The sequence below is a fragment of the Leucopleurus acutus genome (genome assembly GCF_964270905.1).
Source record: "Leucopleurus acutus genome assembly, chromosome: 1".
NCBI classification, from domain to species: Eukaryota; Metazoa; Chordata; class Mammalia; order Artiodactyla; family Delphinidae; genus Leucopleurus; species Leucopleurus acutus.
In genome coordinates this window covers 72,184,834-72,256,922 of record NC_139142.1, presented here as the reverse complement: position 1 = coordinate 72,256,922, position 72,089 = coordinate 72,184,834, and positions in this window count along the sequence as shown.

Sequence of the window (72,089 nt, the reverse complement as noted above, 5' to 3'; positions counted from 1 at the left end):
TGTCACCTAGTTTTCTCTTAATCTTTTTGTGAGAATTTATATATACAGTGCTTGTACTAAAGATGCTCAATAAAGTATTTTACAAAATATTTTATACTTCACATTTGGTAGATGCTTAGTTGCTGTTTGGCAAATGAAAATGAGTTGAGCTGAATATTTTCTGGTAGAATGTATGTCATGCATAGTATTGATTTTCATTGTTAGAACACATATGCTTGACTTAAACTCATTTTTATAAAATCAAATATAGTACCAAGCTGTTAAACTATTAAGATGTTTTACTTGGGGGTTTTAATTATCTACACCTTGCAAACTCGGAAATGTTTCCTTTAGATTGATTCAAAAGAAATCAAGTTTTCTCTTCAAAATCAATGAAGGGAACACAGTCAATAGATGCCTTTCTCAGGTTACAAAATCTCAAGTCTTTTTTCAATTAAGGAGGAGGGAGAGGGCACTGTAATGAAGGTTAGATTTTTTTACTCTAGCCTAAGTTTCTTCCCCTAACTAAGAACCCTAATATGGAGCATTGCTTTTCCATTCATCTCCCTTGGTTGGCTAAGGCTTCTGTCTTGGTTATGATAGACTGACATTCCCCTCCTGTGTTCCCTCTGAATTACAGTGTAACTTTGAACATGTTCCTCTAATGGTCTTTTCTGTGACTTTCTTTTCTCACTCCTAAAATTCTCAAATCCTTCAAATACTTATTCTAATGTTGACCCAAATAGACTTTTATAAAAATTTTGATCAATAAGTTTAGCAACCATATAATGAATACCCATTGCGTGTGTACTTAGTACAAGTCTGTCACTTTAGGATATAATGTTACTATTAAACATTATAACTTGGAGGAAATTAAAACACTCTATAAGCTACATTGATATCTCAGGCATTTCTTGCAAATTCTAATAATAATTTCCTCTTATGTTAGAGAAATATGAGGGATGTTTTCAGTGTGTGATTTATAGTTCAATGAGTCCCAAAATCAAGGGGGAGGGGAAATTTGGCATTCATTGGTAAATTTTATTGATGTCAACAATTTGTATCATTTGGAACTCAAAAAACTGTGTCCTCGGTTGGACTGATTTAGCTGACCGATCACTAGAAAAAACATAATCATTACTAATTAGAGAACCCAGCCAAGCTAATCTCTAATAAAGGATTTTGTGGTCCTGAAATTTAATCAGTTGTTTAATGTCACTGGCCTAACTGGTGAGAGCAGTTTCCTCCTCACCTAATCCATCTTCAGAAGCATTCTTGGAAAAGCTAAGGGGCCTATGATCTTGCTGGTAAGAGCTTTGATGCTGTCTTTTTCTCTTTCCCCTCCTGTTTTGGGAATATGTGTGGTCCCATTTCTAGAAAGAAGAGGTGTAAGATGGGTTTTTTTCTTATATGAGTATTTCTTTTTGTGTATGTATTGTACAGCTACATGTGGCTTAATAGAGAGATACAGAATTTGAGTACTTACAAGAGATACTTTTTGTGTGTGCTTGTGTATTTATAAACTAGATACTATTTCAAATGCTCTGTGTGTGTGTTCTATTATTTCCTCCCTACCAGCGATATAAGGTAGATGCTATTATATGTTTTGTAAAGATAAGGAAACTGAGGGATAGACAGATTAAATAGCTTACCTGGGATCACATATCTCAGTTTGGCAGGGTGGCTTCAGTGCCTGTGTTCTGAATTTTAGATGCTTTTCTGGACTCTAATATTTGTTGTTTTAAACACTCATTAGACTGCTTGTATGCAGATTGAGTTCTAGCTGAACTCCATGTCTTTAGAAAGGTTAAGGTTCACCTTTATGGCAGTCATTCACCTGTTCATATAGTTTTGGTGTAAACTTGACCTTAATGTTGTTCTAAGATCAGAGACTGAATTGGAATGACTGCTTTCCCATAAGGAAATCTAAGCAAGAAAGTTAGTGCATTTCAGACACAGCCATTGTTTTATCTGTCCTAGGGCAATGTGTATGAAGCTGGAGTTTCTTTCTTTTGCAAAGGAATTTATTTGTATAGTATCTGCTCATCACTGAGATACAGTGACATACCCAGCTACGGTGACAAACTCAAAATCACTACATGCACCTGACAAATGTCCGCGGACTTCACTGTCTCTTCTAGGTTTTGGAAAACAAAATAAAATTTTAAGAATCTTTATTCCAACTGCAAGAATTCTGAGCCACAACAGTAGAACTGGGTAACTGCCAGTGAAAGCTTCTCTGTTTTAGCAAAATTCTTCATTTGTCTGAAACTTACCAGCATATTGCTATATCAGGTTCAGGCTAGGATCAGAGTTTATAATTGGAATCAATATGCCTAACATTTCTGAAATTGCAATTCCTTATAAGACAACCTGATTTATCAATAGTCTATTATTTAGTAAGACAACCCCACCATCAATGTCATCTAAGAGTTTATGGAACCAATTACTCTTCAGAGATTGTCACTTGTTTTTTTTTTTTACTGTGTGCCTTGCAGTAAAGTTTGGGTGAGAATAATTTGTAAGTCAATGTAAATGTGGTAGTATGGGTACTTCAGCTCCCTTGAGAGCTTTAAAAAGTACTAATTAATCTGAGAGGAGATCTGAACAGTCTTTGAAATCTCCCAGGTGATTCAAATGTTCATCTAGGGTCAAAAAACAATGCCTTGAACGCTATTTATAGGTATCTTACTTTTGAAAGATCAAAGATGTGGGCTATAGAGACTTATATTGAATTTTATCTTAGTAACATTTCAAAATCTTTGTTTATTGTGGAAGTCCTTAAGAAGAAATCTAACATTATAACAATAAGAAACCTCAAGGCTTTATATTTGGCTAATTTTTTCAGATCCTTTCATATTTTTATGGGGGTGATATATTCTGTAAAATTCTTGATGACCCTTGCTTACTCATCATAGCTGTGAAAGAGAGTAAAGAAAATTATCACTCTTATTTTAGAGAGAACTCTTTAAAGGTTGTAGCTCCATTTCTTCATGTTAATTTAATTATTTTCCTTTCTAAAAAAGTAAAAGTCCTCTTCAGTATTTACATGCTGTGAAAACATCTCTTTTGTGTAGATAAAAATAACTTTCTTCAGTTTTCTTCCTCAGGAATATTTTAGTCTGCCACAAATGCCAGGTAGAAAAAAAAATCAACCTTAGGAAAGTTTACTTTAAATGTGTCTGAGTTCAGGACACACTAGTATCCTTCCCTGATCCCTGGAGCTTTGGTGGCATCTGTAACTCATCTCTCCTCATCCCCTGTCTGAGCTCATCTCACTCTTCACATGGAACTCTCAATGTGTCCTCTCATGTACGCTTACAGCTCCCTAGGGAAACGTTATATTTCATACACGCTTATCCTCCACTGTGTTCCTAGGCACATTGTAGTTATGGAATAAATATTTGTTGCATTAATTAACCTCCCCATCCTGCCCTTTTTAAAGGTAAAGGCAGGTGTTCCTGTGTTCACACCTCCTGTAATTGTGATAGCCAATGTACTAAGGAAGGTCCAAGACTTTAAGAAAAAGAATATTTCTTTTTAGAGTAGCAGCTGATAAAATTTAATGCAAATTCTAAGAAGCCAGCCAGTAACAGGAGCTGCCGCTTGGCCAGTTTGGGTCAGTTCATTGCTTCTATAATGTAACCAATGCAATTAATCAAAATGAGGTTGACTCTCAACAGAAGTCTTACAAGAACTAAATAAACAGAAGCAATGGCCATTGAGCTTCAAGCTGCTAAAGCGTGATCTGGAAAAGTATGAACCCAAGGAAATTAGGCGACTTTAAAAAGGCTTAGGGGCTTTCCTGGTGGCGCAGTGGTTGGGAGTCCGCCTGCCGGTGCAGGGGGCGCGGGTTCGTGCCCCGGTACGGGGGGATCCCGCGTGCCGCGGAGTGGCTGGTCCCGTGAGCCATGGTCGCTGGGCCTGTGCGTCCGGGGCCTGTGCTCCGCGTTGGGAGAGGCCGCAGCGGTGAGAGGCCCGCGTACCGCACAAAAAAAAAAAAAAAAAAAAAAAAAAAAAGGCTTAGGACTTTTTTTGCAGCGTCAGTTAAGAGTCTGACCCTTGGTTTCAGAAGATACTATTTCCAGTACATCAGAGACGTGTGGGTGGACTGAGTCATTCTCATTTCCTTCCAGTGCACTCCCCAGTCTCCAACCTCCCCCAACACCCATGAGCAATCTGCTACTTTCTGCCCTGCAGAGTGCTTCTGAAGACAAATTGGAAAATCTAACCAGGTGTGTGAATCCATAGCAAATGAGAATTTATTAATTTGCCTTAAGTTTGCATCTGTTAGCTCTGCTTTCTTTTACTAATTTAAGCTGGAATATTAAGGAAGGTTTAGACACAGTAACAGCAATAATGCCAGGCCATTTTTAGGGTTAAATTCTGCTATAGGTTAAGGAGAATGAATAATGAAACAGATCAAACCTGGTGCTGGATGCTCCCTTTTTTATTGGCACTGATGGTGTTCCTTTCTGTGTTTTCCGGAATGGGAGTAATTCTGAGAGAAAATCTGAAAGTGTTTGTATCTGCAAATCATGCTGCCTCAGCAACACAGAAAGCCCCAGGGTCCTTTCAGAAATACTTGTAGCATGCCTCTAGGAAATTCTCTAGACTGATAAGGCCATGGTCAGGGTCTACACTCTGCTGTCACTATTCTGCTTTCTCTGCATCTAGAAGTTATGCTCCTTGGGTAGTCTTTGTGTCAATTAATTAGATATTAATAGCAGAACATATGTGCCACTCTCCCCTACTGCCTCTTGACTTTTAACCGAGGTGCTGAGGAACGGGGAAGAAATGAGCTGATGATATATATGTGTGAATACTTCAGAGGGCTGTGAGAGGGGAAGCACATCACACTTCCAGTCTGGGGTCTGACTGCTTGTTCCCAATTCCTGCTGCTCTGCTGTGCCAGATGAAGGCCTCCTCCTGGCCCTGCCTTTTATCATTTTTCTCCTTGAAACTCTCCCAGAAATAGCTCATTGAATCAGAGTGTGGCTTCCCAGAGGCCAGCCTCTTATGCCCTCCTTGAGGATAAATGTTTAGGGAAAAACAGAAAGAAGGCCATTAAGACCTTGTTTTCAGGGGTCGCATTGAGGAAGCTACAGTGTGCCTTAATAGGTGGCAGACAGTGGATTCATACTCCATTCCCGAGTTTCTCTTATACTTGCATGCCTGGTATGGTCCCTTGAATGCGGCTTCCTGGGCAAAGTTTTGAAGTGCAGGGCCGTTTAGGAAAAGACCTAAATGCCACTTTTTCACTTGTTCCCTCAGCGATCCCAGACCTGCTTATCTAGAAGTCCAGTTATAGTCAGACCACTCACTGTTCGCTTCCTATGCTTTACCTTGCCTCTTCCAATGAATGACAAATCCTCAGGATCAGAGACTGTTGGAAAAAGAGCTTCTTTGTCCAAATATCAAGATATTAAGTCAGCTACTCATGGAGATTGGGAATTCTCCCTTTCAGCACAAAAATACACGTACTTGCAGTATCTTTGTCCTGAATGAAAACTGCCCCAGTCTGTTCTGGGTGGTACAGAGACCAGAGTCCAGGTCAGGAGCAGTGTTGTCTGCTTCCGTTTCTGCACCATCTTCATATTGGGCAAGTCAGTTTGGAGCTCAGTCTTATGATCTAGTATATAATTGGGTTGGATCAGATGATGGCTCAGGTCCCTTTTAGCTTGACTATCTATGTGAACCTCCCATAGTTAGGAGAGCAAATTGCACTCAAAGCCTCATTGTCCGGGAAAGAAGCCTTTGTTTAAAGAACTAAAGTGAATTACAAGGCTTCAGCTTCTTGAGTTACTTGGTACATTCTCAATAAGTCTTCACTATTTTTGTTATATGGCAGGTTCTTTTTTCTATTAAATGGAAGATTCTTTAAATTCTATAATGCTTTACAATTTTCAAAAGTTTCACACAGATGATTTCATATAATCCCATAATGACCCTTTTTTCCCTACCCCTATATTGCCCCTTCACCATTCCCTCTCCCCACTGGTAACCACTAGTTTGTTCTCTACATCTGTGAGTCTGCTTCTTTTGTTTTATTCACTAGTTTGTTATATAGTTTTAGATTCCACATATAAGTGATATCATACTCTATTTGTCTTTCTCTGTCTGACATTTCACTTAGCACGACCTAGCAATTCCAATCTGGTATGTGTCCAAAAAAAAACCCAAAAAACACTAATTTGAAAAGATTACATGCACCCTGACGTTCATAGCAACACTATTTACCATAGCCAAAACCTGGAAGCAACCTAAGTATCCATCGACAGATGTATGGATAAAGAAGATGTGCTATATATATATACACACACAATGGAATACTACTCAGCCATAAAAAGGAATGAAATTTTGCCATTTGCAGCAACATGGATGGACTTGGAGGGTGTTTTGCTATGGTAGGTTCTAGGAAAGATCTAGTCCTGTCTCTATTCTAAAAGACCTGATATGTTCCTAAAATGACAGTGAACAACATGGTCATGGCCCATGATCAATCCTACATTTACACAGAGATAGTTTTGTAAAGTGTCTTCACATTTATTATCTCAAGTAGCCTGCTCAGGATACTTTATAGAAGAGGAGGCTGAGGCTCAGAAAATTAAGATGCTTGTTCAAGGCCTTGAGGCTAGTAAATGCTTGAGCTGGGACTAGAACCCACGTTTTTCTCACTTGAAATCTGGTGCCCTTTCCATCTTACCATAGTGAAACGGTACAAGCCAGAATGCATTATCCAAATGGTGTAGGCTATGCTCCATGTGTGCCTTCTGTAAAGGAGGTAGCTGGTAAGTAGGGAAAGGTCATATTTTATTTTCTCTTAAAAGATATGAGAAAAGTCAGTACTATTGCCATGGTGAGGATTTCTCCGAGTTACATCTATTTTTAAAGTACCACAGCGAATAAAACATTTGTTTTCATGAACTAGACTTCAGAGTAGGGTTGTTTCCCCATTTTGAGTCCCACCCACCCTGACTCCCTCCCCACCATGGACCTCATCTGTATATACCATTTCCTTCTTTGGTGCTTGAAATAAATGACTAATAACCTTGATGGGGAGTGTTGCTTTTGGAAAAGCCGCAAATTGACTTCTCTTCCACTAATTTTGGGTTTATCCCTGTAAGAAATCTTATCTACAGCACTCTTTCTTGTACCAGAAAATGAACCCTAGATAAGATGGGATCAGATTGGCTAGATTACTTTTTAAGTTCCATCAAAGACCAAAGGTAGAGTCTCTCTTAAATTGGCATGACTAAGATTACAAGCTACTAGAGGGCAGGGATCAATGAGAAATTTACAGTTTTATTGTTTTTCTTATTAGAATTGATTCCTGATATGATCTATTCTGTTTCGTAAATTTTAATTTGAATTAAATTTCACCAAATGAAGGGCAGTAGCACTTGAGGTCTATAGAATTGTTTAACACATTGGGGGTGGGAAAGGAGAGAAAAGAACAATAGAAAGTCCAATGAATTTCTTCCTGGTGAACTCCCTGTGAACCTTGTATAGTTAGGAGAGCAAATTGCACTCAAAACTTCATTGTCCAGGAAAGAAGCCTTTGTTTAAAGAACTAAAGTAAATTTCAGGGCTTCAGCTTCTTGAATTTAGTTCAATGGCTTGTGGCCAAAAATTTAATGAGGGCTGAAAGGACTGATATCTCCCACCATTCAACTCTACCACTGGGACTGCAGTTGATGAGAGAAAGAGTTGTCTTAAAGTTCAGAAGAGTTAATATATTCTATTTGCAACTTTCATCAACATGAAGTCACCCTCATAATAAATGACTTATAGCAGGATTTTATCCTCATTTGCCATTTTTAGCTGGAATCTGAGGGAAAATAAATCACTCTGTCCTCTTTTTCCTTTTACCTCACAGAGTCGGAGAGCCCGTCTAAACTTCAGAGTAAGGATGAGAGCAAAGGAGAGATCTTTTTAGGAGTTTGTAAAGTTAGAGTGGTTTGCTTTGTGGATGCTGTAAGGGTGAACTCTTAGTATCACTGAATATTAATGAATAATTCTGAGTGAGCCAAACCAAGGAAAAGGATGAAAAATGAGAAGGCAAGGGCCACACAGTTCTTCCTTAGATGTCTCACTTTCTCTCTCCTGTAGACAATAGACTGCTTTCAGTTTTTTCAGTATCTTTACAATTTATTGACTATCAGAAGATAAAGACATTACTATGGTATGCTTAGAGTCTCTGAAAGACAAATATGTGACTGTACTTTCCATGTGAAAGAGATATATCTATATTAGAAGAATTAGGCTATAGCCACTGTGTGAGTGTGTGCATCTGTATGCGCCTCTGTGTGTGTTTGTGTATGTATACATATATGTATTTTCCTTCTGGGATCTTGAGAGAAAGCTTGGAGGTTACAAATTCTCACACTTCTCTCAGGATCAAAAATGAGTAGAACTATCAGCAATCAACATCAAACTCATTGTTTTTTTTTTTTAGCATAGGAAAAAGCAGGAAACTGCTTTCCTTGCTCAATGTCTTAGAGTCTGGATAGAATAAAACACTGGGCACCAGGAAAAATGTATGAGATAAACCTGGACCAGAATGTTGTTTGGAATCCCCTAGCTTTTTGCCTAGAGATGCATTTTTCATGCCTAGCATATAACACGAACTCTAGGCAAACAAATACCAGTTTTTTGGTTTTTTTTTTTGCGGTTCGCGGGCCTCCCACTGTTGTGGCCTCTCCCATTGTGGAGCACAGGCTCCGGACGTGCAGGCTCAGCGGCCATGGCTCACGGGCCCAGCCGCTCCGCGGCATGTGGGATCTTCCCGGACCGGGGCGCGAACCCGTGCCCCTGCATCGGCAGGCTGACTCTCAACCACTGCACCACCAGGGAAGCCCACAAATACCAGCTTTTAATCTGAGTTGAAACTCTGGAGATGATGGCTCTATTATTCATGTCTTGTACCTGAACCTCAGGCCCTGCTGCTTTACAAACAACACAGTTCAGCTGAAATAGACTTTTACTGTATATTATTAGGCAGGTGAATTTAATGTGAAACTCATTTCCATAATTAGGGCTATTGAGAGTGTCACTGTAATTATGGTTACTTAAAAAAAATTTCCTCCCTGATTATCATCTGAGGGGTGTGCTCTCAGTGGATTAATGATAGCATTACCTGCTGCTGAGCCAGACTCAGAATTAAATAGACCAAACATCTGCTGTTGTGACACCTACCCAACGCACTTTCTGGTGATATATTAGGTCACCATATACTGAGTTATCTTTAAAAGCTATGCTTGACTCAGTTAGTTAAAAAGTTTTAGTAAAAGTGGACTTAAGGCCTGAGTTAGTGGGAAAAGTCAATTTCCCTCTTTATTTTGCAAGTCGAAATGGAATTCCTACGTGTGGCACAAGGTAAATGCTAACTTCATATGGATTTTATTTTAACTTCAGACATTTTTTTCTTTGACAGTTTAAAGTGAAATTGGCTGGGATGGAGAATAGAGTTTTAAGCTTCTGAATTTCCATTGTGGAAAAACATGAGCTGATCTAGGGGAAATAGGAATTCCTTGGGGGAAAGAAGTGGCTTTTTTTGTCTTTAAATCATAGACTGAGGTTGTGAAGAAGTGAGGTGGATTATCTCCGTGCCCATAGATACTATGGGTCACATTGATCAGAATAGTATATTTTTAGGGGTGGGTTTGAGTTCAACAGCATCCTTAGAATCATTATCTGTTAGTATACAAATCTATTTTAATTAGGTAGTAAAAAGCCATAAAATATTCACTATTTATTTTTAAATTATTTATTTCATAAATTATTATGCTTTTTCCAGAAAGGCAAGCTTAGACTAGAAAGAGCTGAACTTAATAAAGAAGCTCGTCAATTGTCATGAGAATTTCTATTGTGTGTGTGTATGGATATGGTAGAAATATATATACATATATCCAATATGTTTTATATAAAATACATATATTATATATTTAATATGTGTAAATATATATTTTTTAATGTGACTGGCTCTAATATTCTACTGAGATAGGTTTTACAAGGGATGTTCCTGTTTATGGCAAGGTAATGAGCTAGTGGAACCCTTATGGGATTTTATGTGTTGGTAAAGTTGTTTAGCAGTTTTCAGTCCAACACGTAAGAAGCTTAGAAGTTGTTATTCCATTCTAAAAACAAATAAAAGCTAAACTGAAAAACCTACAACTTGTTTTTTACTTTTTAAAATTGAGATATAGTTGGTGTACAATATTATATAAGTTACAGGTGGACTACATAGTAACTTACAATTTTTAAAGGTTATACTACTTTTATAGTTATTATAAAATATTGGCTATATTCCCTGTGTTGTACAATATATCCTTGTAGCTTATTTATTTTATACATAATAGTTTATACCTCTTAATCTCCTACCCCTATATTGCCCCGCTCCCCTTCCCTCTCCCCACAGGTAACCACTAGTTTGCTCTCTATATCTGTGAGTCTGCTTATTTTTTGTTATATTCACTAGTTTGTTTTAGATTCCACATATAAATGAAAATATACAGTATTTGTCTTTCTTTGTTTGACTTATTTCACTTAGCGCAATACTCTCCAAGTCCATCCATGTCGTTGCAAATGGCAAACTTTCCTTTTTTATGGCTGAGTAGTATTCCATTGCATATACATGCACCACATCTTCTTTATTCATTCATCTGTTGATGAACAATTAAGTTGCTTCCATGTCTTACCTATTGTAAATAATGCTGCTATGAATGCTGCTATGAATATTGGGGTGCATGCATCTTTTTGAATTAGTGTTTTGTTTTTTTCAGATATATACCCAGTAGTGGAATTGCTATGGTAGTTCTATTTTGAGTTTTTTGAGAAAACTCCATACTGTTTTCCATACTGGCTGTACCAATTTACATTCTCACCAACGGTGTAGGAGGGTTCCCTTTTCTCTACATCCTCGCCAACATGTGTTATTTGTAGACTTTTTGATGATAGCCATTCTAACAGCTGTGAGGTGATATCTCATTGTGGTTTTGATTTGCATTTCCCTGATGCCTAGTGATGTTGAGCATCTTTTCATGTACTTGTTGGCCATCTGCATTTCCTCTTTGGAAAAATGTCTATTCAGTTCTTCTGCCCATTTTTAAAATCAGGTTTTTTATTTTTTGATGTTAAGTTGTATGAGCTGTTTATATACGTTAGATATTAATCCTTTATTGGTCATATCATTTGCAAACATTTTTTCCCATTCAGTAGGTTGTCTTTTTGTTTCATTGATGGTTTTCTTTGCTGTGCAAAAGCTTTTAAGTTAAATTAGGTCTCATTCATTTATTTTTGCTTTTATTTCCTTTACTTTAGGAGACATATCCAAAAAAATATTGCTTTGATTTATGTCAAAGAGTGTTCTGCCTATGTTTTCCTCTAGGAGTTTTATAATATCTGGTTTTACATTTGGGTCTTTAATCCATTTTGAATTTGTTTTTGTATATGCTGTTAGAGAATGTTTTAACTTCATTCTTTGACATGTAGCTGTCCCGTTTTCCCAGCACCACTTGTTGAAGAGACTGTCTTTTCTTCATTATATATTCTCGCCTCCTTTGTCATAGATTAGGTGACCATAAGTGTGTGGATTTATCTCTGGGCCTTCTATCCTGTTCCATTGATCTGTGTGTCTGCCTTTGTGCCAGTACCACACTGTTTTGATTGCTGTAGCTTTGTAGTATAGTCTGAAGTCAGGGTTCATGATTCCTCCAGCTCCATTCTTTTTTCTCAAGTTTGTTTTGGCTATTTGAGGTCTTCTGTGTTTCCATACAAATTTTAAAATTATTTGTTCTAGTTCTGTGAAAAATGCCATTAGTATTTTGATAGGGATTGCATTGAATCTGTAGATTGCCTTGGGTAGTATGGTCATTTTAACAATATTAATTCTTTCAATCCAAGAACACAGCATATCTTTCTGTTTGTGTTGTCTTCAATTTCTTTCATCATTGTCTTATAGTTTTTGGAGTACAGATCTTTTGTCTCCTTAGGTAGGTGTATTCCTAGGTATTTTATTTTATTTTTAATGTGATGGTAAATGGGATTGTTTCCCTAATTTCTCTTTCTGACATTTTGTTGTCAGTGTATAGAAATGCAACAGATTTCTGTATATTAATTTTGTATCCTGCAACTTTACCGAATTCATTAATGAGCTCTAGTAGTTTTCTGGTGACATCTTTAGGATTTTTTAAATATAGTATTCCAGTATACAAACATTTCTTAACATATGCATGTAAGTCACCCTCAGCTTTGGCTTCATATTGGCATCATTTGGGGAGTTTTTAAAATATTGATATGTATCTCACCACAGATTCTGTTTAATTAGACTAAGGTATAGCCTTAGCATGAGGAGTGATTTTAAATCACTCCAGTTGGTTTTAATATGTAACTAACGTTGAGAAGTACTGATCTATTACATATTTTTTTGAAAGATGACTGGTATGATTGGATTCTTTACTGCCCTTAAACAGATGCTAAAGTTCACAAAGTGATATAAGCTCACAAGAAGAAGAATTTGAAAAAGCTCACCCTAGCAGGAGACAGTGTGATTTTCCCCCATATTTGTGACATTTCTTTGCATATATTCTTCTTCTATACCATATAGCTAATCATATGTGCTATTGTCACCTTGTTCCAAACTCATTCTCCTATATTTCACTTCAGCAAAGAGTAGCTCTTTCCTTTCTCTAGTAACAATATTTTTAGGTCTTCACCTTGAAAACATACTTCCCTGTCAGTTGTCTTGATAATCTGTCTTTGTCTGGTTTGTGTCCACTAAATGGGTATCCATCTCTCCTTTAAAGATTTTTGTACATGGATTCTGAGGTAGTGATCTGGGGCTCTCTGAAAACCTGTCCAGTAACTGGTTTGATTTACTCACCCTTTTGCCACTCAGCTAAATCATCTACCAACTTTGCTGATTAGGACCTCAATACTGGAGAAGAGAATGCCCTTTACTGAGTATAGAGCCATACAACCAGTGAGAAGAGATACCTCCCATTAAAATTTGTTAAATTAGGATTCTGATTCCCTGGTTATGATGAAATACAATAAGACATGCTGAGTCTGAACTATTCTGGAACAATGAATAGGGTGTACCTCCATATCTGAAAACCTAAGTAATGCAAAACCGCTTGGAATTTGCCAAGATAATTGTGATGGTTAATTTTGTGTCAACTTGACCACGGTGCCCAGATATTTGGTCAAACATTATATTGGATGTTTCTATGAAGGTGGCTTCCCCCCCCCCCCCCCCCCCCGCTGCTGAGATTAACCCTTAAATCAGTGGTCTTTGAGTAAAGCAGACTATCCTTCACATGTGGGTCATCACTTTTTTACTATAGTAAGAAAACAATAAGTGGTGATACTATTAAAAAAAAATCTTCATCCAATCCGTTAAAGACCTTGACAGGACAAAGAGTCACTTCCCCTGAGCAAGAAGGAATTCTGTCAACAGATGGCCTTTGGACTCAAGCTGCAACTCTTCCCTGGGTTTCTAGACTGCTGGCCTAGTGTGGAATTACCACGCCTCTACGATTGTGTGAGACAGTTCCTGAAAATAAATCTCTCTTTCTCTAAAAAACCAAAACCAAAACAAATGAAAACAAGAAAAGTCTTTTGGGGGAGGCTTCACAAGACGAAATAAAGAACTATTAAAAACAAGGCTTTTGGGGCTTTTCCCTGGTGGTGCAGTGGTTGGGAGTCCGCCTGCTGATGCAGGGGGCGTGGGTTCGTGCCCCGGCCCGGGAAGATCCCACGTGCCGCGGAGCGGCTGGGCCCGTGAGCCATGGCCGCTGAGCCTGCGCGTCTGGAGCCTGTGCTCCGCAACGGGAGAGGCCACAGCAGTGAGAGGCCTGCGTGCCGCAAAAAAAAAAAAACAAAAAAACAAGGCTTTTGGAAGAAAAAATGAATACCCAACTCCTGATGAAATCTGTAATTTCATCTCTATGAAATGTAAAGTACAACCCTTGTGAAACAAAACTAACCCATTTGCACTGTCTCCCTGTGAATGAAGGTGCACCATCACACTCAACAACCCCACAAACCAGGGTTGCCTCTTTGGCCCTGGTCCCCAAAACAAGTAAAACCTTAAAGCATTTTCTGTAAGTTACTGACTTTCCAATGAAGTCAACTTCATCCCTGCCTTTTACAATATCTCTACATGACAACCCTTACTGATACGACTGATAATCAGGTGAGGAAACTTTCTCATTATGAAGAGTGTCTGTGATCTTGTAAACTTGATAACCTTATAAATTTTTCTCCTTTAAATGCCCGTTTACTTACTAGAATCTGCTCAGCTAGTTTATCTAAAGCTTGGACTTCACTGTAAACCATTTTGCAAGTAAGCTTATTTTCTTTTCTAAAAAAGAAAGTTGATTCCAAGAGAGGAGTCCTAGTGACCTGGGAGCTGATCTTCAGAAGTTTGTTTGAAAAGCGTCAAGCAGAACCTGTGAAGGGGATTCTGGTACAAATGATTTTAATGAGGGAGAGCTCGCAGGTGAAGCCTGTAAGGAAGTGAGGGAAGCAGACTAGGACAGACTGTTTGCCCTGCTGGTCCACCAACAGGCAATAGTCTGTCCCATAAGAGTACGTGCAGTTCTCGTCACATTGCCCAGTGTGGATACCTCTATACTTAATGTTTAAGAAAAATGGGCAATTGATAACTGGTAGTGAGGTAATAAGTATACTCCTTGAGCTTGTAACTGGGGGAGGGGGTGCTGAATTAAAGCAGCTCAGATGACCTTGACATTGGAGAATGATTGACATCCCCCTTAGGTTATTAACAGCTGCTAATGCAGCTCACCTGGAAATGCAATGCCTCTGGTAAACAGAGTTGGAGAACATGGCTTAGGCTGGAGGCCACAGGAGGCCTCTTTTTCTCACATTTAATTTAAATCATAGAGCCCACACACTGGGACCTATTGCTTAGAATGTCAGATAGTTAAAACTAGGTTGAAGAAGAGATGCCAATAAATTTGCCAAGCAGTTTCAGGCTGCTAACAGCAGGCCTGTCTCACCACTTCTCACAGATGGAATAGGGGAAGATATCTATCTTCTTCCACCACTGCTGAGTAGGGAGACGGGCTTGGATGAAGCTTTTTCTTCGCAGCAGACCAACACAGAAACCGGAGGAGAGAGAAAGAGAGTTGTTTCCTACACCGGCCATCAGGTAATGTAACAGAAATTCAGCTCAATGACATACTGTACTGATGGTAATCGGATTTCTCTTTCTCTGTGATCTAAGTAAAGATGGCAGCATAACCTTGGAAACAGAGCTCATTCAACTGATTGGTAGGAAACCTATTTTCTATTCTTGATTTTGTCCTCATGTGACCTTAAGGAAGTCATTGAACTTCTTCATGCTTCTGCTTCTCCACTGTAACTATGTGACCATTTTCTCTTATCTTCCTAAAAGAGGTATCACATGTGACTGTTTTATAGCCCGATTGTTTTATCAATGATAAATGAGTTTGGGGTAAGCTCAGAACAAACCATTCCGGTGGCCCTGGTCAAGGTGTTGTCATAATGCAGGGCTCTTACTAGAAGCAGTGAGATGGAGACAGTAGCAAGTCATGCAACTGGTCAGTCTTGTAAAATAATTCAGTTTATTGAATGGGGAAAGGAAAACAGTCACTTAAGTTACTCTCATATAGATAAATATGTCTCAAAATTGTTTAACTAGCTTTTCAATTTTTGACTAATTTTGTTTGCATCAAGTAAACTTTTTGGAAAATATTTCAAAATGCATTTTTATAATTTTTCAATTTTTACCTCATCACTTTCTAAATAATCAAATATCTAGAGAAATTATATATTTGCTTTACATACTTGACCATAGCAATTACAAAACTATCAATTTTCAAATTGCATCTTTCATTTAATTTGACCTCAGAATTTTACTTTTAAAAAGATCATATAGATGGGTAGGTGTGTGCTTTCAGAGACATGACATTATAAAGCCCTAGGAAAAGGTACTAGTATTTGCTCTCATTGTCTCAATGCTTAATAGAGAGTGCATAGACTGTACTTTGCCCTTGTTTTGGTTCTTTTCGTCAATCTACCACATTTCTATAAATATCAAGTGAAGGTGAACACGAGAGAAAAAAAGCAAAGGCTCCAGATCAGTTACCAGTTGTTCTGGATTTAGTTATTTTCTTAAAAAACTTTTTTCTTAGACTCTTGTCATTTTTCTTCTTAACATTCTTGAGAGTTTTCCTTTTGGTTTTGTCTTCTGTCCTCAAACCTTCTTGTGAGGTAGTATTGGGAAGATGATCACAATGCCACGTATAACTGTGAAACATTTCTCAGTTTACCAATTTGTATTTATCTTCCAGGAAATCTGTGAATTCCGTAGCATAAGAATTTATTGTTCTATATTTAAATGTGGAGGAACTGAAGTACGATATTGACTGTTCCGTAGGGGTCAACCTGTAGTGATAAATTCAGAGAGTAGCACATGAATGAATGCCTACTAATGCCTACAGTTTACTCAAGAAGGGAGTCCATTTTGCCAGTTTGCTCTGCTTTTTTTCCATTTTTGAGTCACATTCCCATTTATTCATATTATTTATTTAAAATTCATTTCTTAGGTAATACTTGATACTTAGGAAACAGCAGTATGAAATATACATGATTATGATGCATAATAAAGTGAACACCCATGAACTCAGCACCTGTATAAGACCTAGAACAACACAGATGGAGTTTTTCTACCTATGTGCTGCTTCTAGCTTCTGCACCCCCCTGCACCCCACCACCTCCCATCTAGAGATAATGATTATTTTAGATTTTCTTGTTATTATTTTTTTCCTTAGTTTTAAAAAATCACATGTGTAAGTATTCCTCAATAATACATTGTTTAGTTTTACCTTTACAAAAATGGTAACAGCCTATAGTCTTTTATGATTTGCCCTTTTCATTAAGCTTTATGTTTAAAGATCCATTTCTGATGTTTCATTTGATATGGTTTATTAATTTTCTTTTTTATCATAACGAGACTACTGAACACAGAATAACAAATAGGAATGTGGGCGCATAGCAAACCAAAACAACAGAAAGGGTGGGAGTTGGGGTGTCAGAAGGATTGAAGAGGGGGAGTGAGAGCGAGGAAAGGGGAGGAGAAAGTTTTTTTTTTCTTCTTCCTATTTCTTTAAAAAATCAACACAAGAAGACACACAAAACCAATGTCTGTTCCCAAGAAGAAACATAAATAGGGCAGAACCGAACCCTCTGTTCTCTCTTCCAAAGGCACTTTAGACATTCCTGTGAATTTTCTTATTCAATTGTTTGTTTATCCATATCCTTGTCAGTGAACATCTGGACATGGCATTGTTCCCCATTTTTCTTGTATGTGAATAATGCTGCTATGAACTTATGCTTGTATGCAAGGGCTTCTCTGTAATTTTCTAAGAGCACAGTCATATAATACACATATATTCACTTTAGCAGGTCCTGGCATAGTGTTTTCTAAAGTGATTGTAACAATTTACACTCCTACCGAAAGTGTAAAAGAGTTGATCAACATCATTACCCATTACCACCTTTTGATATCATCATACTTTAACCCTTTCTTTTGTTTTCAGCCTTGTGGGTGTATATGGTGCTTCGTCTTGAGGTTTAAATCTTCCTTTAAACAGAAATAGGCGTCTTTTTTTTTTTTTTTCCTGCTACGCGGGCTTCTCACTGTTGTGGCCTCTCCCGTTGCGGAGCACAGGCTCCGGACGCGCAGGCTCAGTGGCCATGGCTCATGGGCCCAGCCGCTCCGCGGCATGTGGGATCCTCCCGGACCGGGACACGAACCCGCGTCCCCTGCATCGGCAGGCGGACTCTCAACCACTGCGCCACCAGGGAAGCCCTAGGCTTCATTTCTTATGAAGTCCTTGCTCCTAGCCGGAAGTTGCCAACCCTCCCAATCTATTGAATATTTGTTAAGTAATTGGAGGCTGCTGCCTTACAGAGGAAACTCGGAGCTGTCCCAAGTGCCTCATTCATACATTGTGCCTACCTCTGAGCACAGGGTGAGGACACGACGCCTCAGCCTCAGGACTCTCCTTTCTCCCCCTTTGGGTTCTCTGAACGCAGAGGGCCCTACCTAGTCAGATTGTACAAATAAGAGGATAAGTGATGTCGATCCAGTTTTTCTCCTTTTTGATCCACTGCAAGCATGCCTGCTCTGCTGAGGATATTACAGCTGGAAGCTGCATGATTGGTGATATATTGAGGGAAGGAGTCAGGAATTTAGGGGAGTGGAGGTGGGACATGAATGATGGATTTTCTATAGCAGCAGGCTTAAATCTGCTGCTCATCAAAGCAGGTCTCCTTAGGAGGTGGAGACAAGAAAACTGAGCTTGGAGTGAGGAAGCATGTGATAGAAATGTGGGTATCTTCAAAGAAATGTGAAAGTTAAGGATTATTAAAGGTGTTTGTGAACTCCATTCTGAGGTCTGCCTTTCCAGTAGCGATATTTTCATAGACACGCACAAGCCCTAGACATTTCTGGTAGGTATTCTTCAGACCTAGAGAATATCAGTAGATATTCTGAAGCCTAGATAGATGAGTGACTTGTTCAGGATCACCCAGCTAGTTATTAGCAGACATGGCCTAGAGTCCCGGGATGTCCCAGCACTCATCCCATGAGCACAGTTTCCATGAAAACACAAACCATATTGCTTCTACTCTGCTCTCCAATTTTCCTTCTGCTGATGAAATTGAAACCTATAGTATGCAAATTCCCTAGAAAAAAAATATCTATTGTTTTCTGTTAGAAAAAATTGTCAGTGAATTTAGATTTAAACTCTCACAACCAAGGGGAAAAAAAGTTGACTTCTGTCTTTCTCAGAGGAAAACTGTAACATAGAGTTCTCTGTGAATGTGATTTATTAGGATAGGCTCCAAGAAGAAGACTGGTTAAAGGCATGGGGAAGCTGCCAGGGGAAGAAAGGAGGCCACTCAAACAAGGTCCAGTCCCCCCGGGGTTTTTGGAAGACAGAGTAGGTCACACCTTAAAGTTGTCTCCAGGTGGGAGCAAGGATGCTGCAGCATTTATCTACACTTACGTGTCAGTCTTTGGTTTAGAGCTATCCCTGGGGTGAGGGGAGTGAATCCCCAAGCGCTTTTAGCTTCCCTTACACACAAAGCAAAGCAAATTTCAGAAGCCTGAAGGAATCCCAGTGAAGACTCAGACGGCTGCTGGGATTGAAAAGTACATCAGTAGCTGGTTGTGCATGAACTTAGTGAAAGGATCTAAGGAGAGATGGCAGAACACTGACTGCTTTTCCTGCTGCTTTTAAGCTAGATCTCCCCTCTAACGAAATTCTCTGAAGCAGGGATGGGGTAATGAAACTCTGCTAAAGAATGTATTTCTTTGGGCTCTCTCACACATGGCAGATAAAAAACTAATTCATACGATTCTTTGGAGGATGATTTGGCAATATCTATCAAAAGTCTTAAACATAACACTTTTCTAATAGAAATATTAAGTATTAGTTATTAAGTGCTTAATTTATGGCAGACATCTTGCTGTGTACTTGACTTGAACTATCTCATCTAAAGCCTCCCGACAATCTAGTACGATAGATACCATGACTACACCCATTTTATAGATGAGGAAACTGACAGTGAGTTGTCCACGTCACACAGCTGTAAGTTGTGTAACTAGAATTGGAACCAGGTCTGCTTGACTCCAGATACTGCCCTTGATCCCAGTGCCATTAACATGAAAGGATTAAGGACAGGTGCAAATTTTCATCCATAGCAATGTCTTTACAATGTTGTTTTTAGTTTTTAAAATTGGAAACAATGTACATGTCCAACAATTGAGATCTGGTTGAAGCTTCTGTGTTAAGATTCTATGATGGGATAATTTTTAACACATAAAAGTAATGCTGAAAATCCGTATTTTGTTTGACATGGAAAGATGTTCAGTACGTAACATTAAAATTTAAAAATCAGGTTCAAAACACCTATAGAGTATGTTTCCATTTTTGTGAAAGCCAAAATCAAAAGAACAAAACCCCCACACCCAACAAACAAAAAAACGAAAACTATACACGAGCAGTCAGTAAGCCAGACCCAGCCCTGGACGATATTGCTAACTGTCCTTCTAAAGGCCTATGAAACCCACTCACCTCTCTTATTCATCTTGGAGGTTTCCCCTCAATGTAGGGGGAGACTGCATTTGTTTTGTAATTTGTTGAAGTTGATACTGTAAATGGAAGAGGAGGGCCTTCCTAAAATCTTGTCTGTAAGGCAATTTAACTTTCTTTCATACTTCCTTCCATCATGGGGCTCTGTGCCCTGTGATCCTGGTACCCTCTGCTTGGAATGTTCTTTTTCCCCCAACCACGTGGTTAATTCCTATCCCAGCCTCAGCATCACTTCTCTACGGAAGCCGTGCTTTGCTGACTTAGTCCAGTTCTCATTTTGTTTTCTTCTAGAACCACGTCTTACTCTTCACAGATCTAAACACAGTGACAAATTTACACTACTTGTGTGGCTATCTTATTAATGCCAGTCTCTCCCACTAGATGGTAACTTCTATGATTGTGAAGATCATACTCTTCATTGTAGCTTCAAAGGGAAAGTGTGGTGAAGCACAGTAGTTGTACAGTAAATAATTTAGGTTAAGTGATTGGCTATGAGAAGAAATGAACTTTGGGGGTGTTTGCTCCTTAGTCCAGTGAGGGGTGGTGAGAGAGGAGGAGCAATCACTTTTCCGACCACCCTGATTAAAGCAACTGTACAGCGCTAGAAGTTCAGGGGAACCTAACATTTTCTCTCAGTCTACTCATCTGCATCTGTAGCTCTGATCCATTAAATCCTTTTCACAAAATCCACTTGACATAAAGTTAGGTAATGCTGAGTGACCATCATTTTTTCTCTTCCCATGTTTTTTCCTCATATTTTTTTCTATTAACCACCTTCTCTCTTTAAAAAACAATTTTACTTGAGGTGTGTTTGATATACAATATTATATGTTTCAGGTGTGCAACATAGTGATTCACAATTTTAAAAGGTTATATTCCATTTATAGTTATTATAAAATATTGACTATATTCCCTGGTTTGTACAATATATCCTTGTAGCTTGTTTATTGTATACATAGTAATTTGTATCTCTTAATCCCCTTCCCCTCTCTTGCCCCTCCCTCCTTCCCTCTCTTCACTGGTAACCAATAGTTTGTTCTCTATATCTGTGAGTCTGTTTCTTTTATGTTCTATTCACTAATTAGTTTTATTTTTTAGATTCCACATATAAATGATATCATACAGTGTTTGTCTTTCTCTGTCTGACTTATTTCACTAAGCATAATACCCTCCAAGTCCATCCATGTTTTTGCGGATGGCAAAATTTCATTCTTTTTTTCAAGGCTGAGTAATATTCTCTTCTGTGTGCGTGTGTGTCTGCACACATCTTCTTTATCTATTCGTCTGTTGCTGAACACTTCGGTTGTTTGCATATCTTGCCTATTGTAAATAGTGCTGCTATGAACATTGGGGTGCATGTTATCAATCACCTCCTCTCTTTATTTCATTACTCATCTATGTCTCCTTTCTTCTTTATCCTCCCTTTTCCCCAATTTTTGAAAATTCATTCACTCAACAAACTTTACTGAGTGCCTACTATATACTAGATATTCTTCTGGGTGTGGGGGACATGGACATGAAGCCAACAGAGTTTTTATCTGTCTACTAGAGGGAGACAGAAGTGTGAACAGAGAATTGAGATATGATTTCCACTGTATCAGAAACATATAGAGGGGAGATTGCTGCCTCCACAGAAAGGAGTGGTCAGTTCTATTGACCAATACCTCCTTGGGGAGAAAAGGTTTTTAAAAAGTTTTCACAAAGGAGATGATTGATTTTTCTATTCTTTCCCAACATTTCTTCTCCCATTTAATAAAACATGTGGACACTAGATACTATGCTGGGCACCAGACAGGATGCTACATAAGAAATTAGTTTATGGACTTATGTTCATGGTGTGTTCTGAAACATTTGGACAAGAGATATGTGGCTGAATGGAAAGATTCAAAATGAGATTTTCCCAAAGATTATTACCAGATGTAAGGGGAGCGTCATGCATGTCCTGTGTTGTCATGTGCGTCCATTTTAAAGTGACTTTTAAGCTACCATAATAACAATAATAACAACTAAGATCTATAAAATCTATGAAGGGCCTTATATGGTTTACAACCCTTGACAAATATAACTTCAGAAATAACAGGATATCTGGGGGAAGATATCCAAAAGATAAAGATGTTTGTTTTCATCACTCTTATCTCCACTACTAAAACATACGGCTATTGAGCAGAAGGTGCTGTCTACGAGTGTTTTTCTTGAGCATGTTGTTTAATGAGGGAGGACCTGATTACTGTGCTGGGTTGAGGAAGTCACTCTGGGTAGCATTACTTACCTTTACTATACTTGGCAGGTGAACAGTGACATCATACATCACTTCCGGTGCAACTCACACACCCATCCTGAGGTCCTATACAGGACAACAGAGGGATAAATGGAACTTTTACAGAGTACTTGGTGTTACTCCAATAAGTTATAGATGTGAGTGAGTAGGAGTCTCTGAAGGCTGGTGTTCAGAAGGATATCATAAATCAAAATGTCTTCATCTTTGAGAAGTTGTCTGGAGGAAATATATAATGCAATTCATCTTTATTCATTTTTTAAAGGACAGACAGGGCAGGAGCAATTTATAGAAGCCATGGCTATCATTTTGTCTACCATATTGGGATCTATTCAGATTCTGCTGGTGTCATAGTTTGGTAATTCTTGGAGAAGAGCCAGGAGAGCCTGGAAGAATGACAACAACACATTTGTTTTGAAGATGAAAATGGAAATGGTACCATCAAAATTCAGCTGCAGGAATAAAATTCATCATGAGAGAGTTATGCACAGGTACCAGGCCCATTAATAGGATGCTCTTAGGGATAAAAATGATTTTAGTAAGCATTTAATGATTTAATTAAAAATTGATTTTGACTTGGTCAGACAAAAACGGTGGTGTGTATGTAGTGTACCCACGCCATTCGAAGACAGGTTTGTAGACTTAAGCTTCTGTTTTCTAGTGAATTATTATCTGTTTACCCTGTTTTTTCTTCCAACCTTATATTGTCCACCTTGGCATATCCAAAGTCAATTAAAATGCATGCATACTGGCAATATCTACACTGATACTTGTGACCTTTCCATGATCAAGAACTAAGGGAAGAGTGATAACATTTCCGGGCATGTTAGGAATCCTAAATTCTAGGTCCAGCTCCATCCCTAATAAGCTCTGTGACCTTGGGTAAGTCACATAATTTTATTAACCTTCAGTTTTCTCATCTGTGAAATGAAGTGGGACCATATGATTTTGAAAGTCCCTTCCATCTCTAAAATTATACTGTACTGTCAGCTGTCATTTCTACCAATTTGGAGGAGTAATGAGCTGCTGCTATGACACAGTAGATTAATCCTCGCTGTTTCTACCTAATTGGCATGGGAAATGACAGAAACTAGGGTAAGAAGCAAGGATGTAACTGAGGGAGATGCCAGTGGGCACAGGCTGACAGCTCTCTGTACTCTGGTTGCCTTCCTATTATACATTAGCCCCATTGCCCAGATGCTCTTGACCACTTGTAGAGATGGCATCTGACCTTGGACTCTAGTGACCTCCAGTGATGCCTTTGGGCTAATGCTTGTTACCTGAAGACCCTTCTCAAATATATGTAGATTCCAGAATTTAATTCTGGGAATATCTTTGCTACTGTGGACAAGGAGTGAGTTGTTTAAGGGTGCCTTATCTATTACACATTGCAGAGTTATGGATTCAAAGTCTGTGCTATGAACATTTTTGTCAGTCTAGGGAAGCCTCTGGGACCACATATGAGGGTAATGTTTTTAAATACATAAAATATACAAGATTACAAATAAGCCAACTGAACTGAAACATAGTTCCATCCATAAACCCTAGGTTCAGACCACTATAAGTATCCTTTTCCACCGAGACTGTAAACTTCCTGAGACTGGGGACTGTGTCACTGGTTCACTGATGTGCCCTAGGTGCCTAATGCAGTGAATGGCTTAGAACACTCTCTAGATGCATGCCTATGCATTTAACCACACTATTTTGATACTCTCCCTTCTTTTAAAGTAAGTTCCTTGGAGATAAGAGCTGAGGTGTGTCTACTGTTGCCTCTTCAGGTTCTTGCACGGTGCTTCACACATAGTTGGTGCTCAGATAATATTTATTGAGTGGGTGCATGTATGAGCTGGCCCTGCACGTTTTTCACTGTCTTCTGGCAACTTTGAGTACTGGGTTATTGGCTGGTGATTCTGTTCTCTGGAGGTGCACGTTGGCCTGAAGTCTTGAAGAACTGAAGAGGAGGGTCAGTGTGATCATTAATCTTGTGTGTCAGCTTGGCATGTGAGATGGTCAGCTCAATAAAGTAAATTGCTCTTCCCAGTGTGGGTGGGCATCATCCAATCAATTGACGGGCCTGATTAGAGCAAAAGAACAAAAGACTGAGGGAGGGGAAATTGAGCCTCCCCTCCCCCACCTTTTATTCCAGCCTCAATGGCTGAGCTGTGACCTATCTCATCTTCTCCAGCCCTCAGACTGGGATTTACATCACTGGCTCCCCTCGTTCTCTGGCCTTTGGACTCAGACTGGACCAGCTTGCAGACAGCAGATCATGGGAATTTTCAGCCTCTGTAATTACGTGACTCGATCTCTCACGATAAATATATACAAATATATTTCCCCCTTCACCAACTGTTAGCACTCTGTGATGAGGGAGCTGGCCCCTTCACCCAGGCGCCTCCATCAGGAAATGTTTTCCTTTATGGAACACCATGGGGGACCCGATCTGGGCAGGTGGAGTGTGGGGCTTCCCAGGAAGGCAAACGGCACAACTGGAGCCCACAGGGTGTGCTTCGTGGCTCTGGGTGTGTGGCGGGAGAGTGAGTGCAGGTCCAGATGGAATGGCAGGGAGAGGATGGGCTGGGATGTGCTGAGAGCCAGAAGCTGCTTAGAGGACAGCAGAATCAGCCCAGAGGCTCTGAGCAGAATGCATCCACACTCCCCAGAAAAAGCCTGATCTTGCGGGAGTTCTATGAGGCAGGTGTGGGAGTCCTGGAATGAGAAAAACCTGGGTGCCCTGGGTGTTGGAGGCCGCTCATCCCAGGCTTGCGAGGAGGCCGGCTCACACCACCTATCAAGCAAACACCAATCCTCCTGGATACCTCCCCTGATGCCACAGGGCACGGGTACCTCCCCAGGGGCACGGCCATATATGAGGGACCGGGCTGTGGACCAAAGGCTGTACAGAGGCAGGACAAACGCAAGCCTTAGCCAATGAGTGAACTGCGCATGTGCGCAGTGCCGAGTATATCGCCTTCCAGGGGCCTGAGGCCCAGGACAGTGATGCAGGTTTAGGGGATGGCATGGTCCCCTGGTGCTCCAATCCGACTTTTGCCAAGGTTCAAGACTGCAGCATTCTGAACACACTATTCCATTACACATCCTCAGGGCCGAATGTTCCTCCTGGCAGTAGTGAGCTGTCTAGAATTAATCCCAGGAGGTGATTGCTGCCTCTTCCTCGAGCCTTTCCCCTGAAGATGTATGTATATCTCCTATTGTTTCCATTTCTCTATATACAGCCTTGACTACTACAGTCAGTGTAGTGCAGTAGAATGTGCAGGGAACTCCAAGGATAGAAAACCCCAGTTCTCCTTCTGTCTCTGCCATTTTTTAAAAAAAATATCTTTATTGGAGTATAATTGCTTTACAGTGGTGTGTTAGTTTCTGCTGTATAACAAAGGAATCAGCTACACATATACATATATTCCCATTTCTCCTCCCTCTTGCGTCTGCCTCCCACCTTCCCTATCCTACCCCTCTAGGTGGACACAAAGCACCGAGCTGATCTCCTTGTGCCATGTGGCTGCTTCCCACTAGCTATCTGTTTTACATTTGGTAGTGTATATATGTCCATGCCACTCTCTCACTTCGTCCCAGCTTACCCTTCCCCCTCTCTGTGTCCTCAAGTCCATTCTCTACATCTACGTCTTTATTCCTGTCCTGCCCCTAGGTTCTTCAGAACAGTTTTTGTTTTTAAATTTTAGATTCCATTTATATGTATTAGCATATGGTATTTGTTTTTGTCTTTCTGACTTACTTCACTCTGTATAACAGTCTCTAGGTCCATCCACCTCACTGCAAATAACTCAATTTCGTTTCTTTTTATGGCTGAGTAATATTCCATTGTATATATGTGCCACATCTTTATCCATTCATCTGTCGATGGACACTTAGGTTGCTTCCATGTCCTGGCTATTGTAAATAGAGCTGCAATGAACATTGTGGTACATGACTCGTTTTGAATTATGGTTTTCTCAGGGTATATGCCCAGTAGTGGGATTGTTGGGTCGTATGGTAGTTCTATTTGTAGTTTTTTAAGGAACCTCCATACTGTTCTCCATAGTGGCTGTACCAATTTACATTCCCACCAACAGTGCAGGAGTGTTCCCTTTTCTCCACACCCTCTCCAGCATTTATTGTTTCTAGATTTTTTGATGATGGCCATTCTGACTGCTGTGAGGTGATACCTCATTGTGGTTTTGATTTGCATTTCTCTAATGATTAATGATGTTGAGCATCCTTTCATGTGTTTGTTGGCAGTCTGTATATCTTCTTTTGGAGAAATGTTTGTTTAGGTCTTCTGCCTATTTTTGGATTGGGTTGTTTGTTTTTTTGATATTGAGCTGCATGAGCTGCTTGTATAGTTTGGAGATTAATCCTTTGTTGCTTCATTTGCAAATATTTTCTCCCATTCTGAGGGTTGTCTTTTGGTCTTGTTTATGGTTTCCTTTGCTGTGCAAAGCAAAAGCTTTGAAGTTTCATTAGGTCCCATTTGTTTATTTTTGTTTTTATTTCTATTTCTCTTGGAGGTGGGTCAAAAAGGATCTTGCTGTGATTTATGTCATAGAGTGTTCTGCCTATATTTTCCTCTAAGAGTTTGATGGTGTCTGGCCTTACATTTAGGTCTTTAATCCATTTTGAGTGCATTTTTGTGTATGGTGTTAGGGAGTGTTCTAATTTCATTCTTTTACGTGTAGCTGTCCAGTTTGTCTCTGCTATTAACTAGCCAGAGACCAAACGAATGTCTGCTGTTTTCTTCTGTGTACTGTCCACTGTTTTCTCATGTGTATTGGATGAGATAATCTATTCCTTCCACATTCAGATTCTTTGCACCTGTGTGAAGGTCCATTGACTCTCAATAGAACAAACTTGTTGCTTAAACCAAATGTGGCTGTTTAGAATATTATTATAAGCATAGTTTCTCAAAATACCATGCAGTAAACCTAGCTTTTGGTAAGAGGTTCTCAGAGCTTTTCAATGAAGTTTAATGTACAAGATGTGTTGATAAATTTATGCCCAGGTGGTAGCTCAGAAATCTCTATAGCTTCCTGGAAAATGAAATGGCTCGTGTCTATAGCTGGGATTAGGAAAGCTGGCCCTGCCTGACAACTGAAACTAACATTCTCTTTTACTTTTTTTTTTTTTTAATGAATTTATTTATTTATTTATTTATTTATTTTTGGCTGCATGGGGTCTTCGTTGTTGTGCACGGGCTTTTCTCTAGTTGTGGTGAGTGGGGGCAATTCTTGGTTGTGGTGCACAGGCTTCTCATTGCAGTGGCTTTTCGTTGCAGAGCACAGGCTCTAGGCACACAGGCTTCTGTAGTTGTGGCACATGGGCTCAGTAGTTGTGGCTCGTGGGCTCTAGAGCACAGGCTCAGTAGCTGTGGCACACGGACTCAGTTGCTCCATGGCGTGTGGGATCTTCCCGGACCAGGGTTCGAACCCATGTCTCCTGCACTGGCAGGTGGATTCTTAATCACGGTGCCACCAGGGAAGTCCCTCTTTTACTTCTTGAAGTTTGCTTCTTTTTTTTTTTTTTTTTGCAGTACGCGGGCCTCTCACTGTTGTGGCCTCTCCCGTTGCGGAGCACAGACTCCACATGCACAGGCTCAGCGGCCATGGATCATGGGCCCAGCCGCTCCGCAGCATGTGGGATCTTCCGGGACTGGGGCACGGACCCATGTCCCCTGCGTCGGCAGGCGGACTCTCAACCACTGCGCCACCAGGGAAGCCCAAAATTTGCTTCTTTTGATCATCTCAGGATCAAATTGATTTTTTTTTCTTTTCCAATGGAACTAGGTGATAAAGTATTACTTCTATAATGTATTTTTGAAATGTACACTTAGGGAGCTAATAAACAAATGTGAGTAAAAGAAATGCTCATTAGGCATTAATCTGATAACGTCAGTATTTTTTTAAATGTTTACCTCTGTCCACACACACTTCCCCTCTGATTTCTGTTGTGGTTTAAAGTTCTTTATAGTAGGATTACGCAAGCTGAACTAACTGATAAGCGGTACTTTGCTGAGAATGTCAATACTTTATTGCTTGATTAGGACCAGTGTTTCCTTTAGTCAGGAAGACAAAGACTGACAAAGCATACTCACTAATATTTACAGAGCATTTTGATGACTGTTAGGGTTGAAAAAAGGCAAGCATTTGATTAGATCTCCTAAGCCTTAAAAGTAGCAAAAGCTTTCGAGTTGACTCGGGCCGTTAATTTCACAGAATTTCTAGAACCGAAAGGAGCTTGAATGATGGTGTAATAGAGCTTGATTGTATAATCCAGTTTTCACACATTACAATGCTCACAGATTCTCTACGGCTTAAAATTATTCTATGAGTTCTGGTTGTTACTCGTTCACTCATTGCTCGTTTATTTATTTGTTCATTTATTTATTCATCATTCGATCAATGAGGCTGTGTAGTGTAGTGGGTAACAGCATGTGCTCAGGGTAAACTCCTGGTTTCTTCATTATTAACTGTGTGACCTTACTCTCCAAGCTTCAATGTCCTCATCTTTAAGGTGGGGCTAATGAATGTGACTATTTCACAATTTTTTTTGAATGATTAAATGAGATAGCATGTGTAAAAATCTTAAAAGAGTACCGGCCACATATAAGTGGCTCAATAAATGTCAGGTACTCTTATAAATACCCCACAAGGTTGTTAGAAAGACTAAATAGATGATGAATATAGAGGTTTCAGCTAATCCCTGACACACAGAATCCTTCAATAAAGGTGAGTAATATTATTAGGACATTATATATATAGGCTCTGGGAACAGAAAGGTAGGTAAGAGTCTCTGAGTTTTTTATCTAAGGCTTCCTCTACATTCCTTTACATCTTATTTCTTTCTGGGAAGGAAACTAGATGAGAACATAACTTAGATTCCCTCCAGGTGCAGAAAGCAGCTAGAAAATACTAAGAAAAGAACCGGAAGAGCTCAGCAGAGCCCATTACATTTCTTCCAGATCCACTGTTCAGTAACTTTCCCATAAAAGATAAAGGAATGAACTCATCTTAGTTTAGAAGTTTCAGACTAAGGAAAAGAAAATGATAAAGGAGATTGAGTAGAGGTGGAAAAATAGTCTTTGATGAGAGATTTTTAAAAATTATTTTTTAGAAAGTGAATACCTAGAGGGGGATTGAATTGAATCTTATAATAATGAGCAGTGTGACTAAGGAGATATAAGAAACACTAAATGCTACCTAAGTACCCAGAACTAGGAAGAGGGAGGTACTTGTTGAACTCTCATGGAGGTAAATTTGAGAAAATTAAGAGGGTGACTTCCACACATAAATGATAACATACTACAGAATTCATCATTTCAAGAAGTAGTGCATTTTTAAAAGATTCTGGGGAGATGACAAGAAGGTCATAAGTGGTTTTTAAGATTAGCTGGATAAAGGTGATATCATGGAGGGAGGCCATGTTCTTATGGGATTTCCCATGAGACCTTTAGCAGCAAAGTCTACATTGAATGGACTGAAATTCTAATCCAATAAGGCCTTGCTTATGCTCCTGTGATTTTTTTCCTCCTGCTCCTGTGTGGGTGGGTCATTAGTTATTCTGCTAAATGTGGGCTTTTATTACAATTTGGAATACTTACAAAGAAGAAAATTCTACAGCATTCTCCATGTTAACAATTCAGTGTGTAACTCTCTCATTTGTGGATGTTCATGTTTGGGATAAATTTAAGGTTGTCATAATCCAGCTGAAGCCATATTTTGCTTTCCTCTTAGAGGATGTTGAATTCAATTGCTCTCTCTAGTTAAATAATAGCCCTTAGTGTGCAAAGAAATAAATAATCAGGTTTATTTCATCTTTTTTGCAGAGATGTTATTCTCCACCCCTTTAATTATCTAGGTGACTGTCAAAATTTTCAGTAGTTCTCACATTGTGGAACATTCCATAGAGGTCCTACCTGTAGGTTTATATGCTCATTAACCCTTGTAAAGAAACACATACTATTTTATCTATTGAATCGCTAAGCATTTATCTACAAGCATTTATCTACATTTATCCCTCCAGATATATATCTTTTTACACATCTCTTGAACCAATGCATTACTTAAAACTTATCTTTATTTACCTCTAGTGCCCCCATTAATTTACCGTTATCACTACAATTCTGTTTTTAAAATTTAAGTATAGTTGCTTTACAATATCATGTTAGCTTCAGGTGTACAACATAGAGTGATTCAATATTTTAATAGATTACACACCATACAAGTTACTGTAAAATGTTGATTATACTCTCTGTGCTGTACATTACATCCCTGTAATTTATTTATTTTATAGCTGGTAGTTTGTACCTCTTAATCCCCTTCACCTATATTTCCCCTCCCCCAACCCCTCTCCCTTCTGGTAACTACTAGTTTCTTTCTGGTATTTGTGAGTCTGTTTTGTTATATTTGGGTTTTTTTTTTAAGATTCCATGTATAAGAGAAAACACACAGTATTTGTCTTTTAAATGAATAAATCTGTCTGATTTATTTCACTAGGCATAATACCCTCTAGCAAACATGTTGTTTTAAATGGCAAGATTTCCTTCTTTTTCTTATGGCTAAGTAATATTCCATTGTGTGTGTGGGTGTGTGTGTGTGACATATTTTTTTATCTATTCATCCTTTAATGGACACTTAGGTTGCTTCCATATCTTGGCTATTGTAAATAATGCTGCTGTGAATATCGGGGTGCATATATTTTTTGAATTATTGTTTTTGTTTTCTTCAAATAGTCAGAAGTGGAAATGCTGGATCATAGGGTAGTTCTATTTTTAATTTTTTGAGGAAGCTCCATACTGTTTTCCACAGTGGCTGCACCAGTTTACATTCCTGCTAACAATGTTCTAGGGCTCACTTTTGCTGCATCCTTGCCAGCACTTGTTATTTCTTATCTTTTTGATGACAGACATTCTGACAGGTGTGAGGTGATCTCTTGTTGTGGTTTTGATTTGCATGTCCCTGATGATTGGCGATGTCAAGCGTCTTTTCATCTGCCATTGCACCTCATTTTACTTTTTTCTGTGTGTATGTTGGTATTCACTTCCATTTAGCCATTTCATTATACGTTCTCGCTACCACGTTCTCTTTGATTAGTTTTGGATTTCTCCCTGAGATAGAAGAGAAAGAAGCATGTTTGAGAAGAGAAAGAAGCATGTCTGCTTTCCCTTTACCCTTCAGTATGGCCTCAGTAAGGTTTTCTAATTTTTGTAGCCATGTTTGTGTGGTCACCAACTGGCAGGATCTCCAGGGCTTATTCTAGAAATTTTTTTTTCTGAGAGAATTTTCTGCTGTGGCTCTTTTCCATTCTTTGCCTGAACTGTTTACCGTCTAAGGAAACTACTACTGAATACTATTCATTCAAAACCTTCACAGATTTTATTCTAGTAACTTTTATGGGGGGGAGGGGTTACCAGGTATTTTAAGTTTCCTTATAATCTAGCATTGTTGAAGTAATAAAAAAGATGACAAGATAGGCTGTCCATGTAGACTTCACTTTGTGTGATCTGTGTCAAAAGAAAACAGATGAAAAACAGCTCTTATTTATTTTCCACAACATTTCTAACCAATTCTATGTTTCAATCTGTCAGCCTTTTATTGGGTCCTAAATGGAATGTCTCAGGCAGGGCAAACACTTTTGCAACGTTATTTGCTGAGATCCTGCTCAGAGGCAGATGTTCAGTGTTCCCAGTAAGATTTTTATACATGTAGAATAAGCAAACACGAATGTGGGTGACGTGCAGGACCCAAATGCTGCCCACCTTTGTTTCCGGCGTGAGCCCGCTATTGCTTGAAATTCTCAAAAGCACAGTTACTGGCAAAATATTTCCTCATGGCATTGATTCAAGTTCAGATACCAATTAACGTAACATTAGGCTGGTTTAAAATAAAGTCTGGCTACCAACTGTTGCTGCAGTTTCACAACTTTCTTTGAAAAATGCCTCTCTTCATTTTTTATTCTTTTATCCATTCAGTAAATACTTACTGCATGCCTGACATGTGCCATGGCTCTGTAATTCCAGCCCAAATTGAAAAAAGGTAAAATTATATCACCACTCTAAACAGACATTGAGAGTCAATCTGCTGGCGGGGAATGGAAGAATTTCCATTATTTGGAAGGACAATAAAATTGCATGCAGACAAACATTTAATGGTCTGCACCTGCTGCAACCTCTAAATTAAAACAGCCCTGTCAACCTGAAATAATTTTGGAAGTTATTTATTTTTCACTCTGTGTTCGCCTTTGGGTCAGGCCTAAGCAATCCTCGAGTTGAGCAGCTGCCCATCATCAGTATGGGATTTACTGAGTCAGTGCAGCTCAGGGGGGCTGGATGTTGAATCCTATGAGGTAAAGGTCCTCATAGGTAGGGGGCTGTAGATAGTGTCAGAGAACAAAAGAATGTGATGTTACTCGCTGGAGATGATGACTTTGAATGCACTCCAGTTGGATCTGTGAATCAGAGGGCCCTGTAGTGGGCTGGAAGGGCTTTCTCTGTGTAAGGAGGCTCTGGGTGAATGCCCAGTGGGTACTGGAGGCTGCCCTGGGAGCCTAGATGTATGTTCTGTTTGACTTTGTACTTCTAAACATGTCAGCTTGCTTTTAATTATTTAATCATAGTAAACACAGTTGTTTTATAATCTGAATCTGATAATTCCATTTATCGGATGACTGTGTTTCTATTTGTGTTTTTTGTGTTCATTCTTATGTGGTATCTTGCTTCCTTTTTTTTTTTTAAACATGGTAACTTTTTTTAATTGAATGAAAGATTCTTTAAATTCTATAGTACTTTACAATTTTCAAAAGTTTTACACACGTGATTTCATATAATCCCATAATAATCCTTTTCCACTACAACTATATTGCCTCCCCTCCCCTCTCCCCACTGTACCTGTGAGTCTGCTTCTTTTCTGTTACATTCACTAGTTTCACAACCTTATCTTTTGTAAACCACTGATTTTAGTGCTTACAACAAAACTTGGGCTAAGCTGTTTTACCTCCTCCATAGTGAGAGTTACACAAAGACTTTTCTTTAAGGGTTTTCACCTTTCATTATTTTACAATATTCTGAACGGTGTTTAACAAGGTTTGTTTGTTTATTTATTTATTTATTGCAGTACGCAGGCCTCTCACTGTTGTGGCCTCTCCCGTTGCGGAGCACAGGCTCCAGACGCGCAGGCTCGGCGGCCATGGCTCACGGGCCCAGCCGCTCCGCGGCATGTGGGATCTTCCCGGACCGGGGCACGAACCCGCGTCCCCTGCATCGGCAGGCGGACTCTCAACCACTGCGCCACCAGGGAAGCCCTATTTATTTATTTTTGAATTTTATTTTATTTATTTTTTTATGCAGCAGGTTCTTATTAGTCATCAGTTTTATACACATCAGTGTATACATGTCAATCCCAATCGCCCCATTCATCACACCCCCGCCCCCCCACTGCTATCCCCGCTTGGTGTCTATACGTTTGTTCTCTACATCTGTGTCTCAATTTCTGCCCTGCAAACCGGTTCAGCTGTACCATTTTTCTAGTTTCCACATATATGCGTTAATACACGATATTTGTTTTTCTCTTTCTGACTTACTTCACTCTCTATGACAGACTCTAGATTCCTCCACATCTCTACAAATGACCCAGTTTTGCTCCCTTTTATGGCTGAGTAATATTCCATTGTATATATGTGCCACATCTTCTTTATCCATTCGCCTGTTGATGGGCATTTAGGTTGCTTCCATCACCTGGCTATTGTAAATAGTGCTGCCATGAACATTGGGGTGCATGTGTCTTTCTGAATTATGGTTTTCTCTGGGTATGTGCCCAGTAGTGGGATTGCTGGGTCGTATGATAGTTCTATTTTTAGTTTTTTAAGGAACCTCCATACTGTTCTCCATAGTGGCTGTATCATTTTGCATTCCCACCAACAGTGCAAGAGGGTTCCCTTTTCTCCATACCCTCTCCCGCTTTTGCTGTTTGTAGATTTTCTGATGAAGCCCATTCTAACTGGTGTGAGGTGATACCTCATTGTAGTTTTGATTTGCATTTCTCTAATAATTAATGATGCTGAGCAGCTTTTCATGTGCTTCTTGGCCATCTGTATGTCTTCTTTGGAGAAATGTCTATTTAGGTCTCCTGCCCATTTTTGGATTGGATTGTTTCTTTTTTTAATATTGAGCTGCATGAGCTGTTTATATATTTTAGAGATTAATCCTTTGTCCGTTGATTCGTTTGCAAATATTTTCTCCCATTCTGAGGGTTGGTTTTTTGTCTTGTTTGTAGTTTCCTTTGCTTTGCAAAAGCTTTTAAGTTTCCTTAGGTCCCATTTGTTTATTTTTGTTTTTATTTCCATTACTCTAGGAGGTGGATCAAAAAAGATCTTGCTGTGACTTATGTCAAAGAGTGTTCTTCCTATGTTTTCCTCTAAGAGTTTTATAGTGTCTGGTCTTATATTTAGGTCTCTAATCATTTTGAGTTAATTTTTTTGTATGGTGTTAGGGAGTGTTCTAATTTCATTCTTTTACATGTACTGTCCAGTTTTCCCAGCACCACTTATTGAAGAGACTGTCTTTTCTCCATTGTATATCCTTGCCTCCTTTGTTATAGATTAGTTGACCAGAGGTGCGTGGGTTTATCTCTGAGCTTTCTATCCTGTTCCATTGATCTATGTTTGGTTATTGTGCCAGTACCATATTGTCTTGATTACTGTAGCTTTGTAGTATAGTCTGAAGTCAGGGAGTCTGATTCCTCCAGCTCCGTTTTTTTCCCTCAAGACTGCTTCAGCTATTTGGGGTCTTTGGGTCTCCAAACAAATTTTAAGATTTTTTGTTCTAGTTCCGTAAAAAATGCCATTGGTAATTTGATAGGGATTGCATTGAATCTGCAGATTGCTTTGGGTAGTATAGTCATTTTCACAATATTGATTCTTCCAATCCAAGAACATGGTATATTTCTCCATCTGTTTGTGTTATCTTTAATTTCTTTCATCAGTGTCTTATAGTTTTCTGCATACAGGTCTTTTGTCTCCCTAGGTAGGTTTATTACTAGGTATTTTATTCTTTTTGTTGCAGTAGTAAATGGGAGTGTTTCCTTAATTTCTCTTTCAGATTTTTCATCATTAGTGTATAGGAATGTAAGAGATTTCTGTGCATTAATTTTGTATCCTGCAACTTTACCAAATTCATTGATTAGCTCTAGTAGCTTTCTGGTGGCGTCTTTAGGATTCTCTATGTATAGTATCATGTCATCTGCAAACAGTGACAGTTTTACTTCTTCTTTTCCAATTTGTATTCTTTTTATTTCTTTTTCTTCTCTGATTGCCGCGGCTAGGACTTCCAAAACTATGTTGAATAGTAATGGTGTGAGTGGACATCCTTGTCTCTTTCCTGATCTTAGAGGAAATGCTTTCAGTTTTTCACCATTGAGAATGATGTTTGCTGTGGGTTTGTCGTATATGGCCTTTATTATGTTGAGGTAGGTTCCCTCAATGCCCACTTTCTGGAGAGTTTTTATGATAAATCAGTGTTGAATTTTGTCAAAAGCTTTTTCTGCGTCTATTGAGATGATCATATGGTTTTTATTCTTCAGTTTGTTAATATGGTGTATAACACTGATTGATATGCGTATATTGAAGAATGCTTGCATCCCTGGGATAAATCCCACTTGATCATGGTGTATGACCCTTTTAATGTGCTGTTGGATTCTGTTTGCTAGTAGTTTGTTGAAGATTTTTGCATCTATATTCATCAGTGATATTGGTCTGTAATTTTTTTTTTGTAGTATCTTTTCTGATTTTGGTATCAGGGTGATGGTGGCCTCATAGAATGAGTTTGGGAGTGTTTATTCCTCTGCAATTTTTTGGATGACTTTGAAGAGGATGGGTGTTAGCTCTTCTCTAAATGTTTGATAGAATTCACCTGTGAAGTCATCTGGTCCTGGACTTTTGTTTGTTGGAAGATTTTTACTCACAGTTACAAATTCATTATTTGTGATTGGTCTGTTCATATTTTCTATTTCATCCTGGTTTAGTCTTGGAAAGTTATACCTTTTTAAGAATTTGTCCATTTCTTCCATGTTGTGCATTTTAGTGGCATAGAGTTGCTTGTAGTAGTCTCTTAGGATGCTTTGTATTTATGTGTTGTCTGTTGTAACTTCTCCTTTTTCATTTCTAAATTTATTGATTTGAGTCCTCTCCCTCTTTTTCTTGATGAGTCTGGCTAATGGTTTATCAATTTTGTTTATCTTCTCAAAGAACCAGCTTTTAGTTTTATTGATCTTTGCTAGTGTTTTCTTTGTTTCTATTTCATTTATTTCTGCTCTGATCTTTATGATATCTTTCCCTCTGCTAACTTTGGGTTTTGTTTGTTCTTCTTTCTCTAGTTCCTTTAGGTGTAAGGTTAGATTGTGTATTTGAGATTTTTCTTGTTTCTTGAAGTAGGCTTGTATTGCTATAAACTTCCCTCTTAAAACTGCTTTTGCTGCATCCCATAGGTTTTGGATCATGGTGTTTTCATTGTCATTTGTCTCTAGGTATTTTTTGATTTCCTCAGTGATCTCTTGGTCATTTAGTAACGTATTGTTTAGCCTCCGTTTCTTTGTGTTTTTTACGTTTTTCCTCCCTGTAATTGATTTATAATCTCATAGTGTTGTAGCCAGAAAAGATGCTTGATAGGTTTTCAATTTTCTTAAGTTTACTGAGGCTTGATTTGTGACCCAAGATGTTATCTATCCTGGAGAATGTTCCGTGCGCACTTGAGAAGAAAGTGTAATCTGCTGTTTTTGGATGGAATGTCCTATAAATATCAATTAAATCTATGTGGTCTACTGTGTCATTTAAAGCTTGTGTTTCCTTATTAATTTTCTGTCTGGATGATCTGTCCATTGGTGTGTGAGGTGGTAAAGTCCCTCACTATTATTGTGTTACTGTTGATTTCCTTTTTTATAGCTGTTAGCACATTGCCTTATGTATTGAGGTGCTCCTATGTTGGGTGCATATATATTTATAATTGTTATATCTTTTTCTTGGATTGATCCTTTGATCATTATGTAGTGTCCTTCCTTGTCTCTTGTAACATTCTTTATTTTAAAGTCTATTTTATCTGATATGAGTATAGCTACTCCAACTTTCTTTTGATTTCCATTTGCATGGAATATCTTTTTCCATCCCCTCACTTTCAGTCTGTATGTGTTCCTAGGTCTGAAGTGGGTCTCTTGTAGACAGCATATATATGGGTCTTGTTTTTGTATCCATTCTGTGAGCCTGTGTCTTTTGGTTGGAGCATTTAATCCATTCATGTTTAAGGTAATTATCGATATGTATGTTCCTATTACCATTTTCTTAATTGTTTTGAGTTTGTTTTTGTAGGTCCTTCTCTTCTCTTGTTTTTCCCACTTAGAGAAGTTCCTTTAGCATTTGTTGTAGAGCTGGTTTGGTGGTGCTAAATTCTCTTAGCTTTTGCTTGTCCGTAAAGCTTTTGCTTTCTCCATCGAATCTGAATGAGATCCTTGCCGGGCAGAGTAATCTTGGTTGTAGGTTCTTCCCTTTCATCACTTTAAGTATATCATGCCACTCCCTTCTGGCTTGTAGAGTTTCTGCTGAGAAATCAGCTGTTAACCTTATGGGGGTTCCCTTTTATGTTGTTTGTCATTTTTCCCTTGCTGCTTTCATTAATTTTTCTTTGTGTTTAACTTTTTCCAGTTTGATTACTATGTGTCTCAGCATGTTTCTTCTTAGGTTTATCCTGTATGGGACTCTCTGTGCTTCCTGGACTTGGTTGGCTATTTCCTTTCCCATATTAGGGAAGTTTTCGACTATAATCTCTTCAAATATTTTCTCTGGTCCTTTCTCTCTCTCTTCTCCTTCTGCATTTAATTTTGTCCCAGAGGTCTCTTAGGATGTCTTCATTTTTTTTTTTTTTATTCTGTTCCACAGCAGTGAATTCCACCATCCTGTCTTCCAGGTCACTTACCTGTTCTTCTGCCTCATTTATTCTGCTATTGATTCCTTCTAGTGTATTTTTCATTTCAGTTATTGTATTGTTCACCTCTGTTTGTTTGTTCTTTAATTCTTCTAGGTCTTTGTTAAACATTTCCTACATCTTCTTGTTCTTTGCCTCCATTCTTTTTCTGAGGTCCTGGATCATCTTTACTATCATTATTCTGAATTCTTTTTCATAATGGTTGCCTATCTCAACTTCATTTAGTTGTTTTTCTGGAGTTTTATCTTGTCCCTTCATCTGGTTATAGCCCTTTGCGTTTTCATCTTGTCTATCTTTCTGTGAATGTGGTTTTTGTTCCAGAGGCTACAGGATTGTAGTTATTTTTGCTTCTGCTGTCTGCCCTCTGGTGGATGAGGCTGTCTTAGTTTTTTTTTTTTTTTTAAATAAATCATTCACCAATAGGATAGAACACTATACATTCATTATAAATTATGGGGTTTTTTCCTCTTTTTATTTAATTTATTTTCTTATACAGCAGGTTCTTATTAGGTATCTATTTTATACATATTAGTATATGTATGTCAATCCCAGTTGAAAATTATTTTTTAAGAATATTTCCAGGGCTTCCCTGGTGGTGCAGTGGTTGAGTGTCACCCTGCCGATGCAGGGGACGTGGGTTTGTGCCCCGGTCCGGGAGAATCCCACATGCCGTGGAGCGGCTGGGTCCATGGCCCATGGCCACTGAGCCTGCACATCCGGAGCCTGTGCTCTGCAGCGGGAGAGGCCACAACAGTGAGAGGCCCGCATACCCAAAAAAAAAAAAAAAAAAGGAATATTTCCATTTATTTTTATTTATGGAGGCAATGTTTATGATGTTGTGAATTGAAAAAAACCCAAATAATATGTACTGTATGATTGTATCAGTGTAAAAAGAAAATGAATAAAATGTACATTTCCTTTTTATAGTTTTCTACATTTCCAAGTGTTGTACAGGAGTCATGCATCACTTTTATATTTAGAAGTAAAATGTTATTTTTAAATATTACTTTCTAACACCATCCCTATTTTTTCTAGGTAAAAGTTAATATTCTTTTGTTTCTGAATACATACTGTTTAGTGATATTATATTTTTAAATATAAATCTCTTACCTTAAACAATAGAAAGCATACCTATCTTATAATGTTTTTGGGAGAATCAAAAGAGATAATTCATATAAAGCAGTTAGTACAGTGCTTTGCATATAGTAAACAGTCAGTAAGTGCTGTTTTATGATCCTGTTTTGTGTCTTGAAAATCTTTGGAATGGATATGCTTTTGAGGGTGTGGGGAAAGTTGAGTGACACAGTGCCTTCTGGGGTAATCACTTATTTCCATTGCCTTTAGAAGGTTGTCATCTCTTGCCTGTGAGTCCCCATCTTCTCATATGGGAGACTAAGGCTGTGCCCATGAGATCTGAAGAATGTAAGGGGCTGATTTTTAAAAAGGGTGTATATCTTCCTTGGAGTGCCATAAGAGTTTCAGAGCCCATATTCTTACATACACACCTGTATTCCCTGTGCCCAACATGCTCCATTGGGAGGTGCTGCTGATACAAAAGAGATGACAAATATACAATTCATGGGAGATTAATCAAAGCCAATTTATTTCTGTCGATTGCCTCTTAAAATTTTTTTCAGAGATGGTAGCTTTTTTCCTGACCCTGGATTACTTTTCCCCCCACTCATAAATAATGGATATTTTAAGTATAAAAATACATATCCAGTTCAGAGACTTGCAGCGCTGAGTTCAAGACATTAACTCACCCTTGATTTTTCACTCAGAGAAATGGCTTCTCCATGCCCTCTTCCAGTTCATGCTGAAGGCCTGATTTGGCAGATGGCCCATCTTTGGGGAAGTGGCTGTGTTGGTCTCCTCTTACCTCTGCACATGCTCACTGGTTACTTTTTTTTTTTTTTTTTTTTTTTGCGGTACACGGACCTCTCACTGTTGTGGCCTCTCGCGTTGTGGAGCACAGGCTCCGGATGGGCAGGCTCAGCGGCCATGGCTCACGGGCCCAGCCGCTCCGCGGCATGTGGGATCTTCCCGGACCAGGGCACGAACCCGTGTGCCCTGCATCGGCAGGCGGACTCTCATCCACTGCGCCACCAGGGAAGCCCTCACTGGTTACTTTTTAGACACTGCCAGGATCGGGGAGGAGGAGGAAAGAAGAGGTCAAGGGAAAGCATAGAAAAGTTCCTACTGTGTTGGCGTCTGGTGTTCTCTCTAGTTTTTCTTTATTTGTTCAGCATCGAGAAAATATTATTTAATCTGAGAAGCTGGGGTTTTTTGTACAAGTTTAAAACTTAATTTTTTTTACTTTTAATCAATTTTTAAAGTTTACTTTTCATTTACAGTTATTACAAAATATTAGCTATGTTCCTCATGTTGTACAACACATCCTTGAGCCTGTCTTACACCCAATAGTTTGTATCTCCCATTCCCCCTCCCCCCCCCACTGGTAACCACTAATTTGTTCTCTGTATCTGTGAGTCTGCTTCTTTTGTGTTATATTCACTAGTTTGTTTTACTTTTTAGATTCCACATATAAGTGATATCATACAGTATTTGTATTACTCTGTCTGACTTATTTCACTTAGCATAATACCCTCCAAGTCCATCCATGTTTCTGTAAATGGCAGAACTTCATTCTTTTTTATGGCTGAGTAGTATTCCATTGTGTGTGTGTGTGTGTGTGTGTGTGTGTGTGTGTGTATATACATATATATATACCACAGCTTCTTTATCCATTCATCTATTGAACATAAGTTGAATGAGACCATTGATTAGGCCAGCCACTTCTCCCCACCCTCTGCTTCTTTGTGGTCCACCCCACACACAGGCTCTTGATGGTGGAATCCCTCACCTTTCCAGGTGTCCTCTTGGGCCAGGCTCACTCTCCATATGGCCCACGTTTGGTCCATGGGAAAGATGCATATGCTACTGACTTCAACATGGGTGGCAGTGTGGTAATTTAACAATAACCCAGATAAGCCTGGATTTGCATCTTAGCTCTTCCACTGACCAGCTGTAACACTGGGCAAGTAAATCAACCTCATATTTCTTATTTAACATTGGGATACCAGTAGTACCTGTCTTATGGCTGTTGTGAGGATTAAGTGAGATAACGCACGTAAAGAACTTAGCACCGTGTCTGGCATGTGGCATGGTAATAGGCCAGTTAGTAAATGTCATCAAAATATAATCATGCCCATGTGGCTTTGTGACTTTAAAGCTATTTCAGGTAGTATCTCTCTGCCTCTAAAAGCCACCCTCTCCTCACCCTCTCTCTGGCCCTGTCACCACTATACAGAGTGAAATGCTCCATCCAGTTTTCAGCCGAAGGTAACACCTGGGAGTTGATTCAGGCAGAGTCTGAAGCCTGGTTTATTATCTCAAGACCATAATCTCTACAGGAACACAAATTCCTGTATGAGTCTGCCCCCCTGGCTCTAATCTGTGTAATTCCCTTCTCAGCCTTGATGCTAAAATGACCTTGGATAACTTTTCCACTCTGCTTTTTTGCATTCTGTCCCACCGTCTACTACAATGCCACATTGATTTGACTAAGATGACAGCTTTGTCATTTGGAGAAAAAATTTTACATGTTTCCATAATGCTTTTTGTAAAGCACAAAGCAATTTTGTCATTAAATCCTGAATGCTCTGTTTAGTTCCATTTCAAGATGGCTTTCCCAGAGCCAGATGAAAGTCTTCAAAATGACTTCTGACAACGATCAAATGACAATGGCATTCCTGCCACCATGTTATGTTGTTGCTAATCTGTGAGAAAAGGGTGACAGCCATTGAAGAGAGAATATAGTCAGTTTGACTAGAGAACTGCCCGTTTTGTAAGGTTATTAAAATCCGCCAAATTACCATTTTGAATTCTTTCATTTAAGATTTCACTACCTGACTTTTTTAACACATAATTTGGGGGCAGGGATTATATTAGTTTTTCATTTCCAAATAATCAGGGCTCAACATCTGTTGACACGAAATTGGACCACCCTCTATTTGGTTCAGCGGTAGGGCAGAGTAGCTCATTTTTATATTAAAAATGTATGTGATAGTTAATAGATGTGGTGGTTTGTCCTTTTCTTAAACATCAGATAAAATGCCTTTAAACTACTGTTCCCCTTTAACTTTAGCTGATAGAAATGTGCATTTAAATTTTCACTTGAGTATTTAAAAGATACATTTAAGATCAATACCCATGTAATAGACCAAGCTATTTGAAATTTTTCCTTTCAGGTGTTTTCTTCATTATTTCATTGATGCTATAGAGAAAGAACCTGGGCATCTGAGTGCGCTGCACTTGTCTGGTGTCTGGATCAGTGTAACCTAATAATGAAAAGCTAGGCTATGATGGTACCACCACCTTCATAGGATTTCACAGAGGAAGGCAAATAGGATTTATGAAATACTACCATCTTATATATGTGACTCTTTTATAAATGTGACATTTATTCACCTTAAAAAATGCTTTCCTCCATTTTGTGTTAAGAGTGTAGAAATGATGCTCAGAAGTTCCTGATGTTTGGAATCTTGTTTTATCTAGTGAGGGACTCTAAGGTTCTACCCTCATAACCGTGTCTCTCATGCAAGAGGGTTTCTGCAAACAAAGAGAGGAAAACAAAGGATTGCAAAATTGAATGGGAGGTAACAAAATACTTAGCAACTTTCCTTTCAAGACAGTAATACTTAGAATGATTAGATTTTTTTTCCTGATTTTGTTCCATAGCACATCTACCGTGGTGTGCCTAGGAGTGGTTTTTGTTACATTTACCCTGCTTGAGTTCTATGACACACACTGCTTGAATCTGTGGCTTGAAGTTTTTCCTCATTTTTGAAAAATTCTTGGCTAGTGTCTCCTCAGATGTTGCTTCTGCTCCCTTTTTGGTATCTATGCCTCCTGGGACTCCAGTTACATTCGCACATCACCTTTTTATTGTACCCCTTAGTTATCTTACTCTTGTTTTCTACAATTTGTAATCCTTTTTCTCTGTGTGATTTAATCTGTATATCCAGTTCACTAACCTTTTCTTCAGCTGTATCCAAGTTGATGGAAAGGATGCTTTTTCTGCACATTTGTTTGTTGAGTAAATAGGGAGGAACCACCACATGGCAAGCACTATTTTATGCATTGGGGGTGCATTAGTGAACAAAACAGACAAAAATTCTACCCTTGTGAAACTTATATTCTTGTGGAGGGAGACAGACTATAAACAAAAATATAATAAGTAGGACTTCCCTGGTGGTGCAGTGGTTAAGAATCCGCCTGCCCATGCAGGGGACACAGGTTTGAGCTGTGGTCCGGGAAGATCCCACATGCCGCGGAGCAACTAAGCCCGTGTGCCACAACTGCTGAAGCCCGCGCCTAGAGCCCGTGCTCCCCAACAAGAGAGGCAACCGCAATGAGAAGCCCACGCACCACAACGAAGAGTAGCCCCCACTCACCGCAACTAGAGAAAGCCCGCACAGCAACAAAGACCCAATGCAGCCAAAAATAAATAAATAAATTTATAAAATATATATATATATATAAAATAAGTATAGTATGTAGTATTGTAGAAGGTGTTAAGTACTATGGGAAAAAATACAGCAGAGTAACTGTAGCAGGTTAGGTCTCATTAAGAAAGTGACCCTTGAGTAAAGGCTTTATGGAGGTGTGAAACAGTGAGTGACAGGGGGACAGCCAGTGCAAAGACTCTGTGTTTTAACTGGGTCAATCTGGCTGCTATTGAGAATATATTATAAGAAGCAAGACTGGGAAAAAGAGACTAATTAGGGGGAATTGAAACAATCCTGGCTCTGACCAGGGTGGGAGCAGAGGAGGTGGTGAGAAGGGATTGAATTCTGGAAATTTTTTGATTGTAGGATTGACCGATGTGCCAATGGACTGGTTGTATAATATGGGAAAAAAAGAGATGTCAGGGTTGACTCCAAGCTTTGCTGCCAGTAGCTGAGATGGGGACGAGGTATGAAGTGAGGTCCGAAGTTCAGTTTGGGGCACATTCAAGTGCTGATGCAATTAGGAAAACCACCACACTCTCAACGCTTTAGCAGTTTTATTTACTCATTGATCTTATCATTTTTTCACATGTTGTTCTTATCTGTTTCTCCTATTAAAGTATGAACTCCAAGGAAGCAGGCATCTTTTCCAACTTATGTCCCATTGGATCCTAGAATATTGCTTGACAAAAAGCATATGCTCTATAGATGTTTGTTAAATGAGTTAATGAATAGTTTTCCAAATTTGCAAAGTGAGTAGATTGATATCTGTAATGCCTAGTTCTTCAGGGTAGTTGTGAGGGTTAGATATTATGTAAGAACACATAGATTTTCAAGCATAACATAGACAGAAGTGCCTCTATGTATTTGTGACTTTTTGAATTAATACTGACATCTATATGACTCAGGAAGCAGACTAGCATAGTGATTAAAAGCCCAGGCTTTGGAGTCAGTGAGACTTTGGTTTGAATCTCAGTGGAGCTATTTTCTAGCTGAATGACTTTGGGAAAATTGCTTAATTTCTCTGTGCCTCCATTTCTCCTGAAACTTGGGAACAAAAATATTATCCTTATAGGTATGTTGTGACTACTCAATAAAATTATGCTCATAAAGGGTGTGGATGACATAGTAAGTGCTCCGAAGTCAGAGTTATTATTATTATTCCGTCTCCTGGTTGATATGTCTGACTGTGAATATTCGTAATGTTTTCAAATGCCCCTATTATAGCTTTTCCCTTTTTATGTCTTCTGTGCAGACCTCATGCCTTCCCCATTGCATTTTATTTTTTCCATTTAATAGGGCTTCCCTTTGATCAGCCTTTTCCTTCCAAAATTAACTCCATACTGCACATTTTTGAATGATGATTTTTTTTTTCCCAGGGACTGAGGATTAATGAAAAAGATAGGGGGAAATGTAACCAGATATATTAGGCAATAAAAGTGAGCAAAACTCAATTACCTGACTTTAAACTCAGGTATAGGGGCTTTTCATCCCCAAACCAGTCAGCATGCTGGGGTTTTTATCTTCAGGAAAAAGAAGTTCTGTCCTCTTGCTTTACACAATTACAGATGGGAAAATCAGTAAGGTGCTACAATAACACAGAAGGACTGAATGCAACGTGAATATTCTCAGTGTGATTGTATAACTTGTGACTCTCCCCATGCTCATTCTCAGAAGGCTGCCTTGTTACCTTTGTCTTACAAAGCTGTAACGAGTGAGTGAGCTGAGGGGAGAGAGGAAGGAGGAAGGGTTGGGAAGTGAAGGTTGATACACCACCCAGGGTGAACCCTCCTCTGAGCGGGACTCCACCCCATTGGGAGCCTGCCTGGAGATGCATGTTAGATCTTTTTCTGGAGGGTAAGCTATAAACCAGCAGTTACAGCTGCATTAAATGACTAACAACTACCTCCAATGACACTCTGTCCTTTCACGGGAAGTTTTTTGTTTTTTGTTTTTGCTTTAAAATTCGGGGTAGTACAATCATACACAACATACTGTATAAATGAAGTAGTAAAACTAACTTCAGCGTACAACAGTTTGGTGGAAAGTGATGAATATCACACATGCCATTTGGTGCCTTTTAAGAAGGTTTCTGTCAAAGAGCTTTAGAAGTTAAACAAAAAAAGTGTTCTGTCCCTGTACATGGTGTCCTGGGGAACTCCCTAGTGGGATTCTAAACATTTCTCAGGTGCCAAAAAAGACAGACTGGGGGCTGGGATGGCACACTCAGGGGGTGATGACACTCCTAGTTGAGGCTGGCTCGTGGGTCTGCCTGTCTATCATGTCCTGGATGGTAATGAAGTTGTATGGACCCAATGAGGTCAGCTAAGGTGTGGGGTTTTTTTTTCTGTTTTTTTTTTTTTTTGTAAATAACACTGCAAAGTGGTATAACAGATGGCGTTATACCAAAGGACAAAGTTTCTACCCTGAGGCGCCGATGCCCTGGGAAGGGAGCCCAGGGAACAGAACAAACACAGCTTGCCCTGTGCTGGTTAAAGTTAAAACTCTTGACAGGGAATATAGAGATACAGGGCGATAACAAGGAGAGAATTTTACCTTCAAGTCTGAATTTCTTGACTTGTCTTGGGATAGGTACTCAGTGTTACCTGCATCAAATAGATAAAAGAATATCTCCTGTGTTGGCTATATTATTGGGCCCTGTAATTTAAGACCTCCTCTGCCCCCCCACCCCCACTTTTCCTTCCTTCCTCTGACCCCAACCTACCCATTTTACTAAAACAAAGGCAAATCATATATGGGTCCACTGATTTGGACACAGAGGTAGTTGGCAGTCTGGCATTTCTGCTGTTTGCTTAGGACCATTATGACTGATTTTGTGGGGTTTCTGACCTCATGTTGTTTGGCTGGAAGAGAAGATGGTCATTATGTTGACTCCTCCTAAAGACCCGATTGTGGTCCACTTGGGATCAAGGACCCATGGGTGTGCTTAGCGTTCTGTGAACTCCCCGGGATCGCACATAATATTTCAATGAATGGGCACGTGTTCAAATTTTTTCTGGAGAGTTTTCAGCTTTCAGCATATTTTCAAATATGTCTATAAACCTATAAGTATGAATGACTCTGGCTTGCACACCTCTACACACCCCTTTCTGCCTATTCAAATCCTACCCATTTCCAAAATGAGATCTCACTGATCACAAAACTCCCTTAACTATTCCTGCTCCCAATGAATAATCCCATCTCAGAACTTCAGTAGAAAAAAAATCACAGCTGCATTAAGTGCCCCCAAAGAGAGTTACCTGAGGTGTTAGGGACATGAGGGGGGATGCGATGTGTTTGAGGAGTCAGGAGAGGCTCCTTGGGGAAGTGATGCTGGAGCTGAGGTCTGGAGGAAGGGGAGCAGGGGATGAGGCAAAGAAGGAAGTTGTGAAGAGTAGAGGATTTATGCCTATTTTAACTTGATGAGTGAAGTTGATTTGGTTGTGGTTGTTTGAAGAAATTCTCAGATGTTTTTCGTGATAATGCTCATTTCACTTGGGCATATAAAAACTAGGGCAGGAGACTATGGCTACAGCAAAAGAATCATGCCTAGAATTCTTTGTGTGGATTCTGCTAACTCAGGGTAACATCTCTGAAACTGGGACTATTTGGAGACTATGTCTTCTTGTTGAGTCTGTAGTTTCTTTTAGGTAAATGTCCAGGCCCCACTCCTGAGATTCTGAATTATTTCAATGGATGGGACCCAGGCATTGGTACTTTCAAAAAGTTCCTCAAGTGACTTTAATGAGAAGCCAATGTTGAGAACTCCTATTTTATAAAGGTCATCAAGAAAATATTGACAGGATTAAAAAAATGATAATATTCAATGTTGACAAGGGAATGAGAAATGTATACATTTACACACTTCCACTGAGAGTTTGAAATACTATGAACTTTCTGGAAGGCCATTGGATAATAAATTTCAAACACTTAACATTTTTGAGTACTTTGTTTTCCCCCCTTTCCACTTAAAGGGGTTTATGCTGAAGAAATCATCAGGTGTATGGACTGAAACTTTATAAAACTTTGCTCTTCAGAGTGTTTCTGTGGCAGAGATTAATTGGAAACCATTTAAAAGACTGGCAATAACAAACTAGTTAAATTAATTTTGATACCAATTATCTTTATAATGATATACACCTCTTAGAGATGGTACAGCAAAATGCTTAGTGATGGGAAAGTGCTCAAGAAATACCATAAAATGGGAAATACAAAGTGTAGTATGTACAATGCCTGTATTTTAAAAAAAATGGAAAAACACATTATTTAGCTGTTAAGTAAAATTACAGATATTTTTTAAGTTGTTTTTGCTTGTCTGAATTCTCTAAAGTCTTTACGTTTATGTATTATTTTCATAAAGAAAAGTTACAATTTTAACGTGAATATTAGTAAAGGAACGCGGGCATTGTTAGAAGGACAGATAGGTTACCCCATCAGGCATACCTCAAAGGACAGTATGAAAGAGGTATCCCAACTGGGCTGAATACCAGACAACCTGGGTGCTTGATAAACATGCAGATATTGGATTCCTTGTTTATCAAATTCCCCAGGCAGTTCTGATATAGGGAGTAACTAACAAGCTTTTGGGAATTCCCAGGAGAATTTAGCCTTTGGGCATCTCGGTGGTCTTAGTTATTGTTCCTATCCTTTCCTAAGTCTCATGTGTTCTGATGGAGTTTCAGAGAATCTCAGCTAACGTGGATTTATTTGCCTGACAAGGATGAATTAGGTTGTGGTTTGGAGTTCAGTGGTAGCTCCGAAGGCCTCATGGATAACTAGAAAGCCATCCAGGACCCAGGGCAGCTAGAGTGGGGGCACCTCCCCGGAAACAGGTATCTGAGTTCCCCCTGCTGATTATGTTACGGTCACTCAGCTACTCAAGGCTACTATGCATTCACTCCAGCCTTTAAATCATGTGGCTTCTGCTTACCTAGTTCTTCTCTTCTGCGCAGCTTCTTGGGCTCCATTTGCTTCTGTTGTCTCTTTTCTCTCCTCATGTCTTACTGCTTCTGCTCTTTCTATTGAATCTCTCTCTCAGCCTCTAGTACTGAACACTGGGCTCAGTCATCCTGCTAGAGCCCCTCATACACCTAACACCTGCCTAGGAGCATCTGCCTTTGGGTCAGGCATTCATCCATCATCCTGTCCTGTGTGGTCAGGGCAGTGGGACATATGTTACAGAGTGTGGGCTATGTTGGGGAAAGCACAGACTCATTCATTCATTCATAGATGTGTTATTGAGCACTTGCTGTGTGCCAGGCACTGTGTTGTCCTCTCAGAAGCAGTTGTGGCTATGGCAGATCCTCAGAGCATTTTAGAACCTTCTATGCTATTTCCTTGTACCTGTGTTCAGCATTTAGACATTTTTAGTGGGCGTGGCTTATTGACTCAACGATGGAAACGGTCACGGTCACCGAGGAGAGGAGTCAAGGTTCTCTTTGGAACTCTCTCCTCCCTCTTTGTTGAGCCTGACCAACTGATTTTTCCCAGGGAGAGGCTGCCAAGCAACTTACTGCTCATCTCCACAGCAGCCTAGCTCGATCCTGGGATCAAACACTCCTGTGTGTTGTTCCCTCCGATATTTCAGTGATTTGATTATGGGGGTAATTAAGGGATTTCCCCCCTCTTGCCTTTCTATTTAGTATATGTTAATATCATAATGCAAATCATTTTAATTGCACATTTCCGTTCTAGCATGACCTTGATTGGTTGGAAGGCTGAGGCACAGTTCTTCCTTTAGGGCTGTCAGGGCTCCTGACACCAGCTTGAGGTGGGCATGTGGCAGATAAACAGATGAAGTGAGAGGCCTGCTACCCAGAAGAGGGAACTGCCCATGGAAAACAGACATCAGTACCCTGTCTCTACACTTCTCTTTTCTCGCCCGGCATTTGTGTAGACTTTATAAACCCAATTCCTTCTTTGGGGCAGTGATACCGTCTTCGCATCTTAGAAATTGGAGGCTCAGAGAATCAGTGTCCCATTATCAAATCTCAGTCCAGAACTTGTGCTTTTTGAAGCTTGGATTTTTATTAGAACTGGGCTTCTTGCTGCTCAGGGGGTGAGGCCTATGGAACCCACCTTTCTTCTATGAATTGGCACTACCTTTGGCTGTGGCCCAAAAAGCCTCAGAAGACCTCCTTCTACAGAAGCCAAGACCAAATTCCTTTTGTGGGAAACTAGAGCATGAATGCTTTCTTCTCAGTTCCCTTCCAAGCTCTGGACACGGAAAGCTCTGGTCCGTGCTCAGGTGGTCGCTTTCTTAAGAGATGTGCAGCCAGTCACACGGCTGAAAGGAGTTACCAGAAGTTGTTCAGAGGAGAGACCCCAGGAAGCAGGCAGAGGAAAAAGCATTCCTCTGTTGGTGCCTAGAAAAGGGCAGGTGTTCAGCGTGAACAACGTAAGCATTGTGTCCAGCAGTTCCAGATTCCATCCAGGGCTCGTCCATCTACTTCTACCTACTGATCATGCTTTAGCATGCTACTTAACCTGTCTGAGCCTCAGTTTCTTCATCTGTTAAATGGGAGTATAATAATAGTCCTCTTGTGGTTGAAAGGATTGTCTGCTACATTGCCTAGTGGACAGTAGACATGCAACAAATATTAGTTATTTTATTACATATAGCAATACTGATTATTATAATTCTTAATATCAATTATCTTTATTACTCCTACTTGCAATGAACTAATTTAAGGACCTTATTACTGCCTAATTTATTTTATCCAGAGCTTTAAAATATTCTCTTTGTTTATAGGTTTCTACCTTTGAATAATACTAGCACTTATTGAATACAGTAAATGCTGGTCACTGAATCTGAACTATCTCCAGCTACTTCTCAGTCTTTATTTTTTCCCATGGGACTTAGAAGCACTGGGAACATTTTATATTTATTAGTTTATTTATTGATCAATTGTTCTCCCACACCAGAATGCAAGCTCCAAGGGAAGTGGCTGTATAGTTCTTAGAATGCTACCGGTACATAGTAAATTGTTCAATCAATTGGTGTTGAATGAATGAATGGATAAAAAAATAAAGAAGAACCAAAAAATAAATGAATGAATAAAGCAAGGCCTAAATTTAAATACCATGGGTAAACAAAGGTAAACTGGACTGGCTTCTTCCCTTAAGGATTTTGAAGTCTAGATGTATGAGAGAATATGTAAAAGACTAATAGAGGGGAAAACATGATGAATGCTGAAAAGGAGGGAAAGATGAAGTTCTGTGGAAGGTCAGGAGTTAAAAAGATAACTTTCATCCGGAGGATCAAAGACTGCTTCTTGGAGAAGGGGTCTCTGTGCTTAGATTTGAAGGGGGTGGGGAGCTGTGGACGTGAATGGATGAAGGGCATTCCAGCTGGAGGGACAGCAGGAGTGAAGCCAGGTGAGGGAGACTTGAAGGACACTCATGGGTAGCAAATGAAACATGTCTTTTTCACTAATGCCACCCTACCCCATGCTCACGCCCACCTTCATCCCCCTTTGAAGCATGCATTATTCTTACAGTAGAACTGAAATTCTACTTTTCCACGGAAGCTTTTCAAGACCTCCTTAGCCTATCTGAGGTTTACCTGATACGAATTTTTATTGTTTTGCCATTCATTTGGGGCTCTCATTGTATCTGTATTATTGTTACTTATTCTATTATTGCATGTCTTATCAAAATAGACAGCTGACAAGTTCTTTGAAGGGCAGGGGACAGGAACCTCTTCTTGTGAATTACAGCTGTGTATGTTTGCATACAGTCGTTACTCAGTAGATACTGGTTGCTTGACTGACTTAGGAAAGTAACCTAAAAAATATTGCAAGAAGCCTTTCTTTTCAACTTCTGGGCAGAATTGCTGCCTCAAATACTATTCCGTTTGGGCGGAGCTTGAAGAGCAAGTCCCTTTAGATACAGGATAAGAAGCTTCATTTGTGCAGGGGTTCACTTTATGGATCATGAGACTGAAGGCTAAAGAACTTGCTGCTTTCCCGTGTCCTGGAGCTAGAGGTTCATGATGATATTTTGGGCTTGAAAGCTCAAAAAGGATTGTAGGACTTGATGTTTTACATTAGCCCAGGGAAACCTCCTGCTAGGAAGCCCAAAACACAAAGCCTTTCAGAGGCTCCTGAGTATAAAGAATGTACCCACAGACCCTCTAAACCATGAATATTACTGAAATGAGCCTTTTGACTAACAGAGGGCTATTTTTGGAAATTGGAGCTGGAAGAGAAATTTGGAGCAGGGATCTGAGTCACTCCCTATTATTCCGGTTAATGACCACAACCCTGCTTGAGGGAAACTGACCATTGCTAAGTAATAAAAATAGATAAGGCCCAGGAGGCAACTAGGTAATTGTTATGGAACCTGAAGGCATTTTAAGAAGATAAGACTAGATGGAAAAGAAAATCTTACAGAAAAGAAAATCTAGCAAGAAATGAAAGTGCTCTGATACTTTTTAAAGCCTATGCTTAGGAATTAAAACACTATCTTTGTTTGCAATTCAAACATTTATTACAATTGTATTTATTTCCATTCAAATAGCTTATTAGTAAATATCTATTGGACGGTTTTTAAAAAATTGCTAAATCATGACACTTTCACATGGAAGAGCCCAAATCTACATTAAACAAAAACTCAGATGTGTAAAGTCTCTTCCACAGAGAATTCCGCAGCTGTTAACGGCAGCTGTTAAGGTCCACCAATATGGGCCTTCAAAGTGAAAAATCAGCAGGTCAAAGGATAAAAAGCAGTTACAGAGCTGTGACTAGCAGTGAATTTAGTTATGGTTAGTCTATGCTAAGTGATAGCAAGCAGTACATTGACCTGTAGACTCTCGCACCAATACTTCAAACTGTTGAATTTCCTTCCTTCTTTTATATGCTTTCTTCATCTTCTTTTTCACTCTTTTGTTTTGCTTTTCTTCTGTCTTTCTACCTCTAACTTTAACTGAATGTTTGTATGAATTTTTTTTTCCTTTCTATTTTCCCTCTATGCCTTTTTTCTCTGTTTGCTGCTGTTGCTGTTGTTAAATCTTCTGATTCTCTCCCTCACTCCTCCTTTCATCCTCTTCTTTCTCTACGTGCAAAATTAAATGGCCATAATAAAATATATAATAATAATAAATTATTATCTATTTAATGGGGTATAATTTTCCATACTTTAAAATTTTAAATCAATTTAGTTTAAATTTCTGTATGCTTATTTTTGGCCTCTTGAATTTGTTGCCTCATGACATTATGCCTGTTGTAGAACTTTATGAGCAATTACAGGGGCTGCAGGTGGTGGAGCTAAGAAGATACATACATCATTTTCCCTGGACTTGAACCGCCCTCAGGGTATTGAGAGACTCAGGTTTGTGAGCAGATACTGCAGTGCTAGAGTATCAAGTACTGTGATACAAATAGGAATTGTAGCTGCAGGAGAGAAGAGAATGCAGAATTAACTCTGCCTGGGGTTGGTGAGGAAAATTCCTTAGAAAAGAGGATACTGCGGCTGGGGGTGGGCGGTATCTGAAAACAAGGATAGGGCTGCAGGTGGAAAAGATAGAAGAGGGTATTAGGTTTTACTTGCATTTGACCTTCAACAGATTTTCCTCTGCAGTCCTCAGTGGCCTTAATGAAAAGGTGTTCTAAGTGATAAGTAGCTGAGACCCTTATGGCTTTTCCAGATTGTGCCTTCTAGGAAAAAACACATGCAAACATATATATATATATATATATATATATATTTTTTTTTTTTTTTTTTTGCGGTACGCGGGCCTCTCACTGTTGTAGCCTCTCGCGTTGCGGAGCACAGGCTCTGGATGCGCAGGCTCAGCGGCCATGGCTCACGGGCCCAGCCGCTCCGCGGCATGTGGGATCTTCCCAGATCGGGCCACGAACCCATGTCCCCTGCATCAGCAGGCGGACTCTCAACCACTGCGTCACCAGGGAAGCCCAAGACATGCAAATATTGATAACTTCTGCCAGGAATAAGGGTTTCAGAGAGTTCTGTTGTGGGTTTCACGGCAGCTGCGGGGCATCATGAGGAGACAGAAAATGCTCACAACTTCCATTACAGCAGAATTTCTCAAACTGTTCCAGAGAGATGGTAATAAATGTCAAATAGTTGGGGAAATAGTGAGATTTTTAAATATGTCATGTGGTATTCAGGACTGTTCTAATATGCTATTTACCAAAAATCTTCCAAAGGGGATACGTTAAGAAACAGTTTTCAAACTGATTTGACCTAGGCTTTTTTGCCCCCCATGGATTGGAATTGGGCATTCCTGACACAAAGCCCATGGCTCTCCCTCTAAACCAGGTTACCAGCGCTTTCCTAACCACAGAAGAGAGACACCTTTCTTCTCCACCTTCTTCCTGGAGCCACTGCTCTAAGAACATGGTAGTAGCTCTTTGAACTGTGTGCCTGCCTGCCTGCCCACAGCCAAGAAAAGAGAAAACTGACACAGAGCTGGCTTCCTGGCTCCTTCCAAAGGCTCACTGTTAAGCACTACATGGATTTAGCCACTTACAAGCTGTGTAACCTTAGGCAAGCCTCATAACTCCTCTGAACTGCTGCTTTCTTCCTTGATACTTCGTTCAAGGAAGTTAGGGGAATGCAGATGTTGCTAGTAAGCCCTGGAGATGATACCTTTCCCAAGGACATTTGGATTTGGTTAGGGAGCTAGAAAAACAGGTCTTTCAGAGCCAAAAAAAAGAAATCTTCTAGAGGTAGATTTTTAGGCATTTTGTCAGGCAGGAAGAAGCTTGTTTGGAAATAAATGGGTTAACAGGAGGCCCCAAGTTCCTGTAAATCAATACCACATGGTCTGTTTCATCTGGGCCTTTGTGTAAACTTTGGTTTCCCAGACTCTGCTCTAGAAAAGGATGCTCAGGGTGGACCAGAGAGGCAAACAAGGACATGGAAATCCAATTAATCCTCACCCTTCAGAAAAAAAGCCATCTGGAGGCTTAATCTTCTGTCTTACAAATGGGCAGCTTTTTCCCTAGAAAACTACACTTGGTGGTGGTTACTGAATTCGTCCAATGCAGCTTGAGTTTTATGGAGCTCTAAACATTTAAGAGACGTTCAGGAAAATGGCAGGCTTAAAGTGTTTCTGGGTAAACCTGCAGCTGTAGTGGTTTTCCTTCCATTCCCGAGTCCTAAGGAAGAGTCTTCTGAGTACAAGTGGAAGGAGAGATGAACTAAACCATCAAAGTAAGACCTTTGGCTTTCTGGAAGAAACCCAGGATTAGTTAAATGGTCCATCTGAATTATTTAATACAACTTATATAACTAGATTTTTATGTATGGCACCTACAACCTTCATTGCATTATGTCTCAGCAAGATAAGCTATTAGAAAAATAACTCAGTGAGGAGAGAATGTTTATGAGAGTTCTTAATTGCAAAGAAGCACAAGGGTCTTTGCGTTGAGGACAAAGGGTTAATGAGAGGTTGTTCTGTGTTTTCTTAAGAGTCTTAGAAGTCAACCTGTGTTGTGTCTGTTGTGTTTGTCAGCACCTCCTAGTCATATAGAGGTCAATCTGCAAACCCATGGTTAGGTCCAGCTTTGGAAAATAACAAGCCTATAGTCAGGATCAGGGAGTTGGAGATGAAATAAGAGAAAATGAAAGAAAATAAATTTGAAAACTGGTCTTAACTCTTTGTCATTCTCTGAAATATCTATTTTTACACGGAACTATGAATTCTTGAGAATCCCCAGACATTAAAAAGTGTTCACTAAATATCATTCGAAGCATGAAAGAAAGGAATTCCAGCAACTTTCTTCAGTTTCCTACTCTATAGCCTACCCTCAAAATTTCTACATTTCCTCCTTACCATAACCACGTCCTGATTGTGCCCAGGTCAGTAGCGCTGAAATGTGTTCCCTGCAAAGCATGAACAACACACTTGGTTTTCTGAGAACTCTGTGTCTATATTGCAGGCTGGGTGGTGGGAAGAGGGAGGAATAGCATTTGGAGGTTGCTGCCTATTCATCCAGGGAATATTGAATGTGGTAGAGGAGCTGCAGTGATCTTAAGGCTAGGTGTGAGCTTTACGGAAGTATCCCTAATGCCTTTAGTGACACAGAAAGACAAGGGTTATTTGAGGCCACTAACCTATCAGTTACAGAGACAGTCCTGAGTTGGTGGGAAACCCAGCTCCCTTTCACCTGTGTGCAGCTTCGAACGGCAGATATCATGACCTCCACTCAGCTATAGCTGAGTGGTAAGAAGCGTAAGGAACTAGTCTTTGTGGGAACTGGAGATGCCAGCGCACCTCTTCGTTCATTACCTTGGTGACATTGGAGGTAGGGTCCAAAGTCAGATGTAGGAACTATATAGCTCTGAAACGAACACTTCCACATGGTGGCATACTGGCTGTGCAGGGTTCAGTCAGGGCAGTAGCAGGAACTGAAACCCTCTGGTTACATGTGATATTTTTCTTTAAGTCAAGGGCACAAACTGTTGGTAAACTTTGACTGATGAGTTATGTAAGCATCCACCTTTCTACTAAGACGCCATAGGGCAATTGTATCAAAACGTACGACAAGAGGGCCAATTTTAGTCCTTTGATAGTTGGGAAGATAGGAAAGAAAATTGTTCACCCTGACTACTGATAAGAACGAGTGCCATCTAGAGGCCCTGTATAGAAATGCACTTCGGTCTCAAGAATCATCCTTCCATGTGACCTTGAGCTGTGTCACTCGGTAATTGTGGTGCTCATGATTGATAATAAGGGAGAGGGAGCAGTAGGCATAGCTATATGGTAATGGAGTCAGGTAGTATGAGGACTAAATTGTGTTGACACAAAGTGAGGAGCCAGACCTTATTAATTCCTAAATCCCTTTATCTCTTTCCAGGGTTGCTTCTAGTCAGTTGAGAGTTTTTTTTTACTCCAGTGGTCTGCTCTAGGCTTTGGACTTTTAAGTTTTTTTGTTTTTTTTTTAAGCAGAATTAAAATGCTTAGAAATTATATTTCTTCTTTTGTGTTAGGAAACGTAAATTATTGAGGTGACACATCATTTAAAAAGAGCCCTATGGGGGGACTTCCCTGTTGGCGCAGTGGTTAAGAATCTGCCTGCCAATGCAGGGGACACGGGTTTGAGCCCTGGTCTGGGAAGATCCCACACGCCGCGGAGTAACTAAGCCCGTGAGCCACAATTACTGAGCCCACGTGCCGCAACTACTGAAGCCTGTGCACCTAGAGCTGCAGCGAGAGAAGCCACTGCGATAAGAAGCCCTTGCACCATGATGAAATGTAGCTCCCACTCACTGCAACTGGAGAAAGCCCACGCGCAGCCATGAAGACCCAATGCAGCCAAAAATAAATAAATTAAAGAAAAAAACCGTATGGGGAGAAATTGTGGGAAATAACAACATAGGAAGTCCAAAACCATTCCTAATTTTGCTTGACTCATCTAATTGGATTACTGTATAGGCCATGTTCCTAAGGATTAGTTTCTTTCCCCCGTTTTGAAGCATACTCTTCAATAGTATCAAGCAAAATACTTCCCAACTTAGCTCTGATGTTCACCCTCCAATTTTCAGGCCTACAGTGAACCATAGATTTTGATAAGAGATCGAAAAGAGGTTTGAAGTCAATACAACATGCCACCATTATAATGCTATACACATGTGTTAGGATTTTCTTAGATTCTATCATTACGTTCAATGATTTCACCATTACCGTGTTAATATGAAGAGTAAGACGACCGGAGATAGTGACCAAGGTGGAAATTACCCCCAAAGAAACACAAATGAAGTTGGCAACAGACCTTGGAGTCTGGAGCCCCAGACTAAGAAACTACCTCTAAAATAAAGTGCTTCTCCTACACCAGAGGAAACAGGCAGACACATGTTTGAGTTTAATGCCTGTAGTATTGGATTTTTCTGTTGTGGCTTTCACATAAGAAGTTTGGACAAACTCCTTTGTTCTTTAGAAAAAGTCTGGCTCTTACAGTGGATGTTTCTGGATTCTGCTGTAATAGGTGAGTTACAGAGAAGCAGTGCAAATGTCAACATCTTCAATGATATTATTTTTAGAATTTGTTCAGGAAAATACACACCCCTTGAGATGGTGATTAGTGGTATTCAGCTTACCAATAACATATAAAAAAATTATTGTGTCATTTGTCTCCAAACTTCAGTAGACAGTTGTAAAGGCTCAGTTTGCTTACCTCATTCTTTCAGTTAATTAAAAAGGCTTTTTTATAGCCTCCTGTGTAGTGTAATTTATAACCAGCCTTTCTCCCTCCTGTTTTAATTACCATCTTTGCATAGTGATATTGAGCGTTTTGCCTTTTATGGACTGCTTATGCATTGTTTCCTGAGACCAGCCCTATAGCTGTTAATTAGAAAATAAAGAAGTTTTATGTATTTTAGTCCTCTTCAGCTAAGCAGATGTGTGGAATTGCCTGATTTATTTCTCCTCCTTTTTCCCCCAGTGAAAAGGAAAATCTTCCCTACCAAATAACAGTTTTCTTTTCAAAGCATGTTGTGTGTGAAGGTTAGGAAGAATGAAATGAGAGCCCATATATAAGTTAAAAATCTTCTGTCACTCTGACTACTACATGGAGAAGGCAGAAACTTTCAGGGTTTGACAGTGCTCTGAAAAAAACTCTTGACATTGCTGATTCATTGAATAAATAAATGAATAATTTCTTTGCTGATTAATGAGAATTAATAACAACATAATTCAGCGGTGGTGGAGAAAAGAAAAGCAAGAGGAAAACATTAGATGTTTTGGAAATACAGAATTTCAGACAATGGAAACTCTGGGGTAAATTTCTTGGTGTCAGTTTTGTTCAAAGAGTGTTAAACAAGTGTGTACAGTCAGTAGAAATGGGCACCACTACGTGCTGGTGCCACTGGCTCCCGTATTCATTTCAAGTTTAGAGGTGGAGCTGGGAAGAGCATTCAGGGAAGAAAGTAACAGCACAGTCAGCCCAGGATATAGGAATGCAATGCTCTAATGTTTACATGCTTTCCTTTTTATTCCTTCCTTCCCTTAAAAAATGAAGGAGAAACCCAAAACGGTGGAGGAATTTGCTCTGAATCCTCACAGCAATATCCCAGAGCACTCTTAGGCATAAGAAGGTATATAAGTGTTCAAGTAATAAATGCATCTGATTCATTTCTCATTTAAAAAATTAGGGCATTGTCACAAATTACTCTGAGGAGCAAGCAGAAAGATTGTATTTTAATTATCACAATATACAGATATTATTATTTCCAATTTAGAGATAAACTACTGAGTGATAAAATTAAAAGTCAAATCAAGGACTTTTCTTTCATCTGATTCATGACTGAGATGACAGGTGTGAGCAAACCTAAAACAGTTTCATTTTCTTCTTCTTGGGAAAGGTAAAATCAGGTAAAAAAAAAAAAGACTTCACCTTGCCTGAGCTTTGCCAATAGACTCCCAAACATGAATCCAGTGGTAGAGAGTGGGGCTGTTTGGAAACCTGGAGATGGAGCTGGGTGGTTGAGTCACTCTATCATGCACACTTACTCCCCAGCCACAGCCCCCTCTAGATGGGAAGAGTTGTTAGTCTCTTTTCTTTTTCCAGCAAATCTTCAGGTCACACATATGCTTTGAGGCAGCCTTCACTCTCAAAGGCACTTTCTTGCCTTCCAGTGGGAAGCGAGTTAGCTTCATCCTCTACAGTTTTATGAATAAAGTTTTTATCTTCATGTTTCTATCATGCTATATTCTCTCATCATGGTACCAATCCCCCATTGTTATCCTCTAACATCAAAGAAAATGTATCTGAAATCTGTTGTATGCTTAGATTTTAGGAAGATGCCTAAGAGTTTTAGTCTGTATGCACTATCTTAATAAATTCATGGGCTTGAGGAAGAAATTCTAGTGATGGAGTTGTTGTCTTGCCCTAGATTCCAACATTTCTGAACATGAATTTTAGGATCAGTTTGTCAATTTCTGCAAAAAAAAAAAGCCAGCTGGGATTTTGATAGAGATTGAATTGAATCTGTAGATTCACTTGGGAAATATTATCTTAACATTATTAAGTTTTTCAATTCATGAACATTGAACGTCTTTCCATTTATATAGATCTTTTAAAATGTCTCTCAGCAATGCTTTGCTTCTCAGTGTACAAGTCTTTCACTTCGTTTGCTAATTTTATACCTAAGTATTTATTTTTTTAGATGCTATTGTAAATGAAATTGCTTTCTTAATTTCATTTTTGGATTGTTCATTGCTAATGTGTAGAAAAATTGATTTTTGTATATTGATCTTGTATCCTGCAACCTTGCTGAACTCATGTGTTAGTCCTACTCCTTTTGTGTAGATTCCTTAGAATCTTGTATATACAAGATCATGTCATCTGTAAATAGTGATAGTTTTACTCCTTTCTTTGCAACGTGGATGTCTTTTATTTCTTTTTCTTGCCTAATTTTCTGGCTAAAACCTTCAGTATAATGTTGAAGGTAAGTGGCAAGAGGGGACATCCTTGTATTCTTCCTGTTTTTAGGGCAAAGCCTCCAGTCCTTCACCATTAAGTATGTCAGCTGTGGGTTTTTCCTAGGGGCTTTTGATCAGGTTGAGGAATTTCCTTTCTATTACTACTTTGTTGAGTGTCTTTATCATGAAATGATAAATTTAAAAAGCAGATTTTGTCAAGCTTTTTTTTTTTGAGTCTATTAAGATTATTACTCTTTTTTTTTGTCCTTTATTCTATTACTATGCTGTACTGAGTACATTGATTTTCATATGTTAAACAATCTTGCATTCCTGGAATAAATCCCGTTTGATCATGGTGTAGTGTAATCTTTTTTATACGGTGCTGGATTTAGTTTTGCTAGTATTTTCTTGAGGATTTTTTTTATATTCATAAGGGATATTGTCTGTAATTTACTTTTCTTGGGATGTCGTTGTCCGAATTTGGTATCAGGATGATATCGGCTTTATTATCCTTCAGTTGAGAAGGGTTCCCTCTTTCATTTTTGGGGAAGAGTTTGTGTATTTAATAAGAGATGTTATTTCTTCTTTACACTTTACCCTTGGTAAAGTTCACCAGTAAAACCATTGAGCCTGGTTTTTCCTTTTGGGAAGGGTTTTGATTATTAGATCAATTTCATTACTTGTAATAGTCTAGTCAGATTTACTATTTCTTCTTGAGTCAGGTTCGGTAGTTTGTGTCTTTCTAGGAATGTGTCTGTTTCATCTAGGTTATCTAATTTGTTGGCATATGATTATTCATAGTTTTTCCTTTTGATTGTTTTATTTCTGAAAGATCAGCAGTGATGTCTGTGCTCTCATTTCCCGTTTTTGTAATTTAAGTCTTTCTCTTTTCTTCTTGGTCACTGTATCCTAAACTGTTTTTACAATCCTCGAGTGGTTTCAATCTGTAGTTTGAAAAACATGACCTTGGGCACATTAAGTAATCTCTTTGGCCCTCTATAACAAGAGAGCCTCTTAGGGGCCTTTCAAGTTCTAACACTTTAAGACTCTATGGGATTTTTTTCTAGAGGATTTTAGGTTTCTTGTTACATTTTTCCCAAGATGGAGTCCTAATTAGGTAAACTGGTACATCTACAATAGTGATTCCCTTAATGTAATTGCCTGTCAGCAACTTCAGCACCACTTGGGAGCTTGTTAGAAATGCTAACTCTCAGACCTATGGAATCAGAAACTCTGGGGTGGAACCCAGCAATCTGTGTTTTTTACAACCCTCCAGCTGATTCTGATATATGCTAAATCCTGAGAACCATTGGTCTGGAACAACTATCTTCTCTCAAACAGGCTCCTTACACCTTTAGTCTTCTGGTTTGAGTGTCTCTGTTTCCACAGCTCTTCCTTCCATCCCACCCCACACCCGTTTTCTCTTGCGGAAAATCAGTTCTACAGTATCTCTAGGTACCAGCCTAGTACAGCAGGGCACTTCAGATAAAAAGTAACTCCAGTCATTCCTAGCCTAATGTGTGCAGAGTTCCTGCAGAGATACCCCAAGGGTCTTGGGAAGGGAACAAGTCCGGTTTAGAGAAGAATTTTTGTGCACTCTAGTGGAAAAGAACTACAGTTCCTCTTTACTCCCAGTTGTTGCTCATACCTTGTGCCCTGATAGATGCACTGGAATGCTGGGCTGTTTGGTTGCTGTTTTTATACATATATAAGAATTGTTGCTTCTTTGTTTTCATAACATTTTTCATTTTTGCCATCTTAGGTTTTGCCAGCATAGGTGTTTCCCCTTCCCTGGGTCAGAAAAAGCCCCTTAAGATGTCTGTAATGTAATCGGGGTCCTCTAAACTAGTAAACACTTGTGATGGAGCTCTGTAGAGTGAGCTTTCATTCAGATGTGTTTATATTTCTTTGTGTTTATCTCCATTTTACTTCTTTGCTTGACATAGTATATAGAATATAAGTGAAATTTTTATGTTGAACAGTTCTAAGGAGCTAAAGGAAATGGATGATATTTAGCACATAATTCTCTTTTTTTTTCAAAAAAGAGGATGCCTACTGTATTCTGTGAATTTAGCCATTTTGATTTATTAAAGCTAGTTTTCTGTTTCCATGGCCACACATTACTGCGTAGTTAAAAAGTCAAGAGACCTAGATTCTAATCTGAAAATTAGAAAATAGTAAATTAACTAACCATTAACTTGTACTCTTAAACAAATCACATACCATCTCTGACTCTCAATTCCTTTATCTATGAAATATAGATTATGCCTTCTTAAACCTACTCACAGCATTGCTGTTGGAACTTAATTAATTAGCTACTTCAACTCATACAGTGCCTCTTATATGCTAGGCAACAGGAATAAAACAAAATGGGTGGAGTGGGGGATTCCTGTCCTCTTGGGGAATATATTCCTATTGGCAGTGGATAGACACTGCCAATAGGAAAATATTCCCCGGAGTTAGGGGTATGCCTGGATTGTTCAAGGAGCAGAAAGGGGGCCAGAGTGCCTGGAGTGGAGTTAAGGTGGGGGAAATAGCAGTAAGTGAGGTTGAAGAGGTGACGTGGGTCATGGGGAGGACATGCCGAGTCTTGAGGCAATGGCAGGACTTTGACTTTTACTCTGAGTGATATGGGAGCCATCACAGAGTTTTAAACAGAGGAGTGATGTGATCTGGTTAATTTTTAAAACAATCACTCTGACTTCCACCATTGGGGTGGAAGGAAGAGACCAGTTATAAGGATGGTAGCGGTTTTCTACAGAGAAGTTACCAAGGAGGTGGTGAGAAGTGGTCAGATTCTGGATATAACTTTGAAGATAGATTCAACAGGTATGGCTGATGGATTAGATGTGTAATTTGAGAGAAAGACAGGAGTCAAGAATGACACCAACACGTCTAAAGTGAGGGAATGGACGGATAGAGTTGTCTCTCCATTTCTGTCTTCTCCCTTAATTGACACAATGTAGAGCAGAGATCTGTAGATGTCTTCTTTAAAATGACAACCTCTGTCCCTTGCTTCAGGCCACCCTCAGTCATCCAAAGCTTTTATCTCGGAGTGCTGGTCCCATAAGCTGCACTGTGGAAAGTAGTTCAGTTGTCAGCTAAGTAAGTTTGGGAGATGCTCCATTTTACATCTCCTTCAGAGGCTTACTGTCAAGGCTCTGAGATCTGCAGAGAAGACACCCATTTTACTTTGTTTAATTCAGTATAGGCTTCCTTTCTTTCACTTTACAATATCTTGGATTAATTCACCTTCTGCTTACCTTCCAAAGAACGCGCTAAGATATATGTTGAGCAACACTGAACTAGACCACCTTCCCTTCAGGATATCCTCCAAGCCTCTTATTAACTGTTGCCGCATAAATTTTCCCACAACACCCTTTTGACACATCATTCCTTTTTCCAAGGCCGCATGGGGAGACTCTTGTCCAGAGAATTAACTGTGGACTCCTCAGCCCCACTCTCAACTTTGTCCACAGTCCAGTCCCAACATTCCACCTGCAACCCTGGTGCTCATGTGCTCTCAGTCGTTTTCAGCTCCACTGGGTACATTCTGGTCCTTTCTCTGGGGACTCCTCCTGGGCCAGCCCATGGCTTTTCCACTTCAGTAATTTTTACTCATCATACATTGCCCAGCAAAAAAAAAAACTACTACTTCGGGGCAGCTGCCTATGACCCCCACAGGCTGTGGCAGTCTTCTCCTGTCAAATCCTCCAGCACGCACTGAACGTGTGACTCATGTCGTCCTTAACATACATTGCCATGTGTCAATATTAACACTGAAAACTGTGTGCTTTTATTTAAAAATATATTTCCTTAAGGGCAAGGATTATCTCTTGGGCTTCTTTGTATCCCCCAGGATACCTTACCTAATAGCTTGTGTTTTATTGTTATTTTTGAAGTATAGTTGATTTACAATATTGTGTCAGTTTCAAGTATACAGCAAAGTGATTCAGTTTCATATATATATATATACGTATGTATGTATATATATATGTGTGTGTGTGTATTTGTTCTTTTGCAGATTCTTTTCTCTTATAGGTTATTAAAAAATACTGAGCATTTTCTCTGTGCTATACAGTAGGTCCTTGTTGTTCATCTATTTTATATATAGCCGTGTGCATATGTTAATTCCAAACTCCTACTTTATCCCTCCCCACCCCCTTCCCCTTTGGTAAACCATAAGTTTGTTTTTATGTCTGTGGGTCTATTTCTGTTTTGTAAATAAATTCTTTTGTATCATTTTTTTTTTTTTTAGATTCCACATATAAGCGATAGCATATATTTGTCTTTGTCTGGCTTACTTCACTTAGTATAATAATCTCGAGGTCCATCCATGTTGCTACAAGTGGCTTAGTAGCTTGGTTACTGTTTTTATAGACATGTTTATAAATTATTTCCTGAATTCAGGTGAGGTTGAATATGTTGTAAGAGCATAGTAACAGGATTTACTGTTTTCCAGTTTTATAGCCCTCTGTACTTGCCCTTATCCTGACTCACATTCTTCCCTTCTGTGTGCCTGGGGGCTTGCATGTATTTTGGTGGGTGGGTGCCTTTCTTCATGCAGCGCGCTGGTGAGACCGTGACTGGAGCAGGCTCAGGTGTGAGGAACTTACGGTGGTGGGAACTGAGGAAAGTTGGAACCAGGAAAGAACAGATTGCTGGGGAAATCGAGGCAATTGTAGGGCTGGCCTTTTTGGAAAGGGCAGCCAGTAGTTGTGTGCATGGTGTCTATAAGACTTGATAAATGTGGGCTTGCTTTACCAGGGGTTGTGCATTTGAGCGGGGGTGGATTGCTGGAGGGGGTACAGCAGTGAGTGATTCTTGAGGTCAGGCAAGCTGCCCTGTCATGGCCTGGAGGATCCATCCATCAGAGCAGTGCACATGCCAGGACCAAAGGAGGTAGGAAACAGGATTCAGCTTCCTAGGGAGGGGCTTGCAGGGGTCAGCCAAAGCATCCCAGATAAGCCGGCCAGTCAGCTGTGCTAACAAGGACCTGGATGCTGGGCAGGGCCCCTGGGCATGCAAACTGGACCATCAGTAGCAGTTAGAGTCAGAGACCGGCTAGGTTTGCCCGGAGCTCATCCCGGGGAACAATTCATCTCCTAGACTTTGGAGGCACCCAGGGAAGTATGCCACTTACACCTTTACCTCTTTAAGACGCAGCTTCCTCCTCTATAAATTAGAGAACTTAATGCCTAGCTTGGAATGTTGTTGGGACAACACTCCAAGGAAACGTTTTCATACATTCCAGGAAACGTTTTCTGGAAACGTTTTCATACATACATTCCAGTATCTGGCAACGGGGCACTGAAGCTCCTGTTGTGATCAGCATTAGCTCAGAAAATGGGTAGACAGAGCCTGCAGGTAAATCTATCAATAACAGCAAGAGCTGTACAGGCCTGGGGAAGGTGAGGGCCGACAGGTAAGACAGCAAGCTAGATATCAAGCCCTAGACTCAGCATGATAGATCACTCTATCTTTGGGGACCGAAAATGAAAAAGCGTATGCTAAAAGAAAAGCCAGAAGAGGGTAATAATAAATGAGACAAATAGCAAGCATCTTAGTGCTTACTAAGTGGCAGCTACTGTGCTAAGCACTTTCCTCTCCCCAACAAATCTACAGGGTAAGTACTGTCATAACCCCATTTATTCATGTCAAACGGAGATATTCCAAGGCTGGGTTATGCAGCTAGTAAGCAGCAGAGCGTGGACGCAGGCCAGAAAGGAGAAGTCCCTGATGGTCTGGGATTTTGGACACTAGAATGGATGACTGGAATAGATGTTTAAAGCTTTTAGAGTCAGGAAAAACACTTGCAGAGCCGGGGGAGTTGAAGCACAACCCTGCCTAAAGATGGAAGAATGGACAAAAGCCCTGGGTTCCCACAAGGCAGTCTTTGGACTAGGTGAGACTTAACTGCATCAGAATCATCCAGAAATCTTTTTAGAAATACCATTTCTCAAACCTCATCCCTGGAGGCTGTAATTCAGGAGGCCTTGATGGTCCCAGGGGTCAGTACTGGAAAAGCCACAGGGAGGTTCTGAGAAGCAGCTGCCCTTGAGGGCCCCTCGGCCAGGTGGCTTTTCAAGTTAGCATCCAGGGCCCTGTTCAAGGATACTTCCTTTATCCTTGCTTTGCAATTTAGACAAGTAGGCTGTGCAGCTGAGATGGGCTCAGACTGGAATAATGATTTCTTTGGGCTCCAGTTACCTTGCAGATTCAGAGCCGGCAAACTGTATTCTAGGGCTTTCGGTGGAGGTGGTGCAGAGGCTCACACAGGCGGCAAGGCCACGGGCTGACCACTGGATGGCATCCCTGTCCTTTCTTTTCCGGCCACATTGCTGCTTATCATTCACAGCTCCTGTTAGAGTGCTCAAGCCGCCTCTTGCCAGCGTCTGTCCTGACAATGGTGACATGCAGTCACTGGTGCCCACCAAGCCCCTCGACCTGCAGGGGTGAGGTTGCAGACCTAAGCAGACCCTGGGTGAATGGGCACTTCTGAAGGCGAAGGAAAGTTTTGCATTTTATAAAAACAGCCTCCCCTAGTTCATCCTGGGAGATGTTTACAGGTCATGCTGTCCATGACAGAATGAGGATGTTAAAGAGAAGCCCAGGAGCGATCAAATAATCATTTTCAACCCTGATCATCTCTGAGCCCATCATGCAGGTTAATGGGAAAATAAAATTTGTTTCCGTCCAAATGTTTAGAAGAAATTATGTTCAGTGAGCAGGTTGTTTGTTTGTTTGTTATTTACTGCCCTCTGGTGGAAACACATTAGAAATTTAATTTTCTTAAGATACCCAAGATAAAAGGGAGCAAAGGGGGAGGTAGTATTTCTAAGACGAACAGAGTCTGGGAAAGTTAAACAAGTTTCTTATTTGGAAGGATACTTTGAAAAGGGGTCAGTTGCTTTGCTGAGACAAACATTAAGCAGAATCTGTCATTTGGCTTAGATTTTTACGCCGTTCAAAGGATCAGAGGTCGCACAAAGCTTGATTTTTGAAAAACTGGACATTGAAACATGTTAGCACCATGCATTCTTGCTTTCAAGAGCAAGGGTTTTATAGGGTTTCAAAAATCATTTTGTATTTCTGACCTTTGTTTTTTTCCCTTTGGTCTTCTCTTCTTTCATTAAATTTTTGGCTTTCTTTCAAAGTGAAAAATATCATTTCCAGGACATCTTTGCATTTCTGGAAGATACTGTGACCATGTTGGGCTTTCTTTGAGTTTGTCTTGCTGATAGGCTGTAATTCTTTCTAGAGTCTTGTGAATGCACTAGGAGGAAGGCCAAACTTAATTCCTGGAATTGAACCTTAGGCTTGCCATGGGGACACATGGCCAAATCCTGGATTTAGAGGAAATCTCAGCTCTGGGAACTGTATGGTATTTGGTGGGAAACAGAGAGAGAGAGAGCTGGACAGCTCCCAAACCTGCTATCCTTGTAGCATTTTACAGCCTGCAGTTTCTTTGCTTGGTGTTTTAAGCTCCAGAATAGCAACAGAGAGAACACCAAGCAACCAAGGGGAAATGTTTAATCCCTCATATTTTCCCTACCTTAAAAATAGTATCACCTTCCCTTGCCTTTCCTCTCCCCTCACTTTCAATACCTGGAAAGTTTACTTATTGCATTAGGTTGCATACACATTCATGCTCTAAAACTGATATTATTTACTGCCCCTTAAAATAAATCAATCCACAACCCCTTTGCAATACCCAGCACAATCCAATCACAGTCCAGCTCATAGAGATCATAGAGGGTTCAAAGAGTCATCGGTTGTTTTGTTGTCTATTTCCCTGCTGGGTATCGTAAGCTCCTTGAAACCGGAAACAGTCTCATTTCATCTTTGTGAGAAAACGTGCTCACCTTGTATAAAGTTTAGAGATGGTAGATTGGGTTGTGCCTCTCTGGAGTCTTGTAGATTTGTGACTTTATTTATGGCTGTCAGATAACTGTAGGAAAAACCAGAACATATTTCTTGTCATAACGTGTATCATCCACATGCCATTTACCGAGGTCTCAGAAACTAGGATATCAGGTAAATAGAATGCTTTTTGAGGTTCTCATGCCCTGTAAGGTGTAACAGAGGAGGCCCCATGTGAGATGGTAACTAAGAATTATTGAGCATTTGCTATGAGCTGGATCACTTTTCCTGTTTAATTCTCACCGTGGTTCTGTGAGGTGAGCGTGTTGAAAGTTTTTTGTTTTGCTTTTGTGGTGGTTCAAGAAGGCATATGATATAAGGAAGCAAATCCGTCTTGCACATAGAAAGATGCCTAGCCTCTCAGTCAGATGCCCAAGGGGTGCCACTTATCATAGAGAATTCGCTGGGGTTCAGGCTCTGCTCCTCCAATCTGCAGGCCTCGGCATTTTGCATAAGGAATCCACTGAAAGGAGACCTGAAGCTGACTCACGTTAACTAGATTTGGGTACGCACACGCACGTGCACATGCACACTCGATGGGCCGTGATCGTTCATTTCAGCCCGACCTACCTAGCACCTTCCTTAAAGCAAACTGTGCAGGAAACTGGTGTGGCGAGTCTGATATCAGATCCAGAGTGAGTTTGATGATGTCGCAATTTTAAGGAGGCTTTGGGTCCTCTCATCTCGCATGAAGTGGGTCTGGCCAAACTCCTAGTCTCTCGGGTGAGCGCTACCAACGTCTGTTGCTGTTACTCTCCTTTTAATTTCTGTTATTTCTTATAAACCTCCTGCTGGTCACGTGATCTTTCTTCAAACATGGTTTAACGGAATTGCTTGTATTTGTGCTGAACTAAATTGCAATCTCGTTTCGGCCTCACTTCACCTCCTTGAGATTCTCTCCTGTTGCCTTTTTTGGAGCTTGAGACATTCCCAACTCACTACCAATGTGTTTAAGAAGTTTCTGAGTCTGTTCCCCTAGACGGCTGCTGTTTACCATGGCCTGGGGATTTTGCTGCCTTAAACTTTCAGAGCACAGGTGTATTGTAAAGATTTTGGAGACAACTCATGGTATCCCCGTGAATAAACAATGGTATTGCCATGCTATTTGTCCTCTTCTGTTCTTATTAAAAGGCAGTGGCTCCTTTAAAAAAGAACAGTCTATATTCAGAGCAGGTTAATCCTGCTATGTTCTGGAAACTTGGCAGAATCATTAATAAGGGAACCAGTTGTGTGTAGATTTAAATTAATCAGCAAGCAACCAGCAGCTAGAAACCTAAGGGGAGGGGAGGCTCCTTCTCCTTGAAAAGAGAAAATATACTCCCCTCTCACTGGGAACGAACGAACACACACACACACACACACACACACACACACACACACACACACACACACACACACACACACACACACACAGAGTCATGGAGAAGCAGACATATGGAGTGGCCATAATCTTTTCTCTCTCGTGGTTTCTGTCAAGCTGCATGAAAGAAAAAGTTGAAATCTCTGAAAGATGAGCGGCACCCCCAGGAGAATGTTTTCAGATTCCAGAGGATGGAGAGACGGAGGTGGATTATATTCACCATTGTGAAGAGAGCTGTTTGGACTTCCACACCAAGCGCCCAGGGAGCCACGTTCAAGGTTCCATATCAAATTTGGTGAGAGTAGAATTGCAGAAGGAAGGAATAGAGAAAGGAGCAGGCCGTGAGGAAATTGGGGTTTTCCTGTCTCCAATACTATGGGCCAGGCCCTTTCTCAGAATGCGTACTGATGACAGCTGGGATTAATTCTCACTCAGTAGTTTTGTTTTTCTTCTTCAGTTAAGGCATATGGAAACCGGTAGCGATGAAAAACTGAGAGCTTGACATTTGAAAAAGTTGTCTAAGACCTTGGATGTTTGAGTAAGTTCCAAACAAGGCCAAAAAAGGTTCAAGATAAATTAGACAGCTGTTTATTTTGATTTAATTGAGATTTGCAAGACATCCAATTTACCCCTTTGCATTGTCACATATTGTTTAATCCTAGTACTCCGTACTCTTAATGTTTAAGTGTTAATATTAATTACTCCTGTTTTTCTTTTAAAGGCATAAGTTAGTAGACAGTCGAGTGGTAGCCTCTTTGACTAGAGTTATTTGATATCTATGGCAAAAATTTCCACGTGCGTCATGAGGTCACTGCACAGTGGATAAAACTTTGAGCAGTGTGCCGGGGGCCGGCCATTGTGACCCCGCCTCCACCGCCTACAAGAAGGTGCACTTGGGACAAATCCTTTACCTCTCTGAGTCTCGATTTCTCATGTGTGAACCTGGGCTAAGAAAAAATGTATCTTGCCTGGGTCACAGATTCATTGTGTTCGTCAGATGAAATAAAGTCAGAGCAATTCAGAAGTGCGCAGGAGCTTAGAAATTACTGTAAAAGTGCAATTTTTATATTTTGAAACAAATGCATTTTTTCAAATAGATTCACAGATCTGTCACTATCTCTGTGATCTTGGAGAAGTTGCTACACTGCCAAGGACCTTAGCTCCTTCACCTAGTCTATAACAGCAGAGGGGGCACGCCAGCCCTTCAGTGAGCTCTGGCTCTGAGGCAGGGGCGGTGTGAGCTGGGAAGCCTGCACTGTCCTCCACTGCAGCCCCTGCCCCGGGGGCGTCCTGGGGGAGACACTTGTCCCTCAGTTCACCAGAGTAGCTCCACCTTTATCTGATTTAATTAATCTTCTGAATAAATTTTTCTTTATTGAAAGGATTCTGCAGCTAAACAGGAACATAATGTTTGGAAACCATTGGATTAAGTTATTTATAATTTCCCTTCAAAAGTCCGCAACTGTATTTCTATTATCATTTTTGCCATAGTTGTTATTGTTCGTATCACAGGAGAGGCACCACCCCCGCTGGTGGCAGCACACTTAAAGGGCAGGCATAGAACTCAAGAGAAAATGTCAGCTCTTGGAAAACCGTCTTGCTCTGCCAACCTAAATGAATGCAGTGGTGGAAAACATTACGAAGCCTTTATTTAGGTCAGGCTAACTGGCTAGCAAAGGTGGGCCACTACTCGAGTAAGGAAGTGTGTATGAACCAGCATCCTCCGTCACCGAGCGGCTGTTGGTGATGTCATCACATTCAAGGAAACAGTGTTTTCATCCAGGTGTTTCCTTCCTGACATGGCACCAACACTCGTTCTCTAAGGCTTAGTCCTCTCCTGGACTCTGCAGGATGCCAATCGCCCAAAGCTTCATCTTTTAAACTAACAAGACATGCTCTAATCTTTTAAAAAGATACCGACTTATGTTTGTTCATTTTATAAAGTTGAGAAAAGCTAAGTGTGGATAAAAAAAAAAACTCCACAAATAAATGACCAGTCTGGGTGGTAAGAATAAGTGGAAATGTGACAAGAGGGCTATTTCTATCAGGTCCTATGTAATGTACATGATCAATCTCACACAAGCCTTCCTGCCTAAAGAACTGAGCTGAGATAAAGGTCTCAGATAAAGCTGTATTATCTCTCCACCTATCTATCTATCTATCTATCTATGGATTAGCCAATTAATCGGTATAGCTTGTATTAAAATAGCAAACAGGAGTTGAAATCTAACTGCATATATAAGGAGAAGATAAACAGCAAAATTAAATAGATTATTATTAATTTTAGCCATATATTGCCAATTAAAGATTAGTTAATATACAGTCATGGAATTTACTATTAGAGTACCTCATTGAATTAAATGACTTAGTACTGATTTAATAGAGTCTTCAGAGTCTTCCAAAATCCTCCAAGAAATTTCTAATTTTTTCTCCTTTAAAAGGAATCTACCCATGTGTGACATACCTTGTGATTTTTCCTGCAGAGTATACTTCTCCATCATATTTACTGCTTCTAGTCCTCTAATTCCA